Below are 72,089 nucleotides of genomic sequence, written 5' to 3'. Positions count from 1 at the left end.
TCTAGGTTTTTGTTTGCTTTCTTCATGTACTCAGAAATGGGTGAGATCAGGCCCAGCACAAAGTCCATAACGTCCTGTTTGGATTGTTTGAGTTTTCTCCCAAACCTCCCTCACCATACTTAGTGGACCCCTCACAAGATGTTGAAATTGAAGTTCAAAGGCGCTGAAGCCAACCCCCTTCTGAGGCACCTCTCTGTAGGTAAGCAAGAAGCAGAGTAATAGGACACCCCATCTTTTTTCAGATTTTTTTCAGGGAGGACAATTATCATGCCTTTTATGTGTTTGTTGAATCTCTCAACTAAACCATTTGTCTGGGGGTGATAGGGGGTGGTGAACTTGTAACTTACAGCACATTCATTCCACATAGCTTTTAAGTATGCAGACATGGAATTTTTCTCTCTGTCAGAAACCACTTCTTTAGGAAAGCCTATCCTGGTGAAAATTCCAAGGAGAGCCTTTGCCACTGCTGGTGCAGTGGCAATCGGAAGGGAATTGCCTCTGTACACCTAATGGCATAGACCACTACTGCTAGAATACATCTGTTCACAGATACATTTGGAGGGTCACGGGGACCAACAGGGTCAATTCCTATCCCCTCAAAATATGTCCCAACCACTGGAAGTGGAACTAAGGTGGCCTTTTGTTGTCCTCCTGCCTTGCCACTGGCATGACAGGTGGTACAGGAGCAATAAAACACCTTCACCTTCTCAGACATCTGGCATCAATTAAAATGGGCAGCCAACCTCTCCCAAGTTTTGGTTTGTCTCAGATGTCCAGCCAGGGGGATGTCATGGGCTAAGGTCAGAATAAACTTTCTGTACACCTAGGAGACAGCCACTCTCCTGGCTGTTCCTGGATTGGGGTCCTTGGCCTCAGTGTACATGAGCCCAACTTCCTAATGGATCCTGTAAATTCCACTGTCATCACCCTCTTCTTACCTTGCAGCCTATTGCCTAAGGCCTTCAAGAGTAGGGCATGCCCTTAGCATATCTCCTCTCTGGTGGGTCCCCCTACATTTAAGAACTCTGGCAGTTCAAGCCAGCCTCCATCAGCCGCAGTTACCTCCTCAGGTGTCAAGGCATCTCCCTCTGCAGAACTCTCCCTTGATCCTGTGAAGTATTTGAAACTGCCTTTCAGTATTCTTGCCCTTTCTCCTGGACTTAGTCTTGGGCTACTATTTCAGGCTCAAAGTCCTCTTGACTACCCTATTGTGCTGCCTGTGTTCTAGTTGTGTCACACACCCACTGAAGGTGACCCATTGTTTCTGCATGAGCCTTCATTTGTACCTCTGTCGGTACAGATGTTTTGAGATCATTTCCCAACAGACACGCCAATGGGATGGCAGGGGATACAGCCACCTTCTTTGGGCCAGTAACCCCTCTCCACTCTAAGCTTACCAAGGCCTTTGGATGGAGCTTAGTCTCCTTGTCAGCATTGGTTATGTGGTGGCTGACATCAGGTAAAAACATTTCTGGGGAAACCAGTCTGGCTGCCACCATGGTAACACTGGCACGTGTATCCTTTGGAACCTCTACCTCAGTCCCATTGATTTTAGACCTTTGTCTATCGTTCTCCAAGCTTAGAAGTAAGACTGTTAGGGATTTTAGTATCCACCTCTCCCAGGGAAACTAAAGTATCCTCAGTGTAACCTCTGGCCTCTCCAGAGTACACTTCCACCCCCACTCCTGTACAAGCCAATCCCTTTGACTTTCCACCATTGGGAGACTTCTTGGGACATGCTGAATCTCCTTTCCTATACCATACCTTCTGAGAATCTTAGCAAACTCCAGCCTTCTTAGGAACCACATTCTTACCATAATACCTATTTCCTTTGGACTAGTAAGAGTCTCAGTGCCCACCCACCTGAGATGATTTTTAGGGACCTTTAGAGAACTCTTTTGTTATCATTGGTAGTGCTCACCCCTTTCCCTTGCTGAGAAGGCTGAGCATCCTTCTTGAGGCCACCCCAGCCTTGAGTCTTCCTGGACATCCTATTTCTGACCCACTTGTCAGCTACCCTCTCCAGCTCCCTAATTTAGAATCCACTAGATGCTGTTGGAATTTCCCTCTGGTATAATTGGTTAGAATGTTCTCCTTCATAATTAAATAACAAAGCCCTTCATATATGTGTCCACCTCATTGCCTTTAATCCAGCCCTCTAGTGCTTTGACAGGAGTCTACACACTCCCCCCGTTTGCTTTTGGCCTTTTTGGGTGTCCATAAACTTGACTCTGTACTCCTCTATGGTAAGTCGACACTTCTATGAGGGTCTCCTTGATGTGCTGATAGGACTCAGCTACTTCCTCATTAAGGGTCAGAAGTCTTTCTCTACCCTTCACTGAGAATAACTCCCAAAGTAGAGAGCCCCAGTTTTGATGACCTATTCTTTTCATTGTGCAGGCCCTCTCAAAGGCTACAAACCATTTTTCAATGTCATCACCGTCACTAAACTTCTGGATAATCCCTTTGGCGATCTTAGGGTCAAAAGATTACTCTTTTTCCCTATGGGTATTACGGCCACCATTCTCTTTTGGCACAAGGTCCATCTTGACCCTTCTTTCTGCAAGGGTGTTGGAAATGGCCCTCTCTTCAGGGTTAGCCCCAAAGTTTTTGCCTGCTTGCCTCCATTATTATCAGGATTTTTGCTTTGTTGGCCATAGGCCTCTGTGCACTTTACCACTGTCGACCAGTGTTAAAGTGCTTGTTCTCACTCCCCTGAACATGTTTTGATTGGCATACACTTTTTTGACATCTTTAATTTACTTGTAAGTCCCTTGTAAAGTGGTATACCATATACCCAGGGCATGGAATTTACATGCTACCAGTGGGCCTGCAGCGCTTATAGTTCCACTGTTAGAAACTGGGTCTCTAGTTGGCAGAGGTATGCACATCGTCCAAATATGGACCACAATCCTAATCAGGGTAGTCAGTTACAAAACTCAACTAACCTTTGCTCACCCTCTGAAAGCAGAGAGAGCATAACCTCTGAGGTTCTGGTTAGCAGAGCCTCAGTGAGACAGTTAGGCATCACACAGGGTACACATACAGGGCACATACCTGTGAGCACTGGGGCCCTGTCTGGCAGGGTCCCAGTGACACATAGACTAAAACAACATATCTACAGTGAAATATGGGGGTGACATGCAAGGCAAAATGGTACTTTCGTACAATAGGCATTTGGCACTTGTTCACCACCATGTTTTTGATTCACTTAACAAGACTTTTCATTTCTAATTGTGCCCCTACATGGGTTTTGGTTGTGGTACATGTGAGTTAGACTTTAACCATAATTGAACATGAAAGGTATATTCCCGAGGGCACATTAGGCTTCACATGCTTATACATGAGCATTTTTTTATAACAATTTTATAACAGCCAGAGTTACGGTTTGATCCTCACGATGGTCTCTTTTTTTTAATAGAGAATGGAATTTATCATGGTCCTATGAACAAATACATGTACCCTAAGTATTTGGAACGTTAGAATTTACCTACTTAGGCAATGATACAGAACGGACTACCATTGGACCACATTGCTTGACGGTTACCCTTACAAATTACCTTAACACAGGTACTTTCATAAGTACTTTACTTTCTATTTTATCAGATTGCTTGCACTTCATTGACTCAACAGGGATCATATGATCATTGGGCCCTTTCATTCATTTATCCCATGTGTAGTCACTAACCCATTGCTACATCATTTATTACAGCTCACCCATCCTTGACGAATCCTAGCACATAGGGATTTATCGCTTCGCTTTATCAGTTAGGTCTACACTGAATTGAGCCCCAATCTACCTATTAACACCTTCACCTTGGGCACTAGATTACTTATATTTCACTTTGGCTATGGCTCTACACACACCCCTGACATACCTTATATGCAAACGCTTTTAACTTTTCATTTCTAGGATTCACTTGTGGTGGCACTATTTTCTTCCTTATAAATAAGAGACTCTTGGCATTACACAAACCTATGCATGGTGCACAACATCACCTCTACAATGTACTGCCTTTTTGCCCTCCATGGTGCTTTGTCAAGCACATATATTCTGACTGTTCACCTCTAAGTACTTGTATCCATCTTTTCGTATCCTTGAAAAAGTCAGTGTGTGACGAAACACGTGTTGGCTGGTTTTTGTATTGGACCTACTACAAGCTGTTATCGTATGTACATAGATCACATGGACTGTACTATTGAACAGATCTGTTTCCTAACTAGTTCAACACGATTGGACTAAGCTGTAAAGAACTTCCCTGGATACAAATAAACCTATGAGATCACAAGGAAAAATAGCTTGACCTGATCAAATAAGACTCACCATGTAGAGTGGTCGACTGGATTTTTCTAGCCCTGCACTTTCTGTTGTTCACTTTCACTCTAACTGCGCTGTTTTGTGTGTGCGTGACTGCTTATATTTCTTCATTTGTTTTCCCAAAACTGTAATAAATTTGCTAAAGACAAAGCCCTACCCCAAGCACAATAAAAAAGCAAGAAAAACAAACCCTAACCTGAGTGTGTAGACTGCTTAATCTGCTTTCTGTGTTATAATATGAGTTTGAAAGCATGTTTAGCAATTGATTTGGGGTGTGAAGAGAAGCATTTGTAAGAGCGTGAAAAGCCCCATTTTGTGACTTTACATTGTGTCTTACTTGCATTGATTTTTTATGTTATATTTGTTTAAGTTTGTATGTACTACAATAATAGCAAAGAAGAGCCGAAATAGAAAATCAAACATTTCTTTTCAAAACAATGCACAGTCCCCTCCTACCACCCCCCACTCTAACCTTGGTGCATTTAATGTCTTCACTTCTATATCATAGAGTAATATCAGCACTTTGGATGGCCACTCCTGATAGTCTTGTGTCAACTCACTGTCCCTTCTGGTCCTTAGCATGGTTCAGTAGTCTGTCGGTCTACTGTTACTCTAAGTTTTGACCCTTGTGGTGGCCCCCAGCTATTACCCTTCCGAGGACCAGCAGTCCCATATTTTTCCAAATTTCTTGGGGCACCGCTGCCCTGCAATACCAGTTTACCAGCACATATCCTGTACCCAAGGCAGTTCTGTGCTTCCCTATTTCTGCAGTTTCTCATTTTGCTAAGACAAAACCGAGATTAACAAGAATCTTCTGGTAAAATGTCACATCCAAATTCCTCCACGCTCTAATAGCACTAAGGGTGCCTGCCTCTGTATCTGTGTACCCACTGCAGCTTCCAGATGAATTTTGTACTCCCATTCAAAATGGTTGGCATGTTGGGCAGTCGTATAGTGTGTAAGTGAAGTAACCCTCCTGACCACAGGACTGTAGGCATCGATCATCTCCCACCCTGGCCGTTCTGTGTTGTAGCATTCTTAGATAATATACCCTATGCAGTATTTGCATTTGGATCAGGCGAAAGCACTCCTGAATTGCCTCTTCTTGGGAGAACTCAGGGCTTCTCTCCACTCTTTTTCATCCATGTTTCCTACATCCATCTTCTAGTGTGTCCATAGTTTGCTCTGATCTCCCTGTGTATTTTTCCACAACGTACCATATGTTAGGGAGATGGACTTGGTGGTCATGCAACAATCTAAGTCATCTTTCTAGGGAGGATTCCTCCATGGTCCCCTACCCCTGGGGGATCTTGGCCTGCAGCGTATGCCATAGCTATAGGCATTTAAACATTTGTGTGGGCACTATGTCATATTCCTTCCTACTGTGTTCAAAGGGAACTATGCCATCTGCCTCCCATACATCCTCCAAGGTAGAAAGGCCAATAAAGTCTCATTCACTAAAGATTGGTAATGTGTTGACAGCCTAGTTTAGTCCCAACCCATAGAGGAGAGTTTGGTGTCAGACTTTTTTCACACCCTATTTCTCTCAGTACTCTGTGGCAGACGGAGATCACCAACATGGTCGCAGATGGTGTGTTGATCGCCATCTTACCACCATAGAGGATAAGACGGTAGTCCTTCTCATCCATTGCCTCCCAGACTAATCTGAATGCCGGGTCATCCAGTGGGGCATATTCCCACTCATTCACAACACTGTTTTGAGCCACCCCCTAGTATTTTTGGACATTTGGGAGTGCTATACCCCCTTCGTACACCGAGCGGTGGAGTGGAGAATGCTACTTGTGGTAGACTATCCATCCATTGTAGGGATCTTAACAGCCTCTTAAGTGTCTGGAAAAAGGTGGACATACTGTTCTGTTGTATATATATATGTATGTAAATCTGGGTAGCAAGCCACGATCCTTTTAGAAAGTGCTGCCTCACCCATCATTGAGAGCGGTAATGTTCTCTAGTATTTCATGTCTGTATCTAATCTGTTAAGTAGTGGGTACCAGGTTATCTGTATAGTGTGTTTTCTCATCGACAGAGATCCACAGTCCTATATATTGAAAGTGGTGGTCTGTACTCTTTAGGGGCATGGGTACGGATTGTGGTGGTTTCCAGCTGCCCATTGGGAATAGCATGGATTTCTCCCAATTTACATTTATCCTCAAATACTTCCTGTAGGTCGTAAATATCTCACCCACCCTTTTCGGAGAGAGTTCCAGGTTTGCCAAGTGTAGCAGGATATGGTCTGCATACAGCAAGATTCATTCCTCCAATCCCATTTTGATCCCCAAATCTGGGCATTCACTCTCATCCATTCCACTTCCACTTCTAAGGCCTGAGCGAATAGTATTGGCAATACGGAGCAGCCCTTCTTTGTTCCCCGCTTTATCAGATATTCTTGGGGGAGGAGCCCATTTATTTTAATACGTGTCTTGAGTTTTGTGTAAAGTAGTTTTACCCCTTTCAAGAGTTCGTGCACAAAACCCATTTTCTCTAGGATCTTGAAAATGAAGGGCCAATCTAGTGACTTGAATGCTGAGTCGCATCTAGCGAAGTCATGGCTAGGGCCTCTCATAGGTCACTCACTGCTGCTATACTGTTGTTTAATCGCCATAAGTTGATCTTTGTGGACCTGTGGTGCATGAAGCTGCTCTAGTCTGGGTGCACTAAGTCCAGTATCATGCTGCCCAATCAGTTTGCTAGGGTCTTTGCTAGTATTTTGGTGTCTGAGTTGAGAAGCAAGATTGACTGGTAAGAGTCCCAGTGGTCTCTAGGTTTCCTCACCTTTGGTATGGGTATGATTGTTGCTGTGGCAAGGTCTCCGGGAAGTATTCCCTTCTGATGGACCTCAATATACATATTATGTAGAGGTGTCACTATCTCACTGGCCATTCTCTTTAGGAACTTTGTCAGAAGGCTGTTTAGACCGGGGTTTTTCCCTGAATACAATTGCGTGAGAGCCAGCTGCACCTCCTCCCTTGTTCAGTCTTCTTCTAATGCCTATGCCTTGTGTCTCACCAGCTGCCTGCAGGGGCAGTCACGACAAACTCTCTTAGGACCATGTCAGGCTGACGTAGCTTCTCAGAGTAGAAAACTTGCCTATAGTCTACCATAGGCAGGTGCTCTGGCTTCACTGTGTAATGCTGGCCTGCCGTCTGGCGCTAAGAGCAATGGGATGGAAATCCTTTCTCGTTCCATGCGGATGAGCCATGCTAGGATTTTGCCTACCTTATTACCAGCATCATTGATACGTTTTTATTGTGTGACATAGGTTTGCTTGACTGTCTCAATGACCATTGTCAATATTTCTCCTGATTAAGTGTAATGAGGGCATTTTTTGCCTTTGAGGGTTGCTGGAGATTTTCTCTTTATAGTTCCAGGAGTTCCCTCCCCATTGTTTCACATTGTTCTTCCCTCTTCCGGCTATCACCAACCTCTCTCAATATTATCATTCCTTGTATTATGACCTTTTAGGCCTCCCAAAGAGTGGATGGATGCTTCCCTCACTGTGTTAATGCTATCTTTGTGTTTGGTGGCCTCAACTAGGCACCTTACTACTTTTTGGTTGATGAGGTGCCATGCAGCCATGGTTCCTTCTGCTGTGGCTTTCGGGTTTTTTAAGTAAACGCTGGTGGGCGAGGGATCTGAGATTGCTCTTGCCTTGTATGCTGTGTAGTGTTTAGATGGGTGCAAAGATGTAGTCTATATGAGCGAGGATATTCTAAACTCCAAAATAATAGGAGTACCCCCAGCAATGTGCCGTACAGTGTCCTCCAAATATCCCGATTCCCAGTGCTTGCTTGAAGAAGTGAGGTTTCCCGACCAGGGGCAGGGTTGTCTGTCTAGCAGCAGATCTGTCTAGACCTACATCTAGTGTCATGTTGAACTTACTTGCATTGTTAATCAGGGACTGTACAGTGTATATTTGGCCAATCAGTAACCAAGGAAATTGTGAAATGAACACCAATTCCCCTCCTTCCCCCGCACACCAATTTCAGGCTAAGTGATTGGGCTCTTGTCATCTGATCAGACCTCTCTTCTCCATTTACAACTTTCCCAGCTTAAAAAGCAAGGCCAAAGGAAAGCTGGTAAGAGCAGGCACTTTCTGTTGTGAAATTTTACTCTAATTAGGCTATTTTGTGTATATGTGATTGCTTACATCTCTTTGCTTAATTTCCATAAAGTGTACTAAGGGTACTAGAGGTTAAGCCCCCTCAAATAAATTATAAGCAAAAAGGCAAACAAACAAAACAAACCCCAAACTGCAACCTCAGTTTGTGCAGACTGTGTAATTCACTTTCTGTGGCAGAAATTGTGTTTGGGAGTGTGTTTAATACTATTTTTGTGGTGGTAAGACTCCCCCCAAAAATAGAATAGAAAAATCAAAAAGACAAACCCTAAGTGTGTTAAAGCTGCCAAATTTGCTCTCTGTAGTTTAAAATAAGTATGAGAGTGTGTTTCGCACTCTTTTTGAGGTAGTAAGTGAAGGTTTTTTTAACCTCTTCATGAGCATGTTGGCCAATGGCACCTGCATACCCTCCCCAATCTAGGTGTCAATCATTGGTCGACACTGGGGGGGTTGAAAGGATCTTCTTGTGGTTTACACCAGAGGGTTTCCTTTTTTTTCATAGAGGCTTGAGCTGCTAGGGAAGAGCTTCCAGAGCAGTCAGAGCCTTTTTTTGTATGTAACAATGTTCAGCACACAGAGCACGCTGACGTCATTACATACAAAAGTGAAAATAAAAAGAGACAAAGGGCTTGTTTCACTTTCTCTGAATCAGTGCTTGGGGGGAATATCTCAGCTCGTAAGCACTGATTCTTATGGGAGGAGTTTTGTTGGAAAGGGGAGAATCTCCCCTTTCTAATGGTTCCTCTGCCCAGTGTATCCCTGCTTGCTTCAGGAGAGTGATCCCCAAGCAGAGATCCCCCAGTGGACATCAGGGATGATAGGTAGCTGCTCCTTAGACGAGGGTTTCTGCTACCTCAGCATAATTGCTTATAGCAGTCTTTCTGCCAGCTGGGGGGCAGATGTGTCAGTTGCCCCCAATCTGCTCCCTGGGGTGGGGGAAGCAAGTACACTAGAGACCAAGGATTTTTTTTCCTATATAAAAATATAGAGGTGGGGACTGCCCACTAGGGTATATCCATGCCTCCATCCCAAAATACATGGAACAGTCTTTCTGCCCATTTGTAGGGCAGATGGGAAAATTGCCCCTGAAAGCCAACTAGACACCAGGGATTTTTTGCCGTACAAATTTACGGGTGGGAGCTACCCACAAGGGCATGGTAATGCCCCACCCCATAATACATGGAACAGTCTTTCTGCTCCTTGGGCAAATGGGTCAATCGGGGGAGGGAGGGGGCAAAAAGCCCACTCGACACCAAGGAATTTTTCCCATGTAAAAATATAGGTGTGAGGGCTGGTCACCAGGGTACGGTAATGCCCCACCCTATAATACATGGAACAGTCTTTCTGCTCCTTGGGAAAATGGGTCAATCGGGGGAGGGAGGGGGGCAAAAAGCCCACTCAACACCAAGGAATTTTTCCCAAGTAAAAATATAGATGTGGGGGCTGGTCACCAGGGTATGGCAATGTCCCTATCCCAAAATACCTGGAACAGTCTTTCTGCTCCCCCTGTTGGACAGATGGGGCTATTGCCCCTGACCTGCCCTGGGGGGGGATGGGGGGAAGAGATCACCCTCAGCACCAGGGATTTTGTTTTATATATAAATATATTGGGATGGGAGCTGCAACATACATATACATGCAACAGTCGTTCTAACCCCCCTGGGGGGAAGATTGGGGCAATTAACCCAGAAACCCCAGTAGACACCAGGTATTTTTCTTTATCATTTAAAATAAATGGGTGCGGGTGCGCAGCAGGACATGGCAATGCACCCCCCATTATACATGCAGCAGTCTTCCTGTCCCACAGGGAGGCAGGTGGGGTGAATACCCAAAATCTGCCCCCGGGGTGGAAAACCTATTATACACCAGGCATTTTGCATTTGAGGCTAAAGAAAATGGTGCAGGCATTGTCCTCTTGCATTGGCCACATTTACCCTAAAGAGGACAAACCAGTATTTTGCCCTCCACAAGGGCAAAGAAGAAGCTTGCCCTCAATTTGACCCTGGGGGAAGAAAGCCCAGTGGATGACAGGACTTTTTTTTTTACAAGTGGCACAGAGTTTTTATCGGAACAAGTTGGGCAATGCTGGGTGTTGGGATTTTTGTGTATTCCTGTGGATTCCAGAAGTTTCCATCACAGAAATATAAGGAAAATGCTTGAATTCAGGCATTGTTTGAGGTTTGCAGGGAACAGTAGGTTACAAAACCTCATGGGATTCACACAAGGCACACTACCCTGGAATCCCCTGTTTGTCTGCTTCACAAAAATGTCTGTGGTTGATAGGTTTCCATAGGTGGGGGCCGAGCATGGCACCAAATCCTGCAGTTGCCCCTATTGCTGATCGATCCACATAGCACTTTAGGACCTTTTGTGTCAAGGTCTCTTGGCCCACCCACACAAGTGAGGTACAGTTTTTATTGAGCGTTTTGGGGAATGTTGTGTGGTAGGGAATTTGTGACTCCCCACAGATTCCAGAACTTTCCATCACAAAAATGTGAGGAAAATGTGTTTTTTTGTCAAAGTATGAGATTTGAAATGGATTCTGGGTAAAAAGAAGTTAGTGAGAGCCATGCAAATCACCCGACTCCCCCAAGTGTCTAGTTTTCCAAACTGTGTAGTATTGCTAGGTTTCCCTAGGTGGCAGCGCAGCTAGGGTCCACAATCCACAGCTACCCACGTTGAAAAAAAGGATCCGCTTTCATTAGAAAAATGTGACGCGTCCATGTTGTGTTGCCTTATTTGCCATTGTGGGTACTAGGCTCACCCACATAAGTGAGTTACCATTTTTATTTGAAGACATTAGATTTCAAGGCATTTATGCCTTCCAAATGTAAGACAGTGTGTAAAATAGAAGATATTTTAAAAAATGCTCTCTAAATTATATACTAGTACGGACACACACTCATTCAGAGATGTACAAATAGCCACTCCTCCTAAACTCCTTATCTTGTTCCTATTTCCGAAATGCAAGGTTTGCTTGATTGGTTCACTCCGGTGGCGCTGTGCCGTTCTCCATATTTACAGGGAAGTGCTGGGCCACTTTTTGTGGCGTGGTGCCGCCTTGTAGACATGGGCGCCTCTGAGGCAGTTTTCTGCAGCAGAGGGTGGTGCAATGTGTGTTGCTGTGGGCGTTCCACCACAACACCCATTGCTTTTGGCATTGCCCCGGATTTACGAGAAATTGTGGACCTGGGGAAGAGCCAAAAACTAACAATGTTGGCTTGGCGAAACGAGGAGAAATACTTTTATTTCTCCCTGTCGTTTGCTGAAGAAGCAAATTGCGTTTAAAGATTGTTTTTTTAAGCAATGGGGCCAGGGGAAACACAGGAATGTGCCCTATTCTTTATGTATGGCACATCCCTGCAATGTTGGAGCTTGGCACTGTCAATTTAAATACCAGTAACTTTTATCTTTTATTTAGCACTATTCATCCCAATGCAGGGTGTCAGAGCGCTTTACATAACATGTATACATTACATTGATAATAAATCATACACATTTCTAAGTCAATGTACAGGATATGTTACATAAGACAGTGAAGGTTACAAGGTGTAGGAGTCAAATATCATCATTCATAGCCCACTGTGCTATATTAGAAGGATTACAATGCAACAGCAACTAACAAAAGGATATCTGTGTTAAAAGCAGTAACCTACTTACCTATCTACATAGAATAGAAATCTGTTATCTGCATGTGGCATGATATGCTTTGCAGAAGACCCTGGCACACATCTCCGGTCTGGCAGTGAGCAGAAGTCTCTCTGGTATGGTAGATGCACACAGGGAAATGCCACCTTCAGGTCACAGCGTTGCACAGGGTGACAGCCCTTTTCTCGATAGAGCAATGTTCCAAGGCGACAGCCCTCAATCATCACTGTGGCCCTACCAGGCATACTGAGGTCATGGGCAGCACACAGGGTTCTGCAATAAGTTTGAGCAATTCAGCTACTAAATGCACATCTCTTTATTTTTCCTGTTTCACATCAAAAGTTAATGTTTTGTCTCAAATTCTTGGTACATGAGGTAAGAGTGAGGCTGGCTGTATGAAAGTCAAGTGTCTAGTGCATCCTATATGTGGCCTATATACTTATTATATATGGTGCAACAGTATAGTCTATTAAATCAAACACAAGAGCGATTTGCTTAGGATCACACAATTTGATCAGGCTGAGAAGCCAGGATCGATCACAGGTTTTCTACTTTCACACTGTTCATTTCATCCAATAGATAGACATTACTTTATTTTCCCTTTTTTACTTCAAAGTTTAATGCTTTGTCTTTAATTCTTGGCACATGAGGTTAGGGTGTGGGTGGCAGGTAGATCCCACAACTGCATTTTTCACTTCAAATAAAGAGTGCCTTGCATAATCCTGCTTACTCCTCCAGAAGTATCTAAATCCATCAAACCACAACGAAAAATGATTTCCAAAGATTTTAAAATATATATCCTTTATTTGCCAGCTCCAAACACAAAATTTTGAAGAGCTCTTTATCTTAAAAGAAGACAAGTTGCCTTTTGGTAGCTCTGGAAATTCGAGAGCGCTGGATATGGCTGTGTTAAATTTAGCCACGTTGTTACTCTGCCAGGGTGTGGGTGGTATTGTTTAATGTTTTTTTTGCCTTTCTTACACATACCTACTGCAGTGATGCTGCAAAGTTTGCGATGCACTGTGTAATAAAACAATAACATAGCAGCTTCGTTATTATGCGCTTAGTGTTGGGAAACTGATGTATTTCAGAGTTATGCTATGTATGAAATTAAAGATCATGAATGCTCACTTAGGGCCGGCCCCTGCAGGATACTTTACAGTGAATAGGCGAGCCACATGTCAGTGTTACTGTAAACAAGTAGGTCAAGTAGTCTGCCTTCGGTGCACCATTTTTGCAGTGTAGCTTGTCTAGGATATGCCAAGTTCAGCGGGGGTAGTCTAGTGTAGAGTTCTGATTACGGGCCATAGTTTGTGGTTTCTCTCACTGTTCCATCAGCTCCCCACTTGTGTTGTTTATCTACACAAACTGGCAATATTTCCTTGTGAAAACCAACATTTTCTTGATAGTGCTAGTTGGGACCAGAATTGTTTTTTTCTTATCAGCTACCTTTTGTCACCATTCTTACTGTGACATTTATGGTCCAATCTTTGAGTGGGTACTCTGGTTGTACTGGTTCTAGGGTGGACTGTCAGGTTCCGCTGGTGAATGTGAGGGTGGTTTAGATATAGTTATGCCACCAATAAGAACATGAGAGATGTCTGCTGCTAAATGTGTAGGTGTCATTTGGGGGTGGGGCAGTGTGTAATTGGTAAAAACATAAATTCAGAGCCCCGGCCGTTTTCTTAGGGTTCTATTGCTGAATGCCAACTTTGCCATGATCTTTTTCTTTCATTACTTTACACTTTCTCATGTTTGATGGTTCTTTTTTCATCTTGTTTTCTGCCTTCAGCATTGTTTTCCTATCTGTGGTTCTCTTTCTATATTCCTTTGGCCGTGGTCTGTGAAAAATGAGCCCCAATCTCCTAAAATGAGTGTAGGTGGCCATCACAGATACATTAAGGTCAAAAGCAGTGCATCATAGAGGTGCAAGTTATCTTATTACAATATGTGTGTATCCAAACGCCACCAGGCCCTGGGACCAATCCCCCATGGGCTGTCAACACCCCCACAGACTTTGGCAACAAGGAGCTAGCCTCGAGTTCGGTAATGTCGCCTGCCAAATTTTTCTTCATTTGCAGACAGCCAGTCACATCACTTCTCCCTGCATGCTTAACCAGTCAGAATTCTTTTTTGTCTAGCGTCACTAGATATTGCTACTATTTCAATATTTTTAAACCTTAGTTTCTCCTAAACAGCTGAACAGATTTCCACCAAACCACAAAAAGCACTCTTTCCGGATAAATATCTAGCTTTCTGCCAAATTTGGTATAATTTCTTTTTCTTTTGGGAAAGTTCATGAACATTTGTTAAATGGCACCAAAGTCATTAGCAAAACAAAATAAACGGCTTTCCTATGGGGAAACTCTGGGGCATATTTACAAGAAAGTGGTGCATCAGCCATGATGCACCACCTTTCTTGCAACCACTGAGAGCCCTAACCTCACCATGGTAGCGCTGTATTTACAATGCGGCACACCATGGCGCACGCTACCACAATAGCATCAACATTTGCCACTATTGTGGCGCATTGGTCGGCTAGCAGCAAAAATGATGGCGATAGTCCAGCAATGTGTGGTTAGGCCCATTGGAAACAATGGGAGCGTCAATTTAACGCCTGCCTTGGGCAGGTGTTAAAAATGACAGTAAATATGGTGCAGTAAATTCTAGTAAGTTTCACTGCACCATTTTTCTGGGCCTCCTAATGTAATACCCCCTCCCCTCCGCATGCATTATGCCTGGCTGAGGCATAATGTTGTCCAAGGGGTTACAAAGTGGTCCAGTCATTGCAGCGCAGCACTTTGTAAATCTGGTGTGGGGAAAAGGCCTCCTTGACGCCATTTTAACATTAAAAAAATGACGCTGGGTTGGCGCAAGGAGCCACTAGGGGCTTCTAAATATGCCCCTCTGAGTCATGTTCAATTACAAGGTGGCTACGGGGAAGAGCATTTTTTGTTTTGCCTACAACCTTGGCACTGTCTGACGAATCACATTTTACACACACACTGTAGGAGGCTGGCCTGGCTTGTAATGGGTATCAGAGGTACTTACACCTTGTGCCAGGTCCAGTTATCCCTTATTAGTGTAGAAGAGGTGTTTCTAGCAGCTAAGGCTGATCGAAGGTAGCTATGGCAAAGCAGCTTAGGCTGAACTACGAGACATGTAAAGCTCCTACTATACCACTGGTGTCATATGCACAATATCATAAGAAAACACAATACACAGATATACTAAAAATAAAGGTACTTTATTTTTATGACAATATGCCAAAAGTATCTCAGTGAGTACCCTCAGTATGAGGATAAGATATATACACAAGATATATGTACACAATGCCAAAATTATGCAGTAATAGCAAAAGGAAGTAATGCAAGCAGTGTAAAGTTACAATAGATTGCAATAGGAGCACATAGGTATAGGGGCAACACAAACCATATACTCCAAAAGTGGAATGCGAACCACGAATGGACCCCAAACCTATGTGAGCTTGTAGAGGGTCGATGGGACTGTACGAAAACAGTGAGGATTAGAAAAATAGCCCACCCCAAGACCCTGAAAGGTAGGTGTAAAGTGCGCCTACAACCCCCAGAGAGCACAGAAGTCGTGATAGGGGGATTCTGCAAGGAAAACCAACACCAGCAATGCAACAACAGTGGATTTCCGGACCTGAGTACCTATAAGACAAGGGGACCAAGTCCAAGAGTCGCGACAGTGTCGAGAGTGGGCAGGAGCCCAGGAAATGCCAGCTGAGGGTGCAAGGAAGCTGCCACCGGATGGAAGAAGCTTGGTGTTTTGCAAGAACGAAGAGGACTAGGAACTTCCCCTTTGGAGGATGGATGTCCCACGTCGTGAAGAAGCTTGCAGAGGTGTTCTCACGCAGAAAGACCGCAAACAAGCCTTGCTAGCTGCAAGGGTTGCGGTTAGGGTTTTTGGATGCTGCTGTGGCCCAGGAGGGACCAGGATGTTGCCACTTGGATGAGGAGACAGAGGGGATGCCCAGCAAGTCAGGGAGCCCTCACAGAAGCAGGCAGCACCCGCAGAAGTACCGGATCAGGCACTTAGAAGAGGAGTGAACCAGAGTCCACCCGAAGTCAGAAAAGGGAGTCCCACAACGCCGGAGGACAACTCAGAAGGTTGTGCACTGCAGGTTAGAGTGTCGGGGACCCAGGCTTGGCTGTGCACAAAGGAAATCCTGGAAGAGTGCACAGGAGCTGGAGCAGCTGCAAATCACGCTGTACCCAGCAATGCAGTCTAGCGTGGGGAGGCAAGGACTTACCTCCACCAAACTTGGACTGAAGAGTCACTGGACTGTGGGAGTCACTTGGACAGAGTTGCTGAGTTCCAGGGACCACGCTCGTTGTGCTGAGAGGGGACCCAGAGGACCGGTGATGCAGTCTTTTGTTGCCTGCGGTTTGCAGGGGGAAGATTCCGTCGACCCACGGGAGATTTCTTCAGAGCTCCTGGTGCAAGAAGGAGGCAGGCTACCCCCAGAGCATGCACCACCTGGAAACAGTCGGGAAAGCCGGCAGGATGAAGTGATACAAGGTTGCTAGTAGTCATCTGGCTACTTTGTTGCGGTTTTGCAGGCGTCCTGAGCAGTCAGCGGTCAATCCTTTGGCAGAAGGTGAAGAGGGAGATGCAGAGGAACTCTGGTGAGCTCTTGCATTCGGTATCTGAAGAATTCCCCAAAAGCAGAGCCCCTAAATAGCCAGAAAAGGAGGATTGGCTACTAAGAGAGGTAAGAGCCTATCAGAAGGAGTCTCTGACGTCACCTGCTGGCACTGGCCACTTAGAGCAGTCCAGTGTGCCAGCAACACCTCTGTTTCCAAGATGGCAGAGGTCTGGGGCACACTGGAGGAGATCTGGGCACCTCCCCTGGGAGGTGCAGGTCAGGGGAGTGGTCACTCCCCTTTCCTTTGTCCAGTTTCGCGCCAGAGCAGGGCTGGGGGATCCCTAAACCGGTGTAGACTGGCTTATGCAGAGATGGGCAGCATCTGTGCCCATCAAAGAATTTCCAGAGGCTGGGGGAGGCTACTCCTCCCCAGCTATCACACCTATTTCCAAAGGGAGAGGGTGTCACACCCTCTCTCAGAGGAAATCCTTTGTTCTGCCTTCCTGGGCCAGGGCTGCCTGGAACCCAGGAGGGCAGAAATCTGTCTGAGGGGTTGGCAGCAGCAGCAGCTGCAGGAGGGACCCCGGAAAGGCAGTTTGGCAGTACCCGGGTTCTGTGCTAGAGACCCGGGGGATCATGGAATTGTCTCCCCAATGCCAGAATGGCATTGGGGTGACAATTCCATGAACTTAGACACGTTACATGGCCATGTTTGGAGTTACCATTGTGACGCTATACATAGGTAGTGACCCATGTATAGTGCACGCGTGTAATGGTGTCCCCGTACTCACAAAGTCTGGGGAATTTGCCCTGAACGATGTGGGGGCACCTTGGTTAGTGCCAGGGTGCCCAGACACTAAGTAACTTTGCACCCAACCATCACCAGGTGAAGGTTAGACATATAGGTGACTTATAGGTTACTTAAGTGCAGTGGTAAATGGCTGTGAAATAACGTGGACGTTATTTCACTCAGGCTGCACTGGCAGGCCTGTGTAAGAATTGTCAGATCTCCCTATGGGTGGCAAAAGAAATGCTGCAGCCCATAGGGTTCTCCTGGACCCCCAATACCTCAGTACCTCAGTACCATGTACTAGGGAATTATATGGGTGTTCCAGTATGCCAATGTGAATTGGTGAAATTGGTCACTAGCCTGTTAGTGACAATTTGGAAAGCAGAGAAAGCATAACCACTGAGGTTCTGGTTAGCAGAGCCTCAGTGAGACAGTTAGTCATCACACAGGGAACACATACAGGGCACATACTTATGAGCACTGGGGCCCTGCCTGGCAGGGTCCCAGTAACACATAGACTAAAACAACATATATACAGTGAAATATGGGGGTAACATGCCAGGCAAGGTGTTATTTTCCTACACACACAACCATCAAAATTCAGCTGTTATAGTTATACTTGTCTGAAGAAACTATGATTTGTGCTGTAAAGTAGCCACGAGTTATAGTTGCTGAACATAAGTATAACTTACTGTATTCAATTACGCTCACTCACGTTCACTTGGGCTCACTCTTATTGTACCTCATTTTCAATCAGGCTAATTTATTCACATTCACTTCACACTTACACTCACTTTTACTCTCACTCATAATCACTTGAATTCATTCATACTCATTCAGTTACCTAATGACTTTTTGTTACTTACTCTCACATTCTCACACCTTCATTCCCATAGACGCTCTCACACTAATTTACTTTTAGTTGCATTTTTACACACTTGCACTTACCGTCACTCATTTGCACTCTCAATCACTTGAACTCACTTTTACTCATTTTCATCCATTCTCATCCATTCTTGCATGCAGGCTAATTCTTAACCATTTATTCTTGCTCACTCTTACTCACATTCACTCGCTCTCACCTCACTGACTCAAATTCACTCTTACACATCCTCATCCATTCTCACTCACTCTGTTCCTTGCTCTCATTCTTATTCATTCTTACCCTCACCCACTTACACTCACTCTTACCTTCGCTCTCATTCTCACTCATTTATTCTCAATAGCATTGGCTCTTACTTACATGCACACATTTAGGCAAGCATGCTCGCACACATGCTCTCCAGTGGCGGCTGCCACTGGGCGGGGGAGGGGTGGGATATATATATATTTTTTAATGTAATGACATTTACCTGTTTCAACGGGAGATGGGTTTGTCTTCTCCGTCCTCGTCCTGAGCAGCCTTGTCCTCTTCCAGGATGCACACAGACACCCACAGTCCCCATGGCTAATCATGACGCTGCTGTCACCAGCATGACAGCAGCGCTGTGATTGGTTTGAGCAGCCTGGTTCATCACTCACATAGGGAGTGGTACCCTGTGCACTTTCTTCTCCCAGCTGTGCAATAGAACCGGGTGGAGAAATGGTAAGTGTGCATGTCTGTTTGCCGGCCCAACACTTACTGTGCACATACCATTCCTCCTCCAGCCTTTCAGGCTGGGTGTTCCTATTGGAGCTTGACCAAGACTGATCTTCACATGGCTGAGTCTGAGTTGAGATGGCATAAAGGGCGCAAAAAATGGGCCTGAATGCGATTGCCACTGGTTCAACAATTTGCAAGCATTCCTCCCATAACTTTTTGTGTATTTGATGATATGCCTTAAGTGATCAAGTGTGTGCCTAGACGTGGGTCCCATGCCCACTGTGCCACTGAAATCAAATTCCGCCCAGCTGAAGAGGCCCGATTAAGCCGCAACCGTTCTTAGGTTGTGTGTATCCTGTCAGATTTTGGAGAGGACCTAGCTTGGTAATTTGGGCCCAACTAGACCAAAACTGGTCTTTGGTTGCCTGTGTTCTGGTTTGGAGAGGACCTAGCTTGGCAGTTTGGGCTGATTTGTTCCTGCTAGGTAAGAACCAAGGCTGATTTGCAAATCACTGAGTCTGATCTGAAGTCGCATAGTGGGCCAAAAAAAAGTATGGGTTGGACTGTTACTCTGAGTGATAGCCATATGTTAGAATTGCGTTTATCCCATCACATTTTTATATGTTTGGTTCCTGCACTGGAGCTTTCACCAGAGCAAGCGGAAATCGAAGGGCACGTTAATAAAATTAAATGTTCTAAAGCATTGTATCCCCAAGAGAGACACACACACACACACACCTGCTCCCCCACTTCCTTGTGGGGAATATCTGGGGAAACCTACCTAGTAAGGACTATACTTCCCCATTGTTTTGAAACTAAACTAATAACAGATAAATGTTAAGAAAAAAATTATGATAAACAATCCTGCTTTAAATTTGCAAATATATTGTTTTTTAATCACACGCACTGAACCAGCCTTAAAGGAAGTTGAACACGTGCTACCATTCTTGTGAGAACCTACGGCCTGATGTATCAGAGGGTTTTGCACCTTCTGTGTTTATGTAAATATGGACCTTACTCCCTAATCATTTTTTGTGACTGAACACAGCCAAAGGTACATGCCTAAATGATTGTTATCAGTGATATACAGAAATTACATAACAATTTATTCATATCTGGATTGCAGTACATTTCCTAGGGGTACAACATAGATTTGTTATTCCAACAATGCATTTTCTATCAGAAATAAATATCCTATCATGATTACACAAAAGCACATACAGCCTGTATTCAACCAACTATTTAAAGCTGAAAAACAGAAGAAAAGGCAGTAACACAAAGGGAAATTAGTTGATGGGATCAAACAATATGTTCAAGAGGGTCCTGGAGTCACATGTGGTCTTTAAGGGCAACCTGTATGTTTTACAAAGCACTTTAACAACTTTCTTATCTCTGGACCCGATAAGGTCCCATCCCACTTATCGAATCCTCCTCTTACAGTGGGCCCCCTTGGACCATGAGCTGGGGAGCCATCCACACTTTGTGGCACATTTATAGCTTTGCATGAAGGTTTACATTACTGCTAATGGTGCAGGGTTTTCATCACTGCTAATGGTTCAAGGTTTACATTACTGCTAATTGTAATTTTATTTATATAGCACTTACTACCTCTGACAAGGCGTCAAAGTGCTTTTTGGTGAATAGCACACTACTCTGGAACCCAAATGGATTAGTGGTGGATTAGTATAGAGGAATATGAGCACAGTATTTAGTATTATTATGAGTTAATTTGAGCGGAGGATATGTGAGTTTGTTAGTTGGAGTGAATAGAGTAATTGGCACCCCGCCTTAGAACACCACATACAAGAAAAAGACTATAGGTGATACATCCTTCTCCGTTCAAGCAGCCAAACTTTGGAATTAATTACCCCCAACTCTAAGAGCCACAGATAACTTTCTTGTCTTCAGAAAACTACTCAAGAGTTAGCTCTTTCCTTCATAACCACCATAGTCAAACAGCTATGGACTGCATATGCCTATGTTGATAAATATGTTTTCTGATTATGTGTATATTTCTAGTTATGTATAGTTCTTTAGGAAATATGTATTGCTACTATGTCATAACAATAAAGTACACACACACTGTTTGACTAAGTATGTTTACCCATGGTTCTAATTATGTATTGTATGCACATATATGTGTGCATATGTGTGTGTATTCATGTTTGTATGTATGTGTATATATATATATATATATATATTTGAAGCAAAAAAGAGAAAAATAATGTTGGCACACTCAGGTTTCAGGAGCAGGAAAAGTCAATTTAATCCATTGTGTATGGATTAAATTGACTTTTCCTGCTCCTGAAACCTGAGTGTGCCAACATTATTTTTCTCTTTTTTGCTTCATTTATTACCGGTTTGCTCGTACCGGTTGTCGCACCACCCCTTTGGGCTTATTGAGATCTGCTTTCGAGTATTTTGTGTTTTTTATATATATATATATATATATATATATATATATATATATATATATATGTATGTTCTGTGCTTAGCAAGTTCGTGGGTCATTGCATGGCTCCTGGGTGGGTTGTTATACTAGATATCTATGAATCCCTGCTCTCATCTTATCACACTTATCTACCCATCATCATATGTCATGTCTCTATCAATCTATCCTCCATTCCCACTCAGACTCATCCCAAATCCATTCTACTACTTCAATCTCCTAAATAACTCTTCCTAAGCTCTTCCCTCCTCTTCCACATCTAACTCACCAAACCTCACTCTACTACCATGACCTCCCAAACAACCCGACTAAATTCACCCTCATTTATCTCGTCCTGCCTATATGATCTCCCTAACCCTTCCACAGACTCTTCCCTCCTCCATCCCCGTTTGCTCATCCCAAGCCTTTGGGATGAGTAAATGAGGGATGTACTCCCAATTAACACTTCTGGATTTCTTTCCTCCTCCACCCCTCCATTACTCCAGTCAATCTAACTAACAAACACTCATATCCGCGGCTCAAATTAACTCAAAATAATACTAAAACTGTACTTATATTTCCCGATACTAATCCATCACTAATTCTTGTTGGGTTCCGGAGTAGCGTGCTACTCGCCGAAAAGCGTTTCGACGCCTCGTCAGGGGTAGTAAGCGCTATATAAATACTATTACAATACAATACAATAAATATTTTTCACCTTACATATTTCACCATATGTTTTGGTCTATACTTTATATTCAATGCAAAAACATTGTATTCTGCAGCTAATTTGTTGGCTCTGTGTACCTTGGGTTCTTGGTGAACCAACAACCCTATATATACTCACAACTAGCACGGTCTAGAGGAAGTAATGGTATATTGCTTTTATAAATTGCCCATTGTAACAAAGAGTTACAGATGTAGTCAGAAGTGGCAGTTTTTTCCTACTCATTTTCAGTATTTCTTTAATTTAGTAGTTAGTTTATTTGGGAAAACCTTGAGGAATCTATACATTTGACCCCCTGCTGAATTTGTAATTTTATACTTTTCTAAAGTTTTACTGGATCACCCATGGGTTTCACAAACTGGAAGTAGGTTGAAAGTAGGAAAAATGGTCCTTTGAAAAACATCAAAACTGTGATAAAGTATTAGGTTTTCTTATTCGGCTGTGCGTGTTCCTGAAAGCTGGGAAGATGGTGACTTTAGCACAGCAAACCACTTTTATCCAGAGCTCTTTTTTCTATTTTTCCCAAAAACCTCAACATTTAGCTATATTTTGCCTATTTTCTCCATCCCCGCTAGGGAAACCCTAGGTACTTTTAGAATCCCCAGGATGTTGGACAAAAGATAAAAAAAATTATGGAGCGCTAAGGGTGAACTACCCCAAATAGCCAAAAAGGGCTCAGCACTAGGGGGAAAGCCCCAGCAATTAAGGGGTTATAAAACGTTTATTTATTGTCTTTTACAGCAATACAACATAAGGCAAAAACAATAAGTACAACAGTGCTTAGCGTACCAATATTACATTGTGTAGCTTCTCTAAAAACAAGGCCAGGCATTGATGTAATCTTAAACCTAAAGGGGACCTGTGTGCCCCCCTTCCCAGTGTTCAGAGAATTGTATGTGGTTGTGGAGGTGAAGTCCATACCTGACAGTCGTGTGTTCTCGCTCGCCATGTATTGTTCTTGTGGTCCACCCAAGCAGTCACTAATTACTCAGTTTCTGGATGTGGTGGTCGTGTTGGAGCCCCCTAACTCTGTACGTCAGGACCTCACCTCTCATTCTGCATCATTAGATTGATGGAGTCGTGTGATAAGTGGGTGTTCTACCCACCTCAGCTGCCTGCTGTGTCCCCTGACTGCCCATGCAATTTAGTAGACGATCTATCATGTCCTCCCAGATGTCAAGATCTCTTTCTGCATTTCTTTCTCTCTCAGCTTACTTTGTGCCATTGTCATTCCTCAGCCAGGACCCACTTTTCAAGGTCTGCCTTCCACTGGTTCAGCCCAATTGTCACACCTGCTGTCCAATCAACAGCTATGTGCCACCTAGCCAGTAATAACCCAAGGGCTTCAAATATGGAGCTGACCTGTCTCTGTTGTCCATGTCAGGAGGAGGTCTAACAAACAGAACTTGGGTGTGAGTCTCAGATTTATACCTGTAATCCCAATTAATTTGTTTCCCACCAGCCAGAGTTGTGCATTGCCAGGTCATATGTATGAATGTCACTGGGCTGGCGTTGCATCGTAAATACAACATAGACCTCGATGGAAATATTCTGTGGAGTGGCTGTGTGGTTAGATATGCCTGGTGTGTATAAAACTTGGTGAGTTTGAATCATGAGTTACTACCAACCTCATGTACCTGTGCTCTACTCCACTCTCCATCTGCCAGTGATTCTTGTAGTGAAAACTCCTGCTGTTCCCTAGCAGCTTGGTTCCTTTAATGCAGTGTATATTCAGGAGATGAGCCCTCTGCTAGTACCCTGGTCGAATAACAGTGTGAGTGGTTGGAAGTCCGCTGGTTCCTCCAGGACGTTTGCCCAGATCTCCTGCACCACATACAACATTTTAGCTGTAAGAATTATCCCAGGCCTAAGAGAAAACTTCTTTCCTCATAGAACACAATGAATTTTCCATCCTGGTATAAGGCCTCCAGCACCAGGCAGCCCCCCTCTAGCCATGGGCACATATCCATCTATTTTTGTATCAGGTGAAATGGTCGAGCCACCATAGGGATAGCATTTTAGCATATGGAGGTCTGTGTAGGACATGTTTTACTGCTGTTTCCCATACTCCTGCCACCTGTGAAGAGTCAGTCTGCTGGTGCATGTGCCCCTCTCATTAGTTGCCTACATAGTTCTATCTCATCCATCACACCATACAACAGTCTCTATTACGTGTTTTGTTCTTTTTTCACATCATTGCACCTCATATTGTTGGAGTCTGGCCATGCACTACATATGTAAGCTGGGGAGTCCCAAGTCTCCATTGACCCTGTCCAGTTTCAGCATGTCATATTTGTAGGAAAGTACCATCTTCCTTGGCATGTTGCCCCCAATTTTACCTGTATGTCAGTATGTTTTTGCCTGTCTCACTGGGACCCTGCTTGTCAGGACCCCAGTGCTCATAGTGTATGGCCTAATGTGTGTGTCTGTGTAGCACTTAACTGTGTCACTGAGGCTCTGCTAATCAGAACCTCAGTGCTTATGCTCTTTCTAAATTTGTCACTGTAGGCTAGTGACTTCATTTACCAATTTCAATTGGCACACTGGACCCCCTTATAAGTCCCTAGTATATGGTACCTAGGTACCCAGGGCATTGGGGTTCCAGGAGATCCATATGGGCTGCAGCATTTCTTTTGCCACCCATAGGGAGCTCAGACAAACTTTTGCACAGGCCTGCCATTGCAGCCTGCGTGAAATAACGCACACGTTATTTCACAGCCATTTTCACTGCACTTAAGTAACTTATAAGTCACCTATATGCCTAACCTTCACTTGCTGAAGGTTACGTGCAAGGTTACTATGTGCGAGGGCACCCTTGCACTAGCAAGTTCAGGGCCATTTCACCGGACTTTGTGAGTGCTCATGTTGGAAGTCCCCAACAAGCCTTGGCTATGACAAAAGTGCATTTTGCATCAAAATGGTGCTGGATGGACCCAGGAGGGACCTGGGGGCCTCAACTCTGTGTGAGGAGGAAGAGGGGTCTCTCCTCACCTCAGAGAGCCCTCAGTATGCCAGCCAGCCCCCCCAGAGGTCCCAGGACACAGGGACAAAGGAGGTGCAAAACACGGTTGATGCAGCACAGGAAAGAAAGGTCCCACGCCGCCGAACAACTCAGCGAGTTGAGCGTCGTAGGATGGAGTGCTCGGGACCTGGGCCAAGCTTTGCATGAAGGAATTTTACAAATAGTGCACAGAGGCCTCAGGAGGTGAAGAAGACGCAGTATAAAGGGTTACCGTTGCTCTCTGGGAAGGCAAGGCCTTACCTTCTCCAAATTGCATCAGCAGGACCTCAAGACAGTCTGTGTCGATGATATCCACCCTCTGTGTCCTTAGGAGCACGCTCGTCACTGTGAGGAGTCCAAGGGTACTAGTCATCATCTTGGAAGGTGCCTGCTGGAGCAGGGGACTGACTCCGTCACCCCACGGGAGATTTCTTCGGTCCTTCTGGTACAGGATGAAGACAGGGAGTCCTCAGAGCGTCCACACCATGGAAACTGTTGCAGTTGCTGACTTGGAGCTGAGGTTGCTGAAGAAAACTATCTCTTGTGGATACTTTGTTGCAGTTACAGCATTTCTTGGAGCAGGATGTGGTTGATCCGAGAGGAAGCTGTTGCAGAGGATCCCTGAAGGAAACTTGCAAGCAGAATCTGAAGGGAACCCACAGTAGAGACCTTAAATAGCTCTGGGAGTGGGATTGTCAACCTTATCAGGTATGGACCTATCAGGAGGGGTCTCTGATCTTACCTGCTGGCACTGGCCACCCAGAGGCCTCCAGAGTGTCCCAGAACCTTGCAAAGCAAAATGGCTGAAGTCTGGGACACACTGGAGGAGCTCTGGGCACCAACCCTAGGGTGATGGACAGGGGAGTGGTCACTCCCTTTTCCTTTGTCCAGTTTCACACCAGAGCAGGGGAGAATGGGTCCCTGAACCAGTGTAGACTGGCTTATGCAAGGAGGGCACCATCTGTGCCCTCAAAGCATTTCCAGAGGCTGGGAGAGGCTACCCCTCCCAGCCTGTAACACCTATTTCCAAAGGGAGAGGGTGTAACACCCTGCTCCCAAAAGAAATGCTTTGTTCTGCCTTACTGGGATTGAGCTGCTCAGACCCCAGGAGGGCAGAACCCTGTCTGTGAGGTGGCAGCAGCTGTAGCTGCAGTGCAAGCCTCATAGAGCTGGTTTGGCACTACTGGGGTCCATAGTGGAGCCCCCAGGATGCATGGAATTGGCTCCCCAATACAAGATTTGGAATGGGGGAACAATTCCATGATCTTAGACACCTTACATGGCCTAACTCAGAGTTACCATTGTGAAGCTACATATAGGTATTGACCTATATGTAGTCTCCACGTGTAGTGGTGTCCCCACACTCACAAAGTCCCGGGAAATGGCCCTGAACTATGTGGGTGCACCTTTGCTAGTGCAAGGGTGCCCTCACACTTAGTAAATTTGCACCTAACCTTCAGCAAGTGAAGGTTAGACATATAGGTGACCTATAAGTTACTTTAGTGCAGTGAAAATGGCTGTGAAATAACGTGTGCGTGATTTCACGCAGGCTGCAGTGGCAGTCCTGTGAAAGCGTTTGTTTGAGCTCCTTATGCATGGCAAAAGAAATGCTGCAGCCCATAAGGATCTCTTGGAACCCCAATGCCCTGGGTACCTAGGTACCATATACTAGGGACTTATAAGAGGGTCCAGTGTGCCAATTGAAATTGGTAAATGAAGTCACTAGCCTATAGTGACAAATTTAAAAGTAGAGAGAGAATAAGCACTGAGGTTCTGATTAGCAGAGCCTCAGTGACACAGTCAAGCACTGAAGCACTGGGGTCCTGACCAGCAGGATCCCAGTGAGCCAGGCAAAGACATACATACATACATACATACATACAGGTACAAAAGGGAGTAACATGCAAGAGAGATGGTACTTTCCTCCATCTACCTTCACAGGAAATCTATATGAGGCATCGGATGTCTGAATCCTAACTGAGGTCTCTGAATCCCTCACTGTCGCACTGGGTCTCTTTTATATCTTAAAAAACAAAAAAGGAGTTTTATGGAAAAACCCCTCCTGTTGCACAAGAAGTATTCTAACATGCTGGCTAGTTTAGGTATGCTTTGAAAATAACACGTTGGGGTTTGGCCACAATCCCAAGATGTCAAGTCAAAGCAAGGCCCTTCCCGGCTGTCTGAGTACATTCTTATCAACCAAAGCCCTTGGTGAGAAAAAGCACGAAAACAGACCGACAACGTGGAAAATCACTGGCAGCCTTTAACATGGCAGTGTCTAATGCTACACTAAAGTCAATAGGCAGAATTAAGCTAAGGCTAAAATGAATACATAACGGAGTCTGTAACTGGTGATCACTGGACAGCTAAGCCAGGTGCAAAGTGGTGCAACACGAAGTCAGTGGTCAAAACACATTTCACTACATGTATATAATACCCTGTGATAAAGAATATCATCAATAAAAATATAGATCTGAAATAACAGCACGACTCAGTAGTCACAGTTGGTACTGGCTTCACATTAATGTGATTCAAAGCTGTATTGTTAAAAAAGTGACAGCCTACATGAAACATGAGGCTAGAAGGGCATCAGTGAATAGATAAAACAGATCTATATCATGAAAGTGTGGCATGAGCTCATATTTATCCCATAATCACTACTGTCATACTGGTCTCATCTGTATCTGAACCAACCATCTTCTATAAATGCACACGTAGTTCAGCATCCAAATTGTGGCCCCATGGTTTTTCTGAGCCCAATATTAGAATAATTTTGGATTCCATTCTACTCACTTCTAGTGTCCTATCACCCATCCTTGGACCTAAATTTATTTGTTTAATTCCATAGAAGGTCAAGGTACTATAATCTCCTCCTTGGTGGTCCTAGAAATGTTTTTCTAGTGGATAGGATCTATCTTGATTTTTAATTGCTCTAAGATGTAAAAACGTGATTTTCAATTTATGGACGGTACTTCTACATATTTTTTCTGACAACCACATTGAATAATATAGACCACATATTCTGTTTCACATGTAATTCTGTCTATAATAGGACATATTTTCCCTTCAAATGTTTCAAAACTCTGCATGTTCACAGCATATCTACAGGCTTTGCAATGACCACAGTTCCGAAACCCCAAGCTCTTTTTTGTCAACTAAGATATGTTATCTTTTCTTTCTTTTCTCACAAATACACTCATAGTTAATAACTCCCCCAGTGAGTTGGCTTTCCGATATATAATTTGGGGGTTTTGGCCACTGTTCGTTTCAATGTGTTGGTCCTGTTGCAAAACATGCCAGTTACACTTCAAAATGTTTTTGAGTACCTGATGCTGATGATTGAATTCCAAAAATAATCTAGGTAGGGACGCTCTCTGTATTATGACCAATATTTCCTTCTCGAATGCCAGATTGTCTGAACAAATCCTGCTGGCCAGCAGGAATTGACTGTAAGGAATGCTCCATTTTAGAGCCTTCGGATGCCACTATTGCCGTGTAGTATTGAATTACAAGCTGTTGGTTTGGGAAACACAGACGCTTCCAGTTTATCATTATTTACTTCAAGCACAACATCCAGAAATTCAGTTTTGCTCCTACTCTATGTTGTTACAAAGTGGATGCTTAGATTGTTCTTATTTAATAGGTCAATGTATTCTAGTAGAGCATTCTTATGTTCATCCCATAAGATGAAGAGATCATCTATATATCGCACCCACAGTACTACTTTCTCTACGTAAGCACTTAGTGCATCCGACCATGCTACTTCTTTCTCCCACCATCCCATGTAGAGGTTGGCATAGGTGGGCGGAAATTATGTACCTCATCGCTGTGCCTTGCCTCTGGAGAGAATATTCATTATCAAATAAAAAGATGTTGTGTGTTAAACAAAACTCTAACATTGTCATTAACATTTCTGTGTGTTGAAAGAATTCTATGGGACATGTTCTCAAGAAATACCTGCAGGCTTCCATGCCAAATTTATGTTTAATGGAAGTGCACATGGAGGAAACATCCATTGTCACTAAAAGATAACTGGTTTGCCAAGGAATGTTATCAATTTTAGACAAAAAATCTGTGGTGTCTCGTAAGTAAGATGGGAGTTCAGTGACATAAGGACATAGAAAAATATCCAAATATTTGGATTATTTCTCCAAGAGAGAACCTATCATGTTCATAATAGTTCTTCCAGGCGGGTAGCATTTATCTTTGTGAATTTTGGGCAGTAAGTAAACGCATGGGATTCTAGGAAAATCCACTTTCAAATATTTGCATTCTTCATATTCGATAAATTGACATTCCAACCTTTCATTCAACATCTCATGGTAATTCTTTTGGTGACTTCCAATGGGATTTTCTCTTAATCTTTCATAATGATCACCATTGTGCAGTTGGCAATGGGCTTCCGTAATATATTTGATTAGGTCCATAATGATAATGTTGCTACCTTTATTTGAGGGCTTGATAATGATATAGTCATTTTTTTAAAGTGTATTGAGTTCATTCCAAAGTTTAGGGGTGAAGTTTCTAGATCTTATACTGCTCTTTATCTAATTCTTCTTCATACGTAGTTTGTCAATGTCCTGCACCATTAATTTATGAAAGGTGTCAATCAAATTGCCACTTGGTAATGGTGGATTAAAGTTACTGGAGGGTTTAAAGTGTCTTATATTAGAAGAATCAGTGGTGACCCCATTGATTTTGACCTTTCTGTATCTGTATGCCCACTTATATCTCCAGGCTTGTCATCCTTAGTATTTCCATTTATAAGTTCACTGATGGCAACAAGGTCCGAGACATCCCTAATCTCAAATCCCGAATATACAGTATCTTGATCTTCCTGCATTTGTTTCTTGGGGAAAGACTTGGTCGCATAATATTTCATCAAGCACAGTCTCTTCACAAATATGTAGATCTCAATACATGTTTTTGCATAGTACCAATCAACGGCTGGACAGAAGCATAGACCTAGATTCAGAATTCTCTCTTGATTAGAGGTCAATGTCTTCTGGGAGATGTTCACAATCTTTGCATTAGTCATAGGATTCGTGAAAAGGCCAGGAAATTTGTCTAATCCTTGTTTTTTATTTATATTCCTTTTCCCCCACTTCATCTTGTACAATCGCAGCCTTGCCCTCTGCTTCATTGTGGCGGGGCCATCTGCATTAATCGATTCTCCTCTTGAAAATCCAGTTTGTTCCGTGGTGCTTCATGTGATATATATATACATATATATATTTCACTCACATCCATACCGCCAAGTACACCGATTCATAAAGTGCAGTGCAATATATATATATATATATATATATATATATATATATATACACACAAATATTTTTAGTGCAGACAGTGTGACCTAGAATAATTATGTAGTGAGGGGGGAACTTGTGTTTGTGGTAACTCTTGTTTAGCATTTTTTCAGATCCTGACAGACTGCATGCCTTATTTTTTCAAATACATTTAATCAAATATTATGGAATGGGCCTCTATTTATGTGAAGAAATAGATGTGTGGCTGCATTGATGTACTCATTATCCTATATTGGAAAGCCTTCACAAGGCAAGGTTTACCAAGGAAGCACCATGTCATGCATGGACACACATATGTTTTGACATTATTACACAACACAGACACCGAAATAGCTTAGTATGGCTTTGAATGTATCCATATGTTTCCCTTTTTGATTTCAAACACACAGGGAACTCTTACATCTCTTGTAACCTTTACATGATTACATACCCCTATGAGTCCATGCATACTGCTACATACTTCTTTTTTGCATCATAGTTCATTTTATTAACAGTGGAAGACAGATGTCTCACAGATAAATTCATTGCTGTTTCACAGATGAAACATTTATTTCAATTGTAAACTGTGTGTTATCCAGTCATCAGTATCTGATGGTTGTAGCAATTGACTTCAATACATGGGAAAGTGTTAGACCTGTCAGCTCTTGGCGTATTTTCCCCTGCCTTTTTGCTTTTGACCTGTTTTGACGGTGTGCTAAATTTTATTTCTGCTGGCTTCAGGACTCTGGGCACTTTACCACTGCTGACCAGTGCTAAAGTGCAAGTGCTCTCTGTCTAAATTGTATTGGCGATTGGTTTATCCCTGATTGGCATATCTGATTTACTAGTAAGTCCTTAGGATAGTGCACCATGTGTGCCAAGGGCCTGTAAACCAATAGCCCCAGGGGCAGGGTGCAGTGCATTTAAAAAGTAGGCCATGTGCATTGATTCCTATGGATTAAGACTCATTGAAACTTTTAAAAAGTTATACCCTTTTTAGTGTTTTCACTGTGTTACTATGTGTGTGTGTATATACAAATACTTTACACTTTGCCTCTGAGATAAGCCTGACAGCCTGAGCCAAACTAACAAGAGTGTGAGCAGGGGTTATCTGAGGTGTCTGACTTCCTTACCCTGACTAGAGTGAGTGTCCCTACTTGGACAGGGTGCAAACCACTGCTAACTAGAGACCCCATTTATAACAGAAAGCATAACTATATGAACATTGAACCCATAACTCAACTGAACTCAGGCATCCACTGACCGGGTTTACAAAGTATCATCTAATGCTCATAAGTGTGGGTTCCCCATGGTCAAAATTCAAATCCTGGTGGTGGTTGGGATGGAGCGTTAATTGGGAGTTAACATGGGGGACAGGCCTTGATATGATCCTGTTTCTGCGGTTCGAGTAGGTTATTTTGTGGGGCTGTGCAAGCATTTCCTTAGTTTAGCCTCAGGATCAAATTTCAGTTATCATGTTTGTCTAAACTAATTCCCTAAAGGAGGCCTTATATCTGATTTGGCCTCAATTTTCCCTAGAATGACATCCCATTGTGTTTATCTGATTACCGTAGCACCCGAGTGTAGGAAAGTACGATCTTGCCTGGCATGTTACCCCCATTTTTACTTGTATGTATGTTTGTTTTTGCCTGTGTCACTGGGATCCTGCTAGCCAGGACCCCAGTGTGCCCTATATGTGTTCCCTGTGTGGTGCCTAACTGTATCACTGAGGCTCTGCTAACCAGAACGTCAGTGTTTATGCTCTCTCTGCTTTTAAAATTGTCACTGCAGGCTAGTGACTAATTTTACCAATTCTGATTGGCACACTGGGACACCCTTATAATTCCCTAGTATATGGTACCTAGGTACCCAGGGTATTGGGGTTCCAGGAGATCCCTATGGGCTGCAGCACTTCTTTTCCCACCCATCTGGAGATCAGACAATTCTTACACCGGACTGCCACTGCAGCCTGAGTGAAATAATGTCCTCGTTTTTTCACAGCCATTTTACGCTGCACTTAAGTAACTTATAAATCACCTATATGTCTAACCCTCACTTAGTGAAGGTTAGGTGCAAAGTTACTTAGTTTGAGGGCACCCTGGCACTAGCCAAGGTACCCCCACATTGTTCAGGGCAAATTCCCCGGACTTTGTGAGTGCGGGGACACCATTACACGTGTGAACTACATATAGGTCAATACCTATGTGTAACTTCACAATGGTAACTCCGAACATGGCCATGTAACATGTCTAGGATCATGGGATTGTCACCCCAATACCATTCTGATATTGGTGGGACAATTCCATGCATCCCCGAGGCTCCAGCATGGACCCCGGGTACTGCCAAACTAGCTCTCTGGGGTTGTCTCTGCAGCTACCGCTGCTGCCAACTCTCAGACAGGTTTCTGCCCTTCTGGGGTCTGGGCAGCCCAGTCCCAGGAAGGCAGAACAAAGGATTTCCTCTGAGAGAGGGTGTTACACCCTCTCCCTTTGGAAATAGGTGTTAAGGGCTGGGGAGGAGTACCTTCCCCAGCCTCTGGAAATGCTTTGAAGGGCACAGATGGTGCCCTCCTTGCATAAGCTAGTCCACACCGGTTCAGGGAGCCCCCAGCCCCTGCTCTGGCGCAAAAGTGGACAAAGGAAAGGGGAGTGACCACTCCCCTGTCCATCACCATCCCATGGGTGGTGCCCAGAGCTCCTCCAGTGTGTCCCAGACCTCTGCCATCTTGAATGCAGAGGTGTGAGGGCACAGTGGAGACCTCTGAGTGGCCAGTGCCAGCAGGTGACGTCAGAGACCCCTCCTGATAGGCTCTTACCTGGTTAGGTAGCCAATCCTCCTCTGAGGGCTATTGAGGGTCTCTCCGGTGGGTTTCTCACCAGATAACGAATGCAAGAGCTCACCAGAGTTCCTCCGCACTTCTCTCTTCAACTTCTGCCAAGGATCGACCGCTGACTGCTCCAGGATGCCTGCAAAACTGCAACAAAGTAGCAACAAGACTACCAGCAACATTGTAGTACCTCATCCTGCCGGCTTTCTTGACTGTTTCCTGGTGGTGCATGCTCTCAGGGCTGTCTGCCTTCACCCTGCACTGGAAGCCAAGAAGAAATCTCCTGTGGCTCCTGTGTTAGCGCAGGCACCAAACTTCTGCATCACCGGTCCTCTGGGTTCACTCTCATCTTGACAAGCGTGGTCCCTGGAACACAGGAGCTGTGTCCAAGTGTCCCCGACAGTCCAGTGGCCCTTCTGTCCAAATTTGTTGGAGGTAAGTCCTTGCCTCCCCATGCCAGACAGTAATCCTGTGTACTGCGTGAACTGCAGATGCTAGGGTTTCTGTGCACTTTTGCAAGACTTCCTTAATGCACAGCAAAGCCCAGGACCCCAGTACTCCATCCTGCATTGCCCAACTCGCTGAGTTGGCATCCGACTTCGTGGGACCCTCTTTTGTTGTGCTGAGATGACCGCCATGCTCAGAACTTCTGAACACCTGTTCAGATGCTTCTGCAGGAGCTGCCTGCTTCTGCATGGGCTCTCTGTTTTGGCTGAGCACTCCCTCTGTCTCCTCCTCCAAGGGACTACCTCCTGGTCCTTCCTGGGCCCTGGCAGCACCCAAAACCTTCAACCAGGACTCTTGCAGCTAGCAAGGCTTGTTTGCGGTCTTTCTGCATGGAAATAACTCTGCATCCTCCAGCACACCGTGGGATTATTCTGACCAAAGGAGATGATCCTGGCACCTTCTGTTGTTGCAGAATCTTCAGCTTCTTCCACCTGGAGGCAGCCTTTTGCACCTTCATCCGGGGTTTAGTGGGCTCCTGCCCCCCCTGGACACTTGCGTGACTCTTGGACTTGGTCCCCTTCCTTTGCAGGTCCTCAGGTCCAGGAATCTGTCTTCAGTGCTTTACAGTCAGTTGTTGTCTTTGCAGAATCCCCTATCTCAAATTTACTGTCTTTCTGGGGTAGTAGGGTAACTTTACTCCTCCTTTTCAGAGTCTTGGGGTGGGGTATCTTGGACACCCCTAGTGTTTTCTTACACTCCCAGCGACCCTCTACACACTATACTAGGCCTGGGGTCCATTTGTGGTTCGCATTCCACTTTTGGAGTATATGGTTTGTGTTGCCCCTAGGCCTATTTTCTCCTATTGCATTGTATTGTGTTCTACAGTGTTTGCACTACTTTTCTAAGTGTTTCACTTACCTGATTTTGGTTTGTATGTATATTTTGTGTATTTTACTTACCTCTTAAGGGAGTATATCCTCAGAGATACTTTTGGCATATTGTCATTAAAATAAAGTACCTTTATTTTTAGTAACTCTGAGTATTGTGTTTCTTATGATATAGTGCTATATGATATAAGTGGTATGGTAGGAGCTTTGCATGTCTCCTAGTTCAGCCTAAGCTGCTCTGCTATAGCTACCTCTATCAGCCTAAGCTGCTAGAACACTACTAATCTACTAATAAGGGATAACTGGACCTGGCACAAGGTGTAAGTACCATCAGGGACCCACTATAAGCCAGGCCAGCCTCCTACACCGAGGAGCTGACAAAGCATCTGTTTCTTCCATGATCCACTTGCGGAGGTATGAGTAATTGGGCTTTTGGTTGACTGGGTGTTAGCCCTTGTCAAGCAGCAGCCACAGTCCCTTGCAGGGTGAACCACAAAATGTCACTAAATTAACCTTTGCTTCACCTTTGGTAGCTTGGTAGAAAACAAAGTCAGGCTTATCTTAGAGGCAATGTGTAAAGTACTTATGCAGTCCACAAACAGTAATAAAGTGAAAACACAACACAATGACAATCCCAAACCAATTTAGAATAACTAGAGTAAATGTTAATGAATTATTTGACACTAAAAGGACAACAATCTAAGCAATAGAACCGGAGTTATGAATTTTTTAACTTTAAGGGTCAAAATATTGATTCAAAACAAAAAGCACCAACAGCCGGCACCTGGTCGTGCTAGACCGGGGCAATGTCTAAAGTTAAGACCAAGCACAATGGAACACGGTTCAGATACACGAAGAGGATTGGGCCCGGTCTGCTCTTACCTTCGGACTTCGAACATTTTTTACGAGGGCAAGGCTATAGGAGTGTCTGAGGAAGGAGTGTCATTGTCGTATAACCATGGAGCAAAGCTGCTGTGAAGTATTTTACCTTCAGACATATTTGTGGAGATGGAAGTCGAACATGTCCAGTAGGGTGATGCAGAAGGCTGTAGCCGAAGACAGTTCTACGTTCTATATCTCTTTTGTGAAGTACCGCTGAAACAAAGTTGCTGCTTCGGAGAAGAAGGTAGCAGGAAAAGCCTCAAAGTCAAGCTGACCAGCGATGCACCTCAGGCAGATAGGTGAGCAGGTTAGTCCCAGTCTCCTTCTGGTTCTCAATGCACCTTTTGGCCGAATTCTGTCCTCAGTTTTGGAAATTGGCCTTCTGGGTACATTTAGCACCACAACTAAGGTTGCACGAGTGGATGGAGATCTCTTTTGGGGTTCAGGACTCACTCAGGCTGGGTCCAGGTGTGGGTTCAAGATAGGGGGAGCCTGTAATGTCCCTATGGACCTCAACAGGAGATCAGAAAACTAGCTGTTGAAGCCACTTCTGGAAGACCTGAGTGCAGGTGAAGATGCAGGGCTCATCAGAAGAGCTGAACTCAGGATTCAAGGCAGGTTTCAGACAGCAAAGCAGTCCTTCCAGGTTCAACAGCAAACCGGTAGAGTACACAGCAGGTCACATCAGCAGGTCTTCGTCTGAGAGTCCTTCTGCAGGTCCGGTAGTAAACTGAAGAGTGGGTGTGAGAACCCTATTTTCATATGCTGCTCATAGAAGGTGGTAGAAGTTTCTGGAAAGATCCTTTGAAGTTCTAGGGTTTCCTGCCCCCCCTACCCTTGCTCCAAGCAGGTTGCATTGATAATATAGGGGTTTAAGCCTACTGTGAGGTACCAGAGCACAGCGTATTCAGGTGTCAGTGGGGTGGGGCTCAGCACCGCCCACATCCTGCCATTTCGTGGGCTCTGCTAATGCCAGTATTGTGTGACTGTTGGGGGGAATTCACAAAGTCCTAACTGTCAGTTACACCCAGTCATGTGTCCTAGGGTAGAGGGCAGAGGGCAAAGGGTATGAAAATGCCAACTTTAAAAAAGTGTTATTTTCAAACTTGTAATGATAAATTTGACTTTACCATTAAAGAGGGTTTATCATTACAATTTCATCTGTACCAAAAATGTGATATCTACCTCATCTTCTTTAGGAATTAAAGCTTACTAAATGTAATAAGGAATGCCCGATATTATCCCATGGGAGGGGTAGATCTCACAGTAGTGAAAAACTAATTTGGGAATTTATCACTAAAAGGGCATGTACAACTTAAAAGTACATGTCCTACGTTTTATTCACACAGCACCCTGCCCTATGGGCTACCTAGGGCCTGCCTAAAGGTGACTCATATGTAGGAGTGGGTGAAAAATTCCCCTCTGCCAGCAGAATTCATGGAATTCCGTGATACGCATGTGATGTGGAGTTCCCACTAAATTGTGCCATCCAGCGCATTGTGGAATTATTTCTCTATTCACGCGTGGAAGACTTTTTTGGTGTGCGCATGTGTGACTAGATTTGCCCTCCACCAGTGAGTGCACTTGAGATTTACGGCCCACGAATGCAGCTTCCAGATGCCACTGAGCCTTCAGTGCCATTTTTGTGTTGCTGGTGAGCTCGTGCGGCCGGGGCTGCTTCTCTCTGAGATTTTCTACCCAAGAAACATTTGAATGTTCTCAAAAATACATTTTCAAGTAAATATTCTACTTGAACGAACTGTTCAGGTTGTTTTTATAGGGTGTAAAGCATTTTTAAAATTTTACTTTTTTTCAACGGGAAGGAAGTGTGGTGAATCCTAGTTTGTTTTAACGGGATAACAGGAGTTAGCTTAGCCGTAGGCTTGTAAACCCGTGCCCCCGTCACCTAGTGACTTTTAACCTACTTAGCTTGCTCTGTCTTAGTCCATTTAATTATTTATTTCCTTTAAGATGGCGGCCTTGTTTATAGTTAGGCCACTTGTTATGGGTTCTATTATCAGTGTCACTGCGCCAAGGCGTCAAGATCAAGCACGAAAGACAAACATACAGTAGGTATTCACACTTAGGGATTTTCCCTCTCTATACTTTCGAGGGATTGTTGATATTAATTGCAGTCCCAAGCATGCCTGTTATCTATTGTTATGAATAACACTTATGTCAGGGGACCTTTTAGATCTGTATAAATACATCACACTTTAGACAGATAATCAGAGGGATTCCGACCAGAGGGCATCGCCACCATCGCTGATACCAATGCTGCAGTCATCTTGACATTGACCCAGTCTTCGTGTCCCTGCGGAGTCTGAGATAGAGACCTCATTCCAAGGTAACGAGGATTGGGGGCTCCTCTCATGGACACGGTTTTGGCAGATTAGGTTTAACGAACCCAGCTCTCCTTTAGGTAGGAGGTTAGACCTATTCTCCTTAGGGTACTAGGGCTTATTCCATCTTATACATATACATATATTTCTTTCATATATTGCACCATGGTGGGGGTCTTTATAACAATGACTCTCTTCTTCACAATATTGTTGCTTGGTATATTCATTATCCTAATCATTGCAGTTCATGCCACTTATCACAAATTGCAGTTATGTTGAATAAAAACTATTATAACTTCACTGCATCTGTGTTATTGCCTTTGTTTGTATGAGACATAATAAATCTGTGAGAAAAGGGTAATTTCCGTTTAACCACGACAACCCTGAGATATATTACTTTGAGTCCATGCATAAGCGACTGCTACAAATCACATTTTACTATTGTGTTTCTGGTGAGGTACTGCTAGTAAGCCGGTAAGGTTTGGACAACAGTTACAACTAGTTGTAGGAAGAGACTTAGGCCCTCATTCTGACCTTGGCGGTCTTTTCGCAAGACCGCTGAGTTACCGCCGCGGTGAAGACCGCCGACCGCGGCGGTGTGCCGCTGTGCGCATTCTGACCGCTGGGAGCGTTCCGCCGGAAAACCGCCAGCAGCCACACTGGCGGTCGGCGGGAAAGTGGAGACTGGTCAACCTCCACCGCCACGCCAGCAGAACACCGCCCACAGAATTACGACCCACATTTCCGTGTGGCGGTCTTCTGTTGGCGGTCTTCTGTTGGCGGTCACGTCCCTATGGCTCCCGTCGCCTCCCGGAGGACCAACGCACAAGGTAAGTTGATCGTCCGTGAGGGGAGGGGGTGGGGGGGTGTTGTGTGATGTGGGCGTGCATGGGGGTGTGCGTGTGAGTGTGTAGAGGGGGTGTGTGAGTGCGTGCATGCGGGCGGGGGGTGCTGCTGTGTCTATGGGTAATGTGTGCTGTTCGGCAGGTGCGCATGTCGGCATGTATGTGTGCGGGTATGTGTCCCCGTTGTGTATGTGTGTGTAGGGGGTGTGTATATGTGCATGTTGGGGGTGTGTGCATGTCGGGGTACATGTATGTGCATGTCGGGGTGGGGGTGGGGAGGGGGTTCGTACCACCTCTGGGGGGTGGCAGGGGGGTGGAGGGTGTGGGGGGAGGACTCGGGTGGGTAGTGGGGGGTGGGGGAGACCCCTATCAGTGCCAGGGAAGGAATTCCCTGGCCCCGATAGTGCTTACCGCCATGGTTCGCACGGCGGTTCCCGCCCGCAAGAAACCGCGGCGGTAGGCAGGGTCATAATACCCTTGGCGGTCTTGGGACGACCGCCGGGCCGGAGTGCGCAAACTCCAACCCCGCGGTCATGACCGCCGCGGCGGTCGGAGTGGAGAAGTAGCGGTCGGTCGCGGCGGGGACCGCCGCGGTCAGAATGCCATTTTTAATACCGCCGGTCTGTTCGCGGTCCGACCGCCGTCTCTCCGCCGACCGCCAGGGTCAGAATGAGGGCCTTAGTCACCTACAAACGAAAGTGCTGTCATCCTGGGACCAGCAGTCTTGTTCAGAGCAAGAGTCCAAACTACGACAGAAGTGCCCTAGAACCTCTGATTTCCTCTTTCTGTCCGGCAGGCTCCTCCCAGTGTTTTGCCCATCTCCTGGTCGCTTTTCCCTTGAATTCTGAGGTTGAAGGATCACTCTCTCTGTCTGAAATTTCTGCTGCATATATACCATTGGATTTTAAGGACTCTCTATGATATCACAAGTAAGTTGAAAAACGTTTGCATAAGGTTGTTGTTTGTTTGATGGAGGGCATGCATCAGCGTTTAATTGTGCTTTTATTCAATTTTTTAATTTGATTGTGGTTGTGGTGGGTGGCCTGGAGTTTAGGCAGGGGTCTAATTCTTATTTTGCATTTGATGTTTTATCTTTTGTAAGGGAAATGTTTTGCACAGGTCAGTACATTTTCTCTGCGTTTGTTCAAATTGCACTATTGATTTATTTTACTATGTTGATTGGGGACTAGTCTGCCCGGGGGCCATCCAGCCAATACTAGTCACTGGTATATGAAACAATTGTTTCTGTGGCATATGTTGTTTCAAAGCATCATTTAGGCCAGAGATAGCATTGGATTGAATTAAAAATGTGTTTTTTTAAATTTCATGTTTTTGTTCTGCAAAAAGTGTATTTTGGTGTGGTAATGTTTGATGCTTTGGGATGATGTGTGTTGTTTTAAAGGTTTTACAACTCATTTAATTTTTGTTTTTGGCACTGCTGAAATAATAGTAGGGTTTTCTCCATTCTTACCATACCTCCTATTTCTGGCCAGTGTATGTGTGTGTGGGTGTTTGCCATGGGCGATCATTTGTTTTTGTTTGTTCCTTATGCTATGTGGCCAGGGGCCATTTTGTGTAGTCAGTCTCGACAGGCCAGCATGTGTTCTTTGTTATCCATGCCTCCTTGCTTGCTGTTGTTTGACCATGTGGCTGGTAGACATTTTGTGTTGGCAGTCAGTGTACTTTTGTGATCCGCCTGCATGTGTTCTTTGTTCTCCAATACCTCCTTGCTTCTTGTTGTTGTTTGACCATGTGGCCAGCAGACATTTTGTGCAGGCAGTCAGTGTGCTTTTGCCATGGGACTGCAAATGTTTATCGTTCTCCAATGCCTCCTCGCTTGCTGTTGTTTTTTGACAATGTGGCTAGTGACCATTTTGTGCAGTTTGTCAGTGTGCTTTTGCCATATTCCCCTAATTTTTTCTTTGGTCTGCAATGTCTCCCTTGTTGTTGTTGTTGTTGTTGTCTGGCCATGTGACCGGTGGCCACTTTGTGCAGCCAGCCAGAGCCCTTCTGCCATAGGCCTACATGTGTGTTTTCTTCTCCCATGCCTCCTTGATCGCTGTTGTTGATGTTGCCTGCCCATGTGGCCTGCGGCCTTTTTGTGCAGCCAGCCAGTGTTCTGATGCCATAGTCCTGGAAGTGTTCTTTTCTAACAATTTAATTAATATGCTTGAGGATCATTGTAGTATATGTATGAACACTGTTTAATATTTTATGCACTTGTTTTTGATTTTTCACCTACAAATCCTTACCTCCCAAATCCCAGTGAGTTCTTCATAGCCCCGTACAACAGCAATACATTTTTTCCTTCTTTCTTAATTTTTATGTATTTATTTATTTTTAATCAATTATTTTTTTTTAAAACATTTAATACTTTGTCATATATATATATATATATATATTTATATATATGTTAATATATATATACACATATATTCTAAATCCCTCCATCCAGCCTGCTATAGGCACCACTCATACACCAGCATTAATTTTTTTATGATTGTCATTACTCATTTTCCCCTGGACTCCCTGTCTGATATAGGCACAAAGCCACACACACAAGCACTCATTTTTTAAGGACTATTCCATTTTTTCCTGGACTATCTGCCTGCCACAGGTGCACACCAGCTTTAATTGTTTAAAGATTAATTTGTTTTACCTTGGACTCCCTGCCCGCCACAGGTGTCTCCCCTTAGATGCACCTAAAGTAAAAATTTACATTTGTATGTTGTTATCCTGATTGAAAATGAAATCATATGTTATGGGGGTGTGGTTTGACTTTGGAATGGATATCCTACTCACCCTAAATAATATTGTCTGTACTATGAATAATTAAAAGAAAATTGCAAAATGACACATTTCACTAAATACTTTTCTTGATTGTTTTTTTTTTAGGCGCACAAGAGACATCACCCATAGAGTACTGCCAGACAGAAGGCTGACTCAAAGTGACATGACCACAACACTTAAGTCCTCTGGTCTTTTCCACTTGTGCAGCTAAGTGCCACTGACAACTGACAGAGCTTGAAGATGGCCCAAGAAAGTGGCCAGTGAGGAGGAGAAGAAGAAGCAGATTTCCACCACCAGTGTGCTGCCACAAACCTTCTTTAGGAAACCTGTTCCTGCCGCACAGTCCTCCGGCCAACAAGCTGTGAGCTGCACTCCCACGTCAGCAACACACCCCGACCAAAGCTGAATGCAATGTCTGTCAGAGAGGCAGCCACTGCAATCATGGCGACGAGCAGTGAGTCTGAACCGGAGTTGTCTCACCTGTAATATAATATCCAATCACCACAGGAGGCTAAGCAAAGTGGACAGCAGGAGCTGCAGCCAGCAATAGGAGATCTTCCTGAGGTAGGAGCAGAACAGGAGGATACACTTCCTGATAAGAAGGATGTACCTCTTCATGACCCACTGGCTTCCTGATCTCCAGCAAGAAAAAGGAAAGGTACTCCACAATCTTCTCCAAGCCCCCCTTCTGATGATCTAGGCATGTATTGGATCCCGGCTGATTCCCTAACCGGCTACGAGAGACAATGGGAAAGGAATGTTCCAGAAAGCCTTACAATTATGGGAGGGGGTGAGAAGGATGAGCCAGTCATTGTCATGGAAGCTGGCTCAGGGAACATCAATATTACACCTCCTATGCAACCCGCTCCGATGGATGTGAAGCTGGTACTACTACCACCACCACCGGAAGCCTCCATATTTGTAAGAACCCCGCTAAGACCTATATTCACCACTAGAAGTACACACTGCAGAAAGGCAATCATTGGCATACCCACCTACCTCCAGTTCTTTGGGCATTGGCAATGGCACCAGTGGCCCACTAAAAAAGTATTTCTCCCCAATTTGGGACTTCTTTACGATTACCAAGCAGTAGAATAACATTGCAATATGCTCCATTTGCTACACAAATGTTTGTCATGGTAAGCCTGGTTCATACTATGGTACTGGAGGCCAAATGACCCATATGGAAAAACATCACCCAATCCAGTGGAAGGAGCACATTAAAAACTTGCTGCAGATAGTGGTGGTGATGAGGGAGGAGAATCAGCTTCAATCACATGGTAAGTGAATGTGATCAGTAAGAAAGGACAGCTTTACACGAAGCAGCCCTATCCCCAGCAGTACACCAGTATCACCCGCCTCAGCAATCTCCAAATGCCACAAGAGTCAGATGAAGACACAATAGCATACAGTGACTGCCTTAAGATGCACATTGAGTCTACCACCTCTTGGAGGTTGCCTGCATCACTGGCACCATACAAGAAAAAAGTCCTACTATTATGGGCATGTTTGGGAGGAGGGGCCCTATAAATGCAATCACCTAACAGCACATTTCTACAATGGAAAGCTGGCTAAAGTGTTAGCGCTGGACCTCCTCCCTTTTTCTTTTGTGGAAGGAGTAGGATCTTTAGTATTTCTGGTAGCCATATTCCTGAATGGAAGGTTCCCAGTTAGACCTATTTTGCCAGACCTGCTGTTCCAGAGCTTCATCACGATATGCTGCAGTTGGTTGGACAAGCTTTACAGCCGAGTGTGGTTCACACTATCCACCTGATGATAGACATGTCTACCAGGTATCAAGCAACTGATTACATGTGTATCAGAAAAGCAAAAAAATCCACGCGTACTGCTGGGGCAGAACCCAGTGAAACATTGACCATATGAAGAAGAATCTGCACTTATATCAGCCATTCTTTTAAAGCCCTGAAGCAGTTGGGGATTGCTCAGCGCACTAATAGAGTACCAATTAAAGCCCTCATACTGGAGGTGCCCACGAATTGGAGCTTGACCTATTACATGTTGCAATGTCTGTTTGCACAGTACAGACTGATGAATTACTTTGTACTCAAAAAGGGGAGGGTGCAACTTGGAAAAATATGACCATGGTTGAAGAAAAATGGGACCTAATCAATTGCCTTCCTTTTGAGGCTTTCAGTCAGGAAGTCAATAAGGAGGACAGTATAATGAGCCAAGCTTTAGGCCAGTTGAAAAAAGGTGTTTCAAAGGTTCACTGGTGTGAACGGTAACAGAGAAGCACATGAGTTGGCTGAGAGCTTAATCCTTTGATTGGCTGTTAATCCAAGGCTTCAGAGAGGGATTGTGTTCTCCAAAGAGTACATCTGTGCCACAATACGTGATCCACGGTACAAAAGAATATTGGCTACTTGTATTCCTTTTTCAGAAGAGGATCTTTCACTATAGAAGATGTGGATTGTTGAGCAAGCAAGAGACCTAGAAGAAGAATGGCTGAAAGTTACGGTCTTGGAGAGAAGCTCTGGTGTGAAGCCTTCGAACTCCAAACAGGGCAGTACTGCTGTTTCACAGAAACCAACTCTAGAAACAACACCAGCAAAAACACCAACAGCATACGAATCAGACCCAACCTTTTGGTTTCAAGTAGCATGGCTTAAGTCAAGTGCAGAGGTGAATGCAACAGAGGTCAAGCAATTGACAGTGCCAATGACCATTCAGAGGATGGTCCAAGAGTATGTGAATGACCCAAAAGAGTTCTATGTGGACCAAAACCCATTTGCCTATTGATATGGGAAGATGCACCAATGGCCAGAGGAGGATTCTCCGGTGTGAATGGCAACACAGAAGCATGTAAGTTGGTTGACCGCTTAATCCTTTGCTTGACTGATAATACAAGGCTGCAAAGAAACATTGTGTCCTCCAGAGAGCATATATATGCCACAATACTTGATCCATGGTACAAAGAATTACTGACCACTTTCATTCCCTTTTCGGAAGGGTATGATTCACTATACAACACATGGATTGTTCAGCTAGCGAGAGACTTGGAAGAGGAATGGCAAGAAATTAGAGGTCCTGGCAGATGTTCTGGTGTGCAGCCTTCAACCTACAGAAAGGGCAGTGCTGTTGTCTCACAGCAGCTGAGACCAGTAACAAGAACACCGGCAACAACAGCAACTGATGAATCACACCCAACCTCTGTAATAGCTTTGTTTCAAGTGGCAGGACTTAAGTAAAGTGCTGAGGTGAAGGCAAAAGAGAGTGAGCAAGTGGCAGCACCAATGACCGTTCAGAGGATGTTCCAGGACTATCTGGATGACCCAAAATAGATCTACATATATCTAACCCCTGTGCTCTATTGGTGTGAGAAGATGAGCCAATGGCCAGAGCTCAGGAGGCTGGCAATAAACTATCTGGCTTGTCCAGTAGCCAATATGTTTGTTGAGCATATTTTCAGTGCAGCTGCAGCAGTTGTCACTGGCAGAAGGACCAGTCTCTCACCTAAATCGTGGAGAGATTGACCATGATCATAACGAACCAACACTTCATAACACACAATTACACTGTTCTTGAAACACCACAGGAAGAGGAGGAAGACGAAGGTGATAGGTCAGCCTGAAGTGCGTTAGCTGACCAACTTCTGGGGTGCAGACCCCCTGAGTTTGAGAATGAACTCCACTTTCCTGAATCAGTAGGTCATCATAGAAATTTGTCATCATTTATCATCGGACTGCTTAGTACCAAAAATTGATCTAGATCGAGGGGCATTATATATTTTGTTTGTGTCTAGCTTAGGCACCACCACCATTTTAGGTACATGTATGGCCAGATTGGAGTTGGACTAGTGTACAATGAACAGGCCTCTCCATTCCTTTCAAAAGCATTTGAAACAATGACTGTCTGCGTCCCATGCCTATCCTTCTTTTTTTCATCCTCTAGCAGTGCTGCCCCAGTAAAGATCATTTGATTTACAAGACTGCCAAATTCCAATGTGTTGCTTGCTTGTATCAAAGAGGAGATACAATTGTGTACAACCGTGCTTGGAACAGGTAACTATTGCACCAGTGAGTGATACATTAAATATTATTGAGTGATTGTGAGTGATGATTAACGATTCATGTGGTGGCAGACAGTGAGGGAGGGTGTTTAACTAATTTGTAAACTTGATTTGCAATGCTCGGGGCCTGATGGGTGATCAGTTTTTCCTGTTGGTGATTGGCCCTTTCACACTTAGAGCCATACTTTCAAGGCCCATGGTGCAGGGAGGTGCAGCAAGAGCCTTGCTGCACCACGCTGTGCTATAGTGAAAGGGCAGAAATGTGCTGTATCTACAAGATATGGCACTTTTCTATCTTCTCCCCCTGCGCTGGCGCACAAATTGCTGCCATTCACCAACACAGCCACCCTTGCACCATCCTGCTAGGGTGCTTGCATTGTGGGGGTGATTGTTTTTGTGCAGGAAGAGACTCCAATGGAGTTGATTTCCTTCTTCTATGTGTGCTGTAGGAAAATTAAGATATTTGTCCCCGTTGAGTCACCTTGTAAATCTGGAAATGCGTCAAAATCCATGAATGTTGCCTGGGAGCACCCACGCAAAACACATGGAATTGCCTCCCTGACACAAAGTAAGGCAATGCAGCAACTTACCCTGCATTGCCTTCCTCCATATCTACAAAGCCTTGTAGATATGGGTGTGTAGCCTGCACTGCCGGTGTATCACAAAACGTGAAGCACTGGAGGCTCAGGCCGCTTGTAAGTATGGGCTTTAGTGAGATTTTCTTGCAGGATCAACTCCTTTTTTCTGGTTCTTCAGAAACCAGACCAGTCACTTTACAAACAGAAAACTACACAAAATACTCAAATTTTGTTTCTCTTCTTGTTCTTCAACAGCAGGGCACTAGAGGTCTCTCTTGCTTGGGTGGGGACTGAGTTGGTCTGAATTGTTATTAGGGCGGGATTACCTCAACAGCTAGAAGAAGAAAGCCATCGACTTCAAATGGAAACCATTAAACATGATAATGACTCTGCGGCCTACTTCGCTCTGTGGACTGAAGAAAGGTACATTGACTTAGGAAATGCTGCTGAGTGTGTGTGCTGGCTAAAATGTGAAACTCCTCTTATGTGGTTGTGGTCAGGGGGCGACTGTTGCTTGCAACTGGAGACGGGTGATGCCACATAATCATCATCACATGATGCACTCATTCAGATAAATGTTATGATGACAGTGGTGAGGTTGATAAGCCTGGTAAATGCAGCTACTTTTCTGTGATTGGTTGTAAATTACTCCCATTTCTCAGTCAACCAATTGCACATGAGTCATAAAATGAATGATTGCAGCAGCATTTGCTCTTCCTCTCCCTCTGATTCTTGATACACTCATATACCTCATGAAACTTCCCTTCTGTCCCTCTCCTTGACTCTACAATATTGTTTCTATTTAGGTCTTCTCTAGTCCTGCATGAAAGGTGAAAGCTCTATAGCATTCCTGCTTACATTCCCGGGCCGGCTCAGACAGGCACCCAAGACAGACATTCTGAAAAGAATGCAGATGTACAACTCAATTTGACATTTAAGGTATCATTTTCATTTTAACAATCTTAATTTTTAGAACTGTTTGTTCACTCCTCCATAATTTGTATTTTTGAAACCTTGATGAAAGAACATTAAGACATAACTTGAGTCTCTGGGTCTGGCGCTGGAGAACTGTTTGCAATGCATTTGACTGAACTGTGTAATTCATTAATTTCCTTCCATAACAGATTGATGATGATGATGATGAGCTGCTCATCGACGTGATGAATACTGTTGAGGTATAGTGTTTGTCTTTGTCACAGCTTTCCCCAACTCCCCTTTCCCATCCATTCATCAAAACCCTAACCCTCTTCCACCGGGCTGTGTGATTTATTGAGGTGTAACTTAATTTACACCATAATTGAATCACACACTTGGTGGTGCGGATATGTTAAAAGTGACACCAACTCACTGTGGTGCTTTCTAGTACCTGAGCAATAGCCTACACCAGCCCCACTTTTCCCTATGCATAAAAGTGATCCATATTTTATATATGACATAAGTTGTCAACATTATCATTGTGTTGCATAAACACTTAAACTTGTCCCCTGACTCCTTAATCTGAGCCAACTTCTCGTGACTCGAGGATTTTGTACGTTTAGTTTTAATTAAATACTAGCTCCCCATTGCTAAGAAGAAGTAACTATTGTTAGTTTTAGTTATATTATCAGATCTTCTTTGTTGTGTCATGGTGGTGGTCTGATCTCAGTCATGAGAGTTATGACATAATATAACACATTATCTCTGTTTCCCATCAGTCTAGTTGCCTGTGATGGATAGTCCTTTTGAATAATCCAACAGTTGGGGTAGAACAATGTCCAAAGGAAGCTGTTCCAAAATAAACTCCAAAGTCCCGGTCCCTTCCCAATTCCCACCCTCTCTACCAACAACAAAAGTCCCTCTCATTAAAACAAAAAAAAAACAAGCATTTGCAATGCGATCTGTCTCACATTTGTGAAAGTTAAAGCTCTTGGCATTGAAAATGGCTTTTTTTTGTATGCAGTATAGTGATGATATTTGCATAGCACTATTGCCATTCATATGACCTTGCGGTGCTGGAGAACCAGAAAATGGGAAATAGGTTATGAGGGAGGGGAGACGAGTTAAATTCTGGCTTAGAAAAAATCAGTAAGTAACAACATCCTGGATAAAAGCAAGCACTCATAGGAAATGCAAGATTAAGTAATGCATGTGAAATATAAGCAGGAACAATGTGGTCATGTTAACACTTGTACACTTTTAATATTCTGGCTAAAAAAAACTGATACATTTACTGTTCTAATGTGCATGAAGCAGGGAAAGGGTGCATTACCACATGATGTTCCCAGGTGTCCCTTGGGACCGCTTTTGGCCACATAAGCTACTGCGCCCTGCAATTGTGAATTGAACACATCCCCAATGACTTTTGGGCGCCTTGCTGAAAAATCAAACCTGGCAATTGTTTTGTGAAAAGTGTTACTCTGTGCGTAAAGGTTATGAGGGAGGGGAGACAAGAGTAATATGCTGGCTGGAAAAAAATATGTAACAACATCCTGGAAAAAGCAAACACTCAGAGAGAATGCCACATTAGGTAAAGCATGTGAAATGTAAGCAGAAACAACATGGCTATGTTAGCGCTTTTATCCTTATAATATGCTGGCTGAAAAAAAAATGACAAGTTTACCATACTAATGTGCACAAAACAGGGAAAGAGTGCAGTACCACAGGTTTCCATAGCAGACGAGGCCCGTCCTTTAGGGTGGAGGGGCCACGCCCCCCCACCTTTTGCCCCTCATGAAGAGTGTCTGTCAGGCTGAACAAAGGTCAGCCTGACAGACGCTCTTCATTTTCAGCTCAGACAGCCAGGAGTGAGACATGCACGATTTGCGCAGACTCCTGGCTGCCTGAGCTGAACTTTGCAGGGCTGAGGAGGTCACAGCTCCTATGGGTGTGACCTCCTCGGCTCAGAAAAGGTGCTTCGAGGCCCTCCCCTGGGTGACGAGGAAAGCGTCATCCATTGACTTTGACCTGGGTGCTTCAGGTTTAAGCCCTGAAGCGCCCAGGGCGAGTGTCAATCAGTGACACTTAGTCACTGTAAGAAGGTAGCCTCCTTCTAGCCTGTTACCCCCACTTTTGGCCTGTTTGTGAGTATATGTCAGGGTGTTTTTACTGTCTCACTGGGAACCTGCTAGCCAGGGCCCAGTGCTCATAGTGAAATCCCGATGTTGTCAGTGTGTTTGATATGTGTCACTGGGATCCTGCTAGCCAGGACCAAAGTGCTCATAAGTTTGTGGCCTATATGTGTTCCCTGTGTGGTGCCTAACTGTATCACTGAGGCTCTGCTAACCAGAACCTCAGTGTTCATGCTCTCTCTTTGCTTTAAGATTTTCACTGCAGGCTAGTGACTAATTTTACCAATTCTCATTGCACACTGGAACACCCTTATAATTCCCTTGTATATGGTACCTAGGTACCCAGGGTATTGAGGTTCCAGGAGATCCCTATGGGCTGCAGCATTTCCTTTGCCACCCATAGGGAGCTCAGGCAATTCTTACACAGGACTGCCACTGCAGCCTGAGTGAAATAACGTCCACGTTATTTCACAGCCATTTTCACTGCACATAAGTAACTTGTAAGTCACTTATATGTCTAACCCTCACTGGGTGAAGGTTAGTTGGCAAGTTATTTAGTGTGTGGGCACCCTGGCATTAACTAAGGTGCTCCCACATTGTTCAGGGCAAATTCCCCATACTTTGTGATTGCGGGGACACCATTACACCCGTGCACTACACATAGGTCACTACCTATGTGTAGCATCACAATGGTAACTCCGAACATGGACATGTAACATGTCCAGGATCATGGAATTGTCACCCCAATACCATTCTGGGATTGGGGGGACAATTCCATGCATCCCCGGATCTTTAGCACAGAACCCGGGTACTGCCAAACTGCCTTTTCGGGGTCTCCACTGCAGCTGCTGCTGCTGCCAACCCCTCAGACAGGTTTCTGCCCCCCTGGGGTCTGGGCAGCTCAGTCCCAGGAAGGCAGAACAAAGGATTTCCTCTGAGAGGGTGTTACACCCTCTCCCTTTGAAAATAGGTGTGAAGGGCTGGGGAGGAGTAGACTCCCCCAGCCTCTGGAAATGGTTTGATGGGCACAGATGGTGCCCATGTCTGCATAAGCCAGTCTACACCGGTTCAGGGATCCCCCAGCCCTGCTCTGGCGCAAAACTGGACAAAGGAAAGGGGAGTGACCACTCCCCTGACCTGCACCTCCCAGGAGAGGTGCCCAGAGCTCCTCCAGTGTGTCCCAGACCCCTGCCATCTTGGATTCAGAGGTGTTGGGGCACAATGGACTGCTCCGAGTGGCCAGTGCCAGCAGGTGATGTCAGAGACCCCTCCTGATAGGTGCTTACCTCTTTCAGTAGCCAAACCTCCTTTTCTGGCTCTTTCGGGTCTCTCCTCTGGGTTATTCCTCAGACAACAAATGCAAGAGCTCACCAGAGTTCCTCTGCACTTCCCTCTCCGACTTCTGCCAAGGATCGACCGATGACTGCTCCAGGACGACTGCAAAACCGCAACAAAGTAGCAAGACGACTACCAGCAACCTCATCCTGCCAGCTTTCTCAACCGTTTCCTGGTGGAGCATGCTCTGAGGGCTGCCTGCCTTCACCCTGCACTGGAAGCCAAGAAGAAATCTTCATGGGTCGATGGAATCTTCCCCCGCCAACCCAGGCACCAAATTACTGCATCACCGGCCCTCTGGGTCTCCTCTCTTCCTGATGAGCGTGGTCCCTAGAACACAGGAGCTGGGTCCAAGTGTCTTCCACAGTCCGGTGGCCCTTCTGTCCAAATTTGGTGGAGATAAGTCCTTGCCTCCCCACGCCAGACAGTAAACCTGTGTACAGTGTGATTTGCAGCTGCTCCGGCTTCTGTGCACTTTTCCAGGACTTCCTTTGTGCACAGCCTAGCCTGGGTCCCCAACACTCCATCCTGCATTGCCCAACTCGTTGAGTTGGACTCCGACGTCGTGGGACCATCCTGTGTGACTCTGAGTTGACTGCTGTCCTCAGATTTTCAAAGTGCCTGTTCCGGTACTTCTGCAGGTGCTGCCTTCTTCTGCGAGGGCTCTCTGAGTTGCTGAGTACCCCCTCTGTCTCCTCCTCCAAAGGGCAACATCCTGGTCCTTCCTGTTCCCCAGCAGCACCCAAAATCCTCAACCATGACTCTTGCAGCTAGCAAGGCTTGTTTGTGGTATTTCTGCCTGGAAACACTTCTGCAACCTCCAGTACGCCGTAAGACATCTTCCATCCAACCGAGAAGTTCCTAGCCCTTTTTGTTGTTGCAGAATCTTCAGCTTCTTCCACCCGCAGGCAGCCCTTTTTCACCTTCATCCAGGGTTTTTTGGGCTCCTGCTCCCCCTGGACACTTTCGGGACTTTTGGACTTGGTCCCCTTCCTTTACAGGTCCTCAGGTCCAGGAATCCATCTTCAGTGTTTTGCTGGTGCTTGTGGTTCTTGCAGAATCCCCTATCACGACTATTGTGTCTTTCTGGGGTAGTAGGGTAACTTTACTCCTACTTTTCAGGGTCTTGGGGTGGGGTATTTTGAACACTCTTACTGTTTTCTTACAGTCCCAGTGACCCTCTACAATCTCCCATAGGCCTGGGGTCCATTCGTGATTTGCATTCCACTTTTGGAGTACATGGTTTGTGTTGCCCCTAGGCATATGTCTACCTATTGCATTCTATTGTGATTCTACATTGTGTGCACTACTTTTCTTACTGTTACTTACCTGTTTTGGGTTTGTGTACATATAACTTGTGTATATTACTTACCTCCTAAGTGAGGGTATCCTCTGAGATACTTTTGGCATATTGTCACTAAAATAAAGTACCTTTATTTTTAGTAACTCAGAGTATGGTGTTTTCTTGTGATATTGTGCTATATGATATAAGTGGTATAGTAGGAGCTTTGCATGTCTCCTAGTTCAGCCTAAGCTGCTTTGCCATAGCTACCTCTATCAGCCTAAGCTGCTAGAAACACCTCTATTCTACTAATAAGGGATAACTGGACCTGGCACAAGGTGTAAGTACCACAAGGTACCCACTATAAGCCAGGCCAGCCTCCTACAGTCACAGAGTGGGGTGGGGTCAGCAGTCTCACTGACCCCATCCCACTCTGTTACGAGGCTGGGACTGCTGCCTTCCCTCATTGGCTGACCTAAGGTCAGCCAATGAGGGAAGGCAGCAGTCCCAACCCTCCTGGGACTTCGAGGCTGAAGGTAAGTGTGTGTGTATGTGATATTTTAAAATGAATGTTTGGTGCATGCATGCATGTTTGAATGATATGAGTGTTGTTAATGGATGTGCGTGCGTGCATGTGTGTGTGAAAGAATGAGTGTGTGTGATCTTTTAAAATGAATGTTTGGTGCGTTCGTGCATGTTTGAATGTTATGAATGTTAATGGATGTGTGTGCGTGTGTGAAAGAATGTGTGTGTGTTGTGGTGTTTTAAAATGAATATTTGGTGAGTACGTGCATGTTTGAATGGTATGAATGTTGTTAATGGATGTGTGTGAGTGTCTGTGTGTGAACGAATGAGTGTGTGTGTGTGCTTCCTGCCCACCCCCTCCCTCCTAAAGCTGCTGGTCGCCACTGTTCCCTAGGTATCCCTCGGGACCTCTTTCAGCAACATAAGGTACTGTACCCTGCAATTGTGAATTGAACACATCCCCAATGACTTTTGGGTGCCGTGCTGAAAAATTAAGCGGGGCACCCGTTTTGTGAAAATATGCTGGCAGAAAAAAGCAAACACTCATAGAGAATGCTAGATTAAGTAAAGCATGTCAAATGTAAGCAATAAGAACATGGTTACGTTAGTTGAGAACAAGAATGATGTATAAATGGAAAGGGAAGCTTCACCAAACACAAGCAAGAAACCAAGAAAAACAAGTCCCTCAAAGAACAGATAAGTATAGTCCCTGCTCCCAAAGAGAATAAGGAGTGACAAAGAGGCGTGACTGACCACTAGCAGGCAAGTATTTTTAAATGACACTGAAACAAACAAATAAAATGACTTTAAGCCAAGAGAAGTATACTAAAAGTACACAAGAGGCCATACGCTTACGCTCAACCTAAAAAGGGCTTCAGAAGAGGGCATAATTGTTGCAGGTCCCGAGTGTTCCTACTTCCTTGAAGTCGCAAGCAGTACTCGGTACTGGTGGCGGGGGGGCAGCAATGGCGGTTTGGGTTGCTCCCAGCTGCCGAAAGTGCTGCTGATGGTGTGGGCAGAATGGGGCACTGGTACTTGGCTGGAAGAACTGGTGCCTTAGGCAGAATCAGATACCATCTCACCCCCCACCTTCCTCCTCCAGAACCACCAGCCAACGGTGTTCTGCCTGGATGTCCTCTATTCTCTATCACTACAGCCGGGCTGCTATATCTTGCCAAGTAGATGCTGGACCAGCAGGAGTAGCTATATAAAAAATACAAATAGTAAACAATGCTCTGAGCAAACACTAACATATTTTTATTGAGCAGTTGCATAATACTCGGTATGACAGAATACCATAGCACATATGACCGTATCACAAAAAATAAGGTTTTACAATCCACCACATCCATCTATCAATAGGAAGCTAATGCAATAGTGATCCATAATTTGGGGCCAAGGTCTTGCTACAATGGTCATCTCCGGTTAAACACGAATCTGCATATATCGGATACATATTATGCGTGTTCTTATCTGCCATGTGATTTAAGATTATGTTGCCTAAGCAACTAAAACAGCTAAGGTAACAAAAATGTAAAACACACAGAGATACAAGCAAGCAGCAGCAGTGGCATCAGATTCCCATTGTTTGTTCTTCCTCCCCGAACCCTGTCTGTAAGAGGAGAGTGGAGGCAGAGAACCAGGGAGGGATAAATGGGGGAGTTGAGCCTCTCCCAACGTATAGGGAGGGGCCAAGGGAGCTAAGGCCAAAGGGGAGGTCCCAGGATATCAAAAGCACAGTCCAAAGGGGGGCCCTACTGAATCCCATCAGTTAAACACGTTGGTGGACAAACCATCCAGGGAACTGGGGGCTCAACCAGTACATCCACCAAGGGTGTCACCGAGTCCACAAGTGAGTGCACAGTAGGTGAGGTCGGCCATTGCTCCTCAGCCACTAAGTCCTCCAACATGTCACCATAGCGCTCCAAGTACCTCTTCGCCTTCTATCTGTGTGGACCAATCTTAACTGTTCTCCTCTGCTACTCCCCACTTGTGAAGGTAGGCCTGCCATCTGTCCAGCATGGGGGTTTTGGGAGACGTGTCCAGTGAATAGCTAGGCACCACTTGGCCAGCACAAATCCAAACTTGATGAACCTGTAATTCATTTGTGTCCCTTGTTTTGGGGGTGGTAACACATCCATAGATCTCTATCTGGACCTCACTGAGCTCCTGCAACTCATTTATTATTCCATCCGAGTAGTTGCACAGTTTGGCGCAAACCCAAGTCATATGGAGGAACATTGCCTCCTCCATCCCAGAGCGGAAGCAAGTGGCAGATCATGTAGCGTTAAATCTATGCAGTCATTGAGGAGTTAGGTAGGTGAAGTGTAAATAAAAAATTGGGTGAGCTTGAATTGTGCATTACTGGCAACCTTTCGAATTTGTGCAAAGCTGCATCTCCACTCACCCTCCGTGAGGGGCTCTTTTAGGTCTGTCAACCACTTGTTGCGATCTCCTGTCACATTCACTGTGCTGTCAGCTTTCAAGGCTTTTTATATGCAGGTCATTAATATTCTGAAGGAGCCAAGGTCCAGCTGCAGCTGCATTATTTGTGACTCCTCGGGTTCTGCTGGGAAATCGACCCAGACCTTGTGTTACATAGGTGAAATCTTAGCATATTGTAAGAATTGACTGGGTAGCAATTGAAAGAATTCCAGCACCTCCTCCAATGTGAGTGTTATAAATGGGGTCTCTAGTTGGCAGAGGTATACATCCTTGTCCAAGTAGGGACCACAATCCTAGTAAGGTTAAGCCACAACACATTCCAAATTATCCTTTGCCACCCTCCGGTAGTTTGGCTCTAAGCACTCCGGCCTAACTTAGAAGGCAATGTGTAAAGTATTTGTGCAAGAACTCTTACAATAACACAGTGAAAACACCACAAAAATACACCAAATAGAGAACGTTTATCTGTATATAAAAATGTTAAAACAATGAAAATCCAATCCACACAAGCAAAGTTATGAATTTTTAGATTAAATCCTAGTAAAACGTTAAGAAACACAATAGCTCCATCTGGAGCTATCACAGCGCCCTTGACGGAGTCGTTCCCAATAGTCTAATGCCACAGGAACCAATCACGGAGCCTCATGGACCCCCAGGTATAGTACCTTTGAAAATGAAGAACCAAAGACATCACACAGAGTCATGGAGGTGAGGCAGCGCTTACGCCGGTGCGGCGTGAGTCCCTTACAGCATCCGAGGAGGTGTGGCGTCAGTTCCCTACTAAGAGGCAGGGGAGGCGAGGCGTTGGTTCTGTCCGGTTGTAGGAGGAGCTGCTGCGGCGTCGGTTGTGATGCATCAGTTCCTTGCGACCCGAGGGTGGGTGGTCATGAATCCAGTCGGTCAACACGTGATGTGTTGACTTCACAGTGTTGCAATAACACTGCAGGACGTCAGCGGTTTCGCAGCAAAATCTGACTTGCGATGCAGGCCATGTTTGTTCCGTGCAGTGAGGTTCTCGGGGCTGGAGCAGGCTGCAGCTTCGGTGCTGACGTTGCTAAAGTCGTTGCAGGCGTCGCTGAAGTTGGAAAACTAGCTAAAAGCTAGTAGATGAAGTCTTTGCTTTCCCTCAGACTTTAGAACAGGAGTTCAGGTGTAGATCCAGAAGTGTCTGATTTAGTGGGGTCAGAGACCTAGTTTATATACCCAAAAATGCCTTTGAAGTAGGGAAAACCTCAAAGAGTGGTTTTGAAGTGCACAAGTTCCCCTTTCAACCCAGGATCCCTGTGCAGGATTATCAGTCCTTTGTGTGAGGGCAGATCACTGGCCTTTGAAATGTAATAGAGAGCCCCTCCATTTTTTCCGCTCAGGGAGACCCATTCAGTAAGCAGATGAATGCAGATGTGACTGAGTGCCCTGTGTTTATGGCTGTCTGGGTGGCATACACAAGGGGAGCTGTCAACCAGCACAGACTAGACGTGGATTGGAGACAGGTTGTAAGGCACAGATGGCAGTAAGTGCACAGAAATGCCCACTTTCTAAAAGTGGTATTTCTAAAATAGCAATATTAAATCTAACTTCACCAACAAGCAGGATTTATATTACCATTCTGGCCATACTAAACATGACATGGCTACTCCTTCCAGATCAGAATCTACCACTTAAAACTATATGAGGGCAGTTCTAATGCTAGTCTATGAGAGGCGCAGTTCTCACAGTAGTGGAAAACGAATTTGTGGCTTTTTCACTACCAGGACATGCAAACCACATAAGTACATGTCCTGCCTTTTACTTACATAGCACCTTGCCCTACGGGTTACCTCTGGCCTACTTTAGGGGTGACTTATATGTAGGCAAAAGGGGAATTTAAGGCTTGGAAAGTAGTTTTAAATGCCAAGTCGAAGTGGCAGTGAAACTGCACACACAGGCCTTGCAATGGCAGGCCTGAGACATGGTTAAGGGGCTGTCGGAAAGTACCATCTTGCCTGGCATGTTACCCCCATTTTTACTGTATATATGTTTGTTTTTGCCTGTGTCACTGGGATCCTGCTAGCCAGGACGCCAGTGCTCATAAAGTGTGCCCTGTATGTGTTCCCTGTGTGGTGCCTAACTGTATCACTGAGGCTCTGCTAACCAGAACCTCAGTGTTTATGCTCTCTCTGCTAGTTGCAGGCTAGTGACTAATTTTACCAATTCTGATTGACACCCTGTACTCTTATAATTCCCTAGTATATGGTACCTAGGGTATGGGGGTTTCAGGAGATCCCTATGGGCTGCAGCATTTCTTTTCTCACCCATAGGGAGCTCAGACAATTCTTACACAGGACTGCCACTGCAGCCTGAGTGAAATAACGTCCACGTTATTTCACAGCCATTTTACACTGCACTTAAGTAACTTATAAGTCACCTATATGTCTAACCCTCACTTAGTGAAGGTTAGGTGCAAAGTTACTTAGTGTGTGGGCACCCTGGCACTAGCCAAGGTGCACCCACATAGTTCAGGGCAATTTCCCCGGACTTTGTGAGTGCGGGGACACCATTACACGCGTGCACTACCTATAGGTCAATACCTATAAGTAGCGTTGCAATGGTAACTCTGAACATAGCCATGTAACATGTCTAGGATCATGGAAATGTCACCACAATACCATTCTGGTATTCGGGGGACAATTCCATGCATTCCCGGGTCTCCAGCATAGAGCCCGGGTACTGCCAAACTAACTTTCCGGGGTTTTCTCTGCAGCTACCGCTGCTGCCAACCCTCAGACAGGTTTCTGCCCCTCTGGGGCCTGGGCAGCCCAGTGCCAGGAAGGCGGAACAAAGGATTTCCTCTGAGAGAGGGTGTTACACCCTCTCCCTTTGGGAATAGGTGTTAAGGGCTGGGGATGAGTAGCCTCCCCCAGCCTCTGGAAATGCTTTGAAGAGCACAGATGGTGCCCTCCTTGCATACGCCAGTCTTCGCCGGTTCAATACCCTGGGTACCTAGGTACCATATACTAGGAAATTATAAGGGTGTTCCAGTGTGCCAATTAGAATTGGTGAAATAGTCACTCGCCTGCAGTGACAATATAAAAAGGAGAGAGAACATAAACATTGAAGTTCTGGTTAGCAGAGCCTCAGTGATACAGTTAGGCACCACACAGGGAACACATATAGGCCACAACTATGAGCACTGGGGTCCTGGCTAGCAGGATCCCAGTGACACAGGCAAAAACAAACTGACACACAAGTAAAAAATGGGGGTAACATGCCAGGCAAGATGGTACTTTCCTACTACCACTCCAAAGGACATATGCATCTGTCAAACCAGCTGGGTATTGTCCAAAAATCTAAGGAGTTGAAAAAAGGAGGCCGTTGCTAGCAGGGGCATGCTAACTCCGACAGTAATGATCGCTCCTTCAGGGCTGCCCGAGACAGGATCAAACAGCCAGGGTTTCCATTGAGTCCAGCAGTGGGCGTTTGTTATCATTTCAGCATTCAGGTACTCTGGGCTGCAGATCAGTGCAGGCTGCATCTCCATGCCGAGTTACAGTGAGCCCCCTGCAGCTTCAGGAATCATGCCAGGGTGGGCCCGTCTTTCAGTGTGCCCCCACAAATGCATTCAGGGACAATATTAGCGCATAAAGCACAGAGCGCACACCAGACGTCTGATGATCACCCAGGAAACCAGGGAAGTCAAGGGGGTCACTTGGCAACACCTCTGCACAGGGGCACCTGACCCATCACGGGAGCCCTTACAAGGCCACCCTCAGGCCAGGCAAGGCTACACAGGAGGCACTTTGGTCCTCCAGGCCTCGTTTGGAAAGTAGGGGGGGGCAATATCTGCCCAACTCAACACCCATGCCTGCTGCTATTACACCTCACAGTCCCCTCATGGCAGCGGGACTGCGTCAATTCCACTCCACCTCAGGCTGCAGCCCAGATCACGACTTCCTTTTGGTGACAGGGTTGGGGGGCAGCACTCAATCCTCGGTGCCATTCTCACTCTCTCTGACTATACGGGCAGTGCGACCAGTGCTTATGGGTGAGTTTTGGCAGGATGGGGAGGATTAATGGAGGTTCTTTCATGGGATGGCCGTGGAGCTCGTTAAACCGCTATCATCTTGGCCACGCCCCTCCATGTGCAAACACTTGTTTAAAATTATAGTGGTCCCCCAGGGCCATTAGAATTTGATATGATTATGAGTCATAGGGCCGTTTTACCAACAAATGACTCACATAAAACTGAATGGCTGCAAGGAATTAAGCCAGAATAATACCACCAGAGTAAAAAAAACATAGGCCCTCGTTAGAACCCTGGCGGTCGGTGGTAAACCGCCAACAGGCCGGAGGTAAAAAAAAATGGAATTATGACCATGGCGGAAACCGCCAACATAGACAGCCACTTTAACACTCTGACTGCCACGGCGGTACAAACAAACAGCGTGGCGGTTACCGCCAACTGACAGGCGGAAGACAATGTACCGCCCACACCATTATTAAAGGCCAATCCGCCACCTTTTCCGTGGCGGATTCAACGCGAAGAAAAACACGGCGCAAATAGGACTTGGAAGGGGAAACACTCACCTCTACACAACCTACGAGGAACCAGGACGCCATGGAGCCTGAACTCCAAATACTCCCTGCGATTGTCTTCCTGCTCCTCTACCAGGAGCACGACCGACGGCGGCGACGACCACGGTGAGTACAGCACCTACGACACAGGGGAGGGGGGAGGTAAAAGAGAGTGACACACACACGCAACATGCAACACCCCCACCCCAACCCTCACCTACAACAACACACACACCAATACATGCTGGAACATTACATTTAGACCCCCCCATCCCCCCCTGGAAGAACGCAAGGACAAAAGGAAATGATTGTAACCATTGTAATCAATAAACATCCATTAGTCAAAAATGTATATACACTATAAACAAATATGTACACCAAGATTTCAAGTCCAGGTACTGCACCTACATAGTCCGTGGACCACTCGCCCCAAAATGCATGGGCCAGGCCCACACAAGATACCCAGTCAAAATGGAGAGAACACTGCAGGGGCATCAGATCGAAATAAAACAGGCACCTCAGGGGGAACGGAAGGGGGGCAACTCAGCCGGATGAGTGCACGATGCCAGCTCCATGAGGGGGCTCCAGGCCCATTGTTGTATCCTTGGGAGTGCAAAGCCACAGTCTCTCAAGTCTCTCCAGTGGGTGGGTTGCCCACTGCTTTATCCTGGGGAGTGAAAAGCCGCAGTCTCAAGTCTCTCCAGTTGGTGGGTTGCCCACTGCTTAATCCTGGGGAGTGCAAAGCCATAGTCTCTCAAGTCTCTCCAGTGAGTGGGTTGCCCACTGCTGCATCCTGGGGAGTGCAAAGCCACAGTCTCTCAAGTCTCTCCAGTGGGTGGGTTGCCCACTGCTTTATCCTGGGGAGTGCAAAAGCCACAGTCTCCCAAGTGGATAACAGTTTCCACTGGTTCTGGAGGGGGCTTTGTGCCCAGAGTTCCTTATCCTGCCAAGGACAGAGGTAGTGGATGTCTTTCTCCACTGGTTATGGAGGGGGCTTTGTGCCCAGAGTGCTTCATCCTGCCAAGGACTGAGGTAGTGGATGTCTTTCTCCACTGGTTCTGGAGAGGGCTTTCTGCCCAGAGTGCTTCATCCTGCCGAGGACTGAGGTAGGGGATGTGATACTCCACTGACGGTGGGGCAACATGGAAGCTGCCCAGGCCCCTGGAACTGACCACCAGCCACGTACGGATGACCACTGGGGATGGCAGCCATGTCTGCGGTGGTGCCACTGGCTCAGGTTGTCACGGGGCCGCTGGCAGGGCTAGCGGCGGTGTCATTAGTGGCGGTGCTTGCTGCGGTCATTGTGGCAGTGGTGCTGGTGGCGGCGTCACTGACTGCGGTGCTGGTGGCTGGCTCACTGACTGCTGTGCTGGTGGCTGGCTCACTGACTGCAGTGCTGGTGGCGGTGTCAGTAATGGCGGTGCTGGTGGCTGGCTCACTGACCGCGGTGCTGGCGGCGGTGTCAGTAATGGCGGTGCTGGTGGCAGGCTCACTGACCGCGGTGCTGGCGGCGGTGCCAGTAATGTCGGTGCTGGTGGCGGGCTCACTGACCGCGGGGCTGGTGGCGGTGTCAGTAGCGGCGGTGCTGGTGGCGGGCTCACTGACTGCGGTGCTGCTGAAGGGCTCTGTATCTGGGCTTCTGGCGGCGGTGCATGTGGCGGTGCCGGTGGCGGTCTTGTCCGCCGTGCAGGTTGGCGGCGACATTGACTTGCCTTTCTGCTTCAGGCCCTTCCCACCTTGGATGCTGGTGCAGCTGTCTTGCCACTTCCCACGCTGAGCCCTTGGTGGCAGGTAGTTTGGCCTTCTCCCTCCGTGATGTGGGCAACTTCTTCTGTTTTGGAGGTAGGGGAATGTCCTTGGCCTCGCTCCTTGGGACACTGGCAGCCCTGTTGCTTGGCGCACTCCAGAAACCGGGTATTGCTGGCACCACTGTGCCCGGTGATGTGGTGGCTGACGTGCTAGGTAGGGACCTGGAAAGGCGGGCCCTAGGGGATGGACGGGGGGGGCGGTGTAGGGAAGAGATCAACATTTAAGAGGAAAGGCTTTTTTGACACACTGGGACGGGTAGATGGAGGGGATTTGGGAGTGGAGGAAGAGGTAGTGGTTGTAGGAGTTGTTCGTTTGCTGACTTTGGGTGAAGGTGCATGGGCTGGAGGCTGTTGTGAGGTGGATGGCTGTTGGGTGGGTGTGTGACTACGTTTGTGTAGTTTGGGAGGAGGGTTCACAGACACACTGGTAGCGGACACTGGGGATGTGTGAATGGTAGTGGGGTGGTGAGTGCATGTGAGTGGTGTGTGGTGATGGACGTGCTGGTGATGGAGGTAGTGGCTGAAGATGTAGTGCATGCAGGTGTGAGTGGAGACGTGACAGGGAGGGAGGAGGGAGTGGATGTTGGTATGTGTGCATGGGTATGATGCTTGTGTGAGTGCTTGTGGGATGTGTGGTGCTTATGTTTGCCAGAGCCACCCTTGTGTGTGTGCATGCTGGTCTGGTGGTGTGCTTGGGATAGGCTGAGGTACTGGGGATTGGGTGTGGGTGGAGGAAGTTGGAGGGGGGAGGCTGGACACAGGGACAATGGCTGCCATAAGTGCAGAGGCAAGAGCCTGAAATGCTCTCTGTTGTGCTGCCTGGCCAGAATGCATGCCCACCAGGTATGCATTTGTCTGTTGCAGCTGCCTCTCTACACCCTGGATTGCATTCAGAATGGTAGACTGTCCAACAGTGAGGGATCTCAGGAGGTCAATAGCCTCCTCACTGAGGGCAGCAGGGCTGACTGGGGCAGGGCCTGAGGAGCCTGGGGTGAAGGAGATGCCCACCTTCCTGGGCGAGCGGCCACGGGACACAGGCTGAGGGGCTGCTGGGAGGGTGGTGCTGGTATGGGGGTGGAGGCTGTACCTGTTGATGCGGTGGGCACAGAGGGTCCTGCCACCGCAGGGGAGCTCCCATCAGAGGAAGAGTTGGTGTCGCTGGTCTCAGTCACTGTCCCCACCGTGGAGCTCCCCTCCCCCTCCTTCCCACTGGTGAATTCAGCCTCTGTTGTCTGGCCCTCCAGGGCCATGTGGGATGCAGCTCCCTCCTGCTCCAGTGGCACAGCTCCTCTGCCTGATGATGCTATTGCACAGAAGAACAGGGGGACCACAAAAAGGGAGGGGAAAGAAAGACATGTTCAGTGCATACAATACCGCTACCGTCAGCGGACACTACAAACACAGCAGCCCTCTGCACTACGCCATGCACTTGCAGTTCCCTAATTCATCACAGGGACATGGGGTACATGACCTATGCCCAATTTCTGCACACATGGAATTCACAGGAGCCTGACTAGGTGTAGACGGCTCTTACCACTGGTGGGGATGGGGTGCCACTTAGCCTGCCTCACAAAGGGTCCTTGCCTACAAAGCTCACCCTAGCCTAGGGGAACCCACTGCCCACCTCCCCCACCCATACACCTCCTAATGCGTGCAGAGTCAGCTGAAAGGGAGTGTACTCACCCCCTTGTGGCTGCTGTGATGCCCTCAAGCGCCCATCCAACTCCGGATACGCCACCAGCAGGATCCAGAACATCAGGGGGGTCATGGTGCGACGGGCGCCCCTCCCACGTTGGGAGGCCATCCACAGCTGGGCCTCCACAGTCTTCTTGCTACAGCGACGAATGTCCTCCCATCATTTACGGCAGTGGGTGCTCCGTCTGTGGTGGACCCCCAGGGTCCGGACGTCCTTGGCGATGGCACGCCAAAATATCCTTCTTCTGGTGGGCGCTGACGTAGAGGAATAGTACAGGGGAAAATGTAACACATTTACCGTCCGGACCGTCACAGTCATTGACCCATGTTCCCACCCTTGCCCTGACGCACATACACTCACAGTCCGATCATGCAGGCCTCCTCTCCCCCCGTATCTTCCATCCACACCACTCCAAACAGGCATTGCCCATACAGCATGCTCACAGTGTACTCACCTGTTTGTCTGGAGGACTGTAGAGTAGCGTGTACTGGGGAAGGACCCCATCCACTAGTTTATCCAACTCCTCCGATGTGAAGGCAGGGGCCCTTTCCCTAGACACATGAGCCATTGTCACTTCCAGACTGAGGTCACAGCAGCACTTGCAGTGTAGGTCCTCTCCTGTCGAAGATCGGGTATCGAGTGAGTGAATAGAGAGAAAATGGAGGTCACGTCCGAGGCGGTGCGTCCCGTCAACGCCGGCTTACATAGTCATTGGCTCCTGGGACCCATAGGGCAAAAATGTTAACCAATGCAGGATTGCGCCGCGGTCTTCGACTGCCTACCGCGACGGTGTACAACGCCAGCGCAGTTACCTCATATCCCCTTGTCCCACATTACCACATTACAGGTCAGGCAGCCGCCATTTCAGGTGGCCACATGGCATTATTATTAAATGCGTCACACATATATAGGCCTTGCATATACACAGAGACAGGCACATAGCGTATTGACAAATGTGTGCAATACAATTGTTTTTTACTTACCTCAGTGTTGGCTGACTCTGTGCTCGCTGTTCTCATGCATAGGGCACGTCCGCTGGGGCAGGTGAGGAGATGGTGGCATCCTCCGGTGTACAGACCGCTGGTGGACCTGTCGACAATGGAAGAGCGACATGTAATAGTCACCTACAGACTAGATCGTGCCACCATCCAGGAACTGTGTGCCCAGTTGGAGCCAGATCTGATGTCAGCTATCTGCCATCCTACAGGAATCCCCCCTCTAGCGCAGGTCCTGTCAGTACTCCATTTTCTGGCAAGTGGGTCTTTTCAAACTACAGTGGCCATTGCATCAGGGATGTCCCAGCCTATGTTCTCCAACGTGTTGTCCAGAGTGTTGTCTGCCCTGCTGAAACACATCTATGCCCTGGGACATATCCGCAACATCATAGGTGCCATTGATGGGACACGTGGCCTTGGTTCCTCCCCGCAGGAGTGAACAGGTGTACAGAAACCGAAAGAGCTACCATTCTATGAATGTGCAGATGGTGTGTTTGGCTGACCAGTACATCTCCCATGTGAGCGCCAAGTTTCCTGGCTCAGTGCATGACGCTTACATTCTGCGGAATAGCAGCATCCCTTATGTGATGGGGCAACTCCAGAGGGCACCGTGTGTGGCTACTAGGTGAGGACATGGACCCTATACTGTGTGAATTGTTGTCTGGGTATGGGGTTGTCCCTAAGGGTTAGGGTGTGTCTAACGGTTGTCCCTCGACATTTGCAGGTGACTCTGGGTACCCCAACCTGTCATGGCTACTGACCCCAGTGAGAAATCCCAGGACGAGGGCAGAGGAATGCTACAATGAGGCACATGGGCGAACTAGGAGAATTATTGAAAGAACCTTCGGGCTCCTGAAGGCCAGGTTCAGGTGCCTCCATATGACAGGTGGTTCCCTATACTACTCACCAAAGAAGGTGTGCCAGATCATCGTGGCCTGCTGTATGCTGCACAACTTGGCTTTGCGACGACAGGTGCCTTTTCTGCAGGAGGATGGTCCAGAAGGAGGTCTTGTTGCAGCTGTGGAGCCTGTGGACAGTGAAGAAGAGGAGGTAGAAGAAGAGGACATAGACAACAAACACCGTGATCCAGCAATACTTCTAGTGAGACACATGTAAGAAGACATCACTGCCTCCTACATCTGATAAAATTGTTCGACCTTTCATCTGTCTGTCACTTTCACCCAGTGTATGGACCCTGATTTGTCACTTTGCCTTTCAATTTCACAGATGTGGCTCCCACTGTGTGACCTCTGCTATGTTACCTCATGGACTAGAGCTGTGTGACATAGGTATGTTGACATTAGATTGGACATTGGGGTTTTCCTCAGTTATTGCAAATACACAATTGTGAAAGCACAGACTGACTCCAGATTGTTTTGTGATTCAAGGGTGTTTATTTAAGTGTAAAATAGTGGAGGGGGTTGTAAAATGAGCAGGGGTGATGGTGGAGGAATGTCCATGGCAGAGTCCAGTCTATTTGTCTCACAGGTGCATTGTCCAAAGGGTCATAGGAAGTGGAGCCAGGGCAGTTTAAGGATGGACAGGGTGACAAAGTGGGACAGAACTAGGACATTCAGGGTGGTCTTATTTCTTGGCGGGGGTCTTGGCATTGTTCTCTGTCTTTGTCCTGGATCTCAGGGACCACTTGCGGGGTGGTTCTCCATCTGCAGGGGGTGGGGTGCTGGTGTTGTGGTCCTGTGGCAGTGCCTCCTGTCCACTAGCGCCGGCAGAGGTGGTGGGCAGTTCATCATCCAGGCTAGTGTCAGGGCCCCCTTGTTGTGCCACAGTGCCCCTCCAGGTGTTCACAAGGTCCTTCAGCACTGTTCTTCAGCACCCCTACTATGGTGCCCAGTGTGGTATTGATGGACTTGTTTCTCCCTGAACCCCAAATACTGTTCCTCCTGCAGCCGCTGGGTCTCCTGAAATTTGGCCAGTACCGTTCCCATTGTCTCCTGGGAATGGTGGTACGCTCCCATGATGTTAGAGAGGGCCTCGTGGAGAGTGGGCTCCCTGGGCCTGTCCTTCCCCTGTCGTACAGCAGACCTCCCAGAACCCCGGTTTTCCTGGGCCTCTGTCCCCTGAACCGTGTGCCCACTGCCACTGCCCCCAGATCCCTGCTGTTCTTGGGGTGGGGGGTTTTCCTGGGGTCCCTGTAGTGGAGGACACACTGCTGCTTGACGTGTCCTGGGGACAGAGGGATGGGCCCGCTTGGTGGGTGCTGTGGTGGTGTTTCGTGAGGGGGGAGGCTCTGTGGTGGCCTGTGACTGTGTCAGGGGAACCGACTGTCCCGAGGTCCCAGATGGGCCGGGCTGGTCATCTAGATCCAGTTGGACAGAGCTGCTGTTATCACTGTGGGCCTCTTCTGTGGGGGGAGTGGACATGTCTGGAACCTCCTGTCCAGTGACGTTGGGTAGGGGTCCTGCAGGGGTGTAAAGCCATGATTATTGCATCTGTGTGTGCCATGGTGTGCAATGGGTGGGTGACCCTGTACCCCAGTGCTTACATTCTTGTGTAGGACCTTGTGTGATAATTGTTTTGGAGATCTGTGTTGGTATGTGTAGTGGACATGCATTGGTGATGAGTGCTCTGTTGTTGCATGCAGGGCTTGGTGTTGGGATGTGTGGTTTGTGATAGTGGGACATATGTGAGGAGTTGGAGTGATGGGGTGAGGGTGGGGTATGTGATAGCATGCAGGTAGGGTGGGGTATATGGTAGTTAAAGATTTGACTTACCAGAGTCCATTCCTCCAGCTACTCATGCGAGGCCCTCAGGATGCAGTATAGCCAAGACCTGCTCCTCCCATGTTGTTAGTTGTGGGGGAGGAGGTGGGGGATCCGCCGCCAGACCTCTGAACCGCAATGTGGTGTCTTGAGACCACAGAACGCACCTTCCCCCATAGGTCATCCCGTGTTCTTGGGTGCTGTCCCACTACGTTGACCCTGTCCAGGATTCTGCGCCGCAGCTCCATCTTCCTAGCTATGGTGGTGTGCTGCACCTGTAATCCCAATAGCTGTGGCTCTACCCGGATGATTTCCTCTACCATGACCCTGAGCTCCTCAGAAAACCTGGGGTGTCTTTGCGGTGCCATGGGTTGGTGTGAGTGATGCGTGAGGTGGTGTGTGTTGTGATGTGTGGGGTGATGTTTAGGGGTGTGTGTTGTTTTGTGCGTGGATGTGTATGATTTCTGTCTCTCTGCTTCTTCCAAATTTTTTGTTGTAAGGTTTTGTGGGTAATGTGGGTGTGTGTTTTATATTGTATTGGGTGTGTGGGAGTGGTGTGTGTATGTGTATCAGGTGTGTGTATTTGGAATTGTCCAATGTGCTTGTGTTTTGTAAATGTGTGTGTATTTTGAGCGCGGCGGTGTGTACCACCAAAGGAATACCGCGGTTGAACGACTGCCGCGTGGATTAGTGGGTTGTGATGGTGTGGGCATATTCCTGTTGGCGTGGCGGTGGAGGTTTTGTTATCGCCAGTTTATCACTGACCTTTGGTGTGGCGGACTTGTGTGGGTGTCTAGATTTTGGCAGATTCTGAGCTGTGGGTCGTAATAGCTGTGGCGGAATTCCGCAGCCACTGCGGTATGTTGGCGGTCTTCTGCACGGCGGTAAGCAGCATTTACCGCCAATGTTGTAATGAGGGCCATAGTGTGTAAATTACCTTTCATTAATGAGTAAGGTGTTATGCACAATGCTGTGCGAGTATTCTTGTCATGCTAAATTAATGAAGGAATACTAGTGCATCAGGTACTTTGCTTCTCTCTGCAGTCTGCAGCTGTAATGGACAATTATCTTACTTTAATTCCAATGGCCCTGCTCTTCTCCAAATGACATTCAATTCTACTCTGACTCCAAAGGTAGATGAATAATAATAATACTATGTCACACATTTCACATATAAAATGTGAATATGCTTTTTGCCGTAAGTAGACGGTGGGAAAAGCAATGCACTGCAGTACAGGGAAAGTAAAAGGAAAGATTTTATTTGGCACGTTCATCAGAGTATGCCATCTGCACAATTCAAAATAATACACTTTCTCCCTTTGCTCCCTGGCCTCTCCCTCCGCCACAAATTATTTTTAACAAATACATTCACTTGGCAATAAGGGAAGGAAACTTAGCTTACTCTATTGCACAGTAAGTTAGAGGGATTTGGGCAGGTAGGTAGAGGCTTTGGTATAGAATATTGGGGTGTCACTGATCATCATGTGCTAATCTTTGGCTTAGCCAGTCACTGTAGTTGACGAATATCAAAACTCAAAAGGGAAAGATTTGAACAGTTATAGATCCCTTATGGAAGCCATGAAATGTATGTACAGAAATCATTTTTTGGGTAGGTTGGGACAGAACTTAGGAAAGTATAAAGGAGTGAAGTACTAGGAGGTGACTGAGTGGGCACTGGGAGGGAAAACACACTTTTTTTTTTTGTTTGCAATGCACTGAACACTTTGTAAATGCCACCTTAACTGAAGCAGACACACATTGCACATTCAACACTGTTGTGCTAAATTCAACCATGCTGCAGTTGAGTCATGGATGGCAAAATGCCATGGGCAGGGAGGTGATGAATGATGATGGATGGAATACATATCTGCCTCGCTTAACAAAGACAGTGAGTATACTAATAATTTTTAACAATAAGTAAGTAATGTGACTTACCCCTGACCTCCCTTCCACTGCTGGCACTCCCCCTCCAACAGCCTCCGATGCCAGGTCTGACATACTGGTGCTACCATGACCCCAGCATTGGTGCTCTGGGGCTGGAAAAGCATCGCACATTTTAGATTTCTGATACGCCTCACCTTATTATTTTCTTTGAACAAAAAACAACTGCAATGCATCACTACAGTTCTGTTAGCAGTATCTTCTATTGAAAATATCAGTTGGGGCATTTTCTTGGTTGACAGTGTTATAAAAGCCAGATAGTCAAGCCAACCAAAAACTGTTTGTTATGGAGGGGCAGAGCTATGATGTCTCTGAGTTATTGAAGCACAATGAAGGGGTGTAATAAATTGGTCAATTAAGGACAGATCTTGATTGGCAAATGTAATGGGACCTCACACTACTTTCCTGCCATGCTGCATTTTCAGAGAAACTGCTGGTATAAAATGAATGATAACATAACACAATGTTGTGGGGGGGGGTGGAAATCACCATGACCACAGTCACACTCTTTTTACAGTTTGAGTATGAGCAAGAAAAAGAAAGTCTTCTCAACAAACATGTATAGAGTGAAATATTTTACTTAGGCCAGCAAGCTTCACAGTAGAGTGCCTAAAATATGTTCTTTCAGTATCAGTCCACAGGATAAATAATGGGAGAGGGTAAGCTTACTAACAAAGCCGAAGAAAGCTACAGACTAGAACCGACAGAAGAAAGTCAGCTACTGAAATATAGAAAAAAAACGTAGTGCAGGGAGAACAAGAATTTAACATTTAACAAACATTAAATAGAAGAGGAATTGAAAAAAAGGAGACAGTATAAAAAAATTAAGCAAGGCAAAATTATTCTTAATAGGGTGTGATGCTATTAATTGTGTTTGACCAATGACTTTGTGTTTCACCACTGCGCATATTAGTTGCTCAATGTTCACCAGTAGCACATTATGGTGGTCATTACAACCCTGGCGGACGGTGTTAAAGGTGCGGTAATACCGCAAACAGGCCGGTGGACAAAAAAAGGGAATTATGACCGTGGCTGAAACCGCCAACAAAGAGAGCCACTTTAACACTCCGCCCGCCACGGCGGTACAGACAAGCAGCGCGGCGGTCACCGCCAACAGACAGGCGGAAGACAATGTACCGGCCACAGTATCACAACCCGCCAATCCGCCACCTTTTCCAGGGCGGATTCACCGTGGATAAAAACACGGCAGAAACAGCTTTTGCTGTGGGAAAACGCTCACCTCTACACATCCCACGAGGAAGGAGGCCACCATGGAATTACAAATCCTCCCTGCCCTTGTCTTCTTACTCATCTACGAACACCAGCGGCGGCGGCGGCGAAGACAACGGTGAGTACTGCACCTACGACATAGGGGAGGGGGAGGCAAAAGTCAGGGGGACACACACGCAACACCCCCACCCCCACCCTCGTACATTACAACACACACACCAATGCATTTCCAAACATCACAGTAACAACCCACAACCCCCCCCGGAAGAATGCAAAGACAAAACAAAATCAGTTCAAACATTGTAATGTATCAAAATACAGTTACCAAATATATACAGATATATATAAACACATTCAAAAGTATATACATTACGAGAAGTAGTGCAGATATGCACATATCAATGTCCGTGCACCACTGGGCCAAAAATGCATGGGCGAGGCCCACACAAGATACCTGTTCACAAACGGAGAGAACACTGCTGGGGCATCAGATCGAAATACAACAGGCACCTCAGGGGGAAGGGAAGGGGGGGGCACCTCAGCCGGATTACAGCACCACGCCACATCCACGACGGGGCTCCATGCCCATTGATGTATCCTGGAGAGTGCAAAGCCACAGTCTCTCAAGTCTCTACAGTGGGTGGGTTGCCCACTGTACCATCCTGGGGAGTGCAAAGCCACAGTCTCTCAAGTCTCTACAGTGGGTGGGTTGCCCACTGTTCCATACTGGGGAGTGCAAAGCCACAGTCTCTCAAGTCTCTACAGTGGGTGGGTTGCCCACTGTTCCATCCTGGGGAGTGCAAAGCCACAGTCTCAAGTCTCTACAGTGGGTGGGTTGCCCACTGTACCATCCTGGGGAGTGCAAAGCCACAGTCTCTCAATTCTCTACAGTGGGTGGGTTGCCCACTGTTCCATACTGGGGAGTGCAAAGCCACAGTCTCTCAAGTGGATAACAGTCTCCACTGGTTCTGGAGGGGGACTGGTGCCCAGAGTGCTTCATCCTGTTAAGCAGTGGTCCCCAAACTTTTTCGACCCGTGGCTCCCTTGACCTGTTGGCAGTTGGCTGCGGCTCCCCACTGTGTTATTTTTGTTTTGGCGAGTGTGTGTGTGTGTGTGTGTGGGGGGGGGGGTCTTGTAAGCCCGGCCTCTGGAGTTCTTCCATTTTGTTCCCTCAATAATACTTGGTATGAACTAAGAATATTATTATAATAATAGATGTAGCAAAATAAAAAAGTATAACAGTTGTTTAATAAAAAAAAAAAACCTTTAATTGTTTAAGACAGAAACAATGCTCTTCAGCACTGTGGTCCGCATAATGATTTTCTTTAAAACTATGTTTTGTTCCTTAAACATTGCCTCCAGCACAGGGAGCTCTTCTTCAAGTCATTCTAGTTGTCAAGGAGCGACGCTTGATATATAAGAATGCAGCTCCACTAATCAGCTCTACTATATTTCACTTTCAAGTACTTTAGTAAAGTACTTTACTAAATGTTCCAGCAGCCACCATTATCTTAACTCTGCTCCAGTCTCTTCTAGTGTCTGATGGAGTCATTGCACTCTCCTGTCTCAGACCTAAGTATTTGTCTGCAGTCTCTGATTCCTTCTCACTATAGTCGTGTGTCACAGTTCGTGTCAATTCAGTTCTTATTATGGTACAAAACTCCGATGGAGGTCCACATAACACCATATCAAAAGTAAAAACACATTTATGCATTAAACATGTTCCATACTATCATAGTTATAAGAACTTATTCATACACTACAAGAGATGTTAAAAAGACTTCCCCCCAACTAACATTAACAAAACTGTGCCCTTCAGGATTAAATAAAATATATTATTAAAACAATACCACAATTTCTTTAAAAGTGACACCATACATACCTAAGTCCAACAGTCCAACACGTGCCTCTGTTTTTATTTCTGCATTGCTCATAGTTTGTGTTAACTGTTCTGACAGATAGGAGCAATTCCTGTGCTATTTTGCATGTCGCACTGCCATCTAGTGGTAGCCATCTTGAAAAATGAAAGAAATTGCACTGGGAACATTGAGGCTTTACGTCGTGGCGCCCCTGGGTAGTTTTGGAGGCGCACCAGGGTGCCACGGCGCACAGATTGGGAACCTCTGCTGTTAAGGACAGAGGTAGTGGATGGATCACTCCACTGGTTCTGGAGGGGGAATGGTGCCTAGATTGGATTAGGCTCCCGTGACAGTTCCTGTCCTGTCACTGTCCCAGCTGTACATGGGATAATGATGCTTGATGTGGCGGTGTTTTCCTTCTGCAGCGGTGCTCTGCCCTGTTCAGCAGTGCTTTGCCATGGCAGTGTCTGGCCTGTTCAGCGGTGCTTGCCCTGT

The sequence above is a fragment of the Pleurodeles waltl genome, chromosome 3_1, assembly GCF_031143425.1.
Source record: "Pleurodeles waltl isolate 20211129_DDA chromosome 3_1, aPleWal1.hap1.20221129, whole genome shotgun sequence".
NCBI lineage: Eukaryota > Metazoa > Chordata > Amphibia > Caudata > Salamandridae > Pleurodeles > Pleurodeles waltl.
This window is presented reverse-complemented; position numbering follows the sequence as displayed.